Genomic DNA, 72,089 nt, shown 5'->3' with positions numbered 1-72,089 from the left:
CAACAAAGTTAAGGTAATGGAGTGGCCATCACAAAGCCCTGACCTCAATTTGTGGGCAGAACTGAAAAAGCATGTGCGAGCAAGGAGGCCTACCAACCTGACTCAGTTACACCAGCTCTCTCAGGAGGAATGGGCCAAAATTCACCCAACTTATTGTGGGAAACTTGTGGAAGGCTACCCGAAACATTTGACCCAAGTTAAACAATTTAAAGGCAATGCTACCAAATACTAATTGAGTGTATGTAAACTTCTGACCCACTGGGAATGTGATAAAATAAATAAAAGCTGAAATAAATCATTCTCTCTGCTATTATTCTGACATTTCACATTCTTAAAATAAAGTGGTGATCCTAACTGACCTAAAACAGGGAATTTTTACTAGGATTAAATGTCAGGAATTGTGAAAAACTGAGTTTAAATGTATTTGGCTAAGGTGTATGTAAACTTCAGACTTCAACTGTACCTGATAACATTATTTTGCATGACCTTTTTTGATAGCCCACTATACCAAACAGAGCAGGCATAATCAAAATGACACTGAGTCAAGGTTGAGACAAGCAGTTCCTTAACGTTAATGTTAAAATGTCTAACGTTACGATATAAAAATATATATATTTGTTCGCCATTTTAGAAATAATTTTAGTAGCAATCAGGTCTCCAGAATGGGATAATCTAGGGACACACCAAGATAAGATACACTTGTTTTAGATTCAATCTCCTTGCCTGCACAGTTTACTGTTATCTTGTCACCCTAAGCAATCTACGTTTTGTTCCAAACAAAATCGATTCGGGTTTCCCAAAATGTAGTGACAATTTGCTGTCACACAACCAATCACAAAAAAAATGCAATTCCTTACTGAGGGTCTCTTCTATGTAAACTGTATCCTTCCCTGATACCAGTATGGCTGAATCATCAGCATAAATAAAGAGTTTATACAGGTTTACTGTATCTGGCATATCATTTTTTATTTTTTACCTTTATTTTACTAGGCAAGTCAGTTAAGAACAAATTCTTATTTTCAATGTATCCTTATTTTCAGTGGGTTAACTGCCTGTTCAGGGGCAGAACGACAGATTTTGTACCTTGTCAGCTCGGGGATTTGAACTTGCAACCTTTCGGTTACTAGTCCAATGCTCTAACCACTAGGCTACCCTGCCGCACATAACATATATTAGAAATAAGAGAGGACCTAAAATGGATCCCTGCGGTACTCCATAAAATATTTATTTGGCCTCTGACGGAACATCACCAACATTACATACTTGTGTTCTGTTGGTCAGATAAGACCTAAACCAATTCACTGCTACATAGTTTAGACCCATGCATGTCAGTTTCATCAGGGGAATGTCATTGGTCCACAGTGTCAAAAGCTTTCTGCAAGTCTAACATGACCATACCTGAATAGTTCCCCCTTCTCACTTTCCTGCTTAATGTGAAAGGTGAATAAGGCAAGTAATCCGTGGAATGAAGCCAGACTGGAGTTCATAAAGAAGTTTTATCTCTCAAGTTGATTAATAAAACAAATCTCTCAACAACTTTGGATGAGGTGCTGAGGATTGACACAGGCCTGTAGTTTCCTACATGCTCTTCTTGGATGAGGTGCTGAGGCTTGACACAGGCCTGTAGTTTCCTACATGCTCTTCTTGGATGAGGTGCTGAGGATTGACACAGGCCTGTAGTTTCCTACATGCTCTTCTTGTGGAGTGGAACCGCCCCGGGGCTGTTTTGAGATCCTTGGGAAATGTACCACTACTAATAGAAAGGTTTACAAATATGTGTTATCCTTTTAGCAGTGACACAAGCACTACCCTTTATTTGTTTGAATTTTTTTTTTTTTAACCCGGACGACGCTAGGCCAATTGTGCGTCGCCCCACGGACTTCCCGGTCGCGGCCGGTTACGACATAGCCTGGGCGCGAACCCAGGGACTCTGATGGCACAGCCCTTAACCACTGCGCCACCCGGGAGGCCAGCACTACCCTTTATGAACCTTGCAGGAAGATTATCCAGTCCAGTTGCTTTTGTTGGTGCTCTTTAAGCATCGTAGATTGTTCACTTGGTCCTCTGTTATCATGCACAGCGCAAACAAATCATTTGTGATACCTTTGCTATGGTAAAAGTTGGTAATGCAAACTGTTCATAGTGTCCAGAGAAGGTCGGTAACTTCTTAACCAGAGATGAGGCTATAGTGGTTAAACATTTTTTTTTAACCCACTGTTCCCAGGCCGTCATTGAAAATAAGAATGTGTTCTTAACTGAAAAAATTTAATTAGCAGGAAATAGTCATCACCCAAGTGAAAGTGGAAGGAAGTAGATCTATTATCAACACAGTCACATCTTATCTTATATTATCTTCGTTTTTACATTAAGTATGATCACTTATCTCACAAGGTACTAAAAATATTGGGGAAAATGTTTTTAACTTGAGAGTCAAGAACTCAACACAAGTTTATCTTTTTTCAGCTTTTGAAATTGTCAACGAGTAGAAACTTTCCAAAACTGTCAATGACTACATAATAAAGCATCTCATTGGCTTAGAATTTAAAACTGGTATGGATACAACCACCACATTAACTGGTTGAAACAGGAAATAGATTTAAAACTGGTACTGACTAGTCTAATACATGTATTCTACACTGACTAGTCTATTACATGTATCCTATACTGACTAGTCTATTACATGTATTCTACACTGACTAGTCTAATACATGTATCCTATACTGACTAGTCTATTTATCCATTAGGTCTATTACATGTATCCTATACTGACTAGTCTATTTATCTATTAGGTCTATTACATGTATCCTATACTGACTAGTCTATTACATGTATCCTATACTGACTAGTCTAATACATGTATCCTATACTGACTAGTCTAATACATGTATCCTATACTGACTAGTCTAATACATGTATCCTATACTGACTAGTCTAATACATGTATCCTATACTGACTAGTCTATTTATCTATTAGGTCTATTACATGTATCCTATACTGACTAGTCTAATACATGTATCCTATACTGACTAGTCTAATACATGTATCCTATACTGACTAGTCTATTTATCTATTAGGTCTAATACATGTATCCTATACTGACTAGTCTAATACATGTATCCTATACTGACTAGTCTATTACATGTATCCTATACTGACTAGTCTATTACATGTATCCTATACTGACTAGTCTAATACATGTATCCTATACTGACTAGTCTATTACATGTATCCTATACTGACCAGTCTATTTATCTATTAGGTTTAATACATGTATCCTATACTGACTAGTCTAATACATGTATCCTATACTGACTAGTCTAATACATGTATCCTATACTGACTAGTCTAATACATGTATCCTATACTGACTAGTCTATTTATCTATTAGGTCTAATACATGTATCCTATACTGACTAGTCTAATACATGTATCCTATACTGACTAGTCTAATACATGTATCCTATACTGACTAGTCTAATACATGTATCCTATACTGACTAGTCTATTTATCTATTAGGTCTAATACATGTATCCTATACTGACTAGTCTAATACATGTATCCTATACTGACTAGTCTATTTATCTATTAGGTCTAATACATGTATCCTATACTGACTAGTCTATTACATGTATCCTATACTGACTAGTCTAATACATGTATCCTATACTGACTAGTCTAATACATGTATCCTATACTGACTAGTCTATTTATCCATCAGGTCTAGTACATGTATCCTATACTGACTAGTCTATTTATCAGGTCTAATACATGTAAAACAACAATATGTTAGTATATATTTATATTTATTATTATATTTATATTTATTGGCCTCAAAGCGCTACAGCCACTCTGTGATGACAAGCTCTGCTCTTTTATTGAGGGATCTAGTCTAGATTAAACCTCATAGGTAGACCGTTTTACCATGTCGAGGTTTCATTCAGGTCTCTCTGTTTAACCAAATACTCTGTCTTTGACAGGAGAGAGATCAGACTCTCATTCTGAAAGCGGGACGAGGCCTTCAGAAGAACCTGACCCAGAGACGTCCAAACCAGCGAGAGCACACCACTGCTCCCAGTGTGGCAAGAGATTTATCCGGTTAGGGCACCTGAAAGAACACATGAAAACACATACAGGGGAGAAGCCTTACCACTGCTCCCAGTGTGGAAAGGGTTTTGGACAGTCAGGGCATCTAAAGGTGCATGAAAGAAGACACACTGGAGAGAAGCCATATCAATGCTCCCAGTGTGAAAGAAATGTTTCTCACCAGGGGACCTGAAGTCACATGAGAGAACACACACACAGTCTTTAGAGAGGCCTTTCCAATGCGCTCAGTGTGGAAAGAGATTTATCCAGTCATCGCATCTGAAAGAGCATGAAAGAATACACACAGGAGAGAAGCCGTATCAATGCTCTCAGTGTGGAAAGGGTTTTAGATACTCGGGGCATTTAAAAGTGCACGAAAGAACACACACTGGAGAGAAGCCGTATCAATGCTCCCAGTGTCAAAAGGGTTTTTTCTCACCAGGGGACCTGAGAAAACATGAGAGAACACATTTAGTAGATAGGCCTTTCCAATGCTCTCAATGTGGAAAGAGATTTATGCAGTCATCACATCTGAAAAAACACAAGAGAATACACACAGGCGAACAACCATTCCAATGCTCTCATTGTGGAAAAAGTTTTACCCGTTTGGGGAACTTGAAAACGCATGAGATGACACACACAGGAGAGAAGCCTTTCCATTGCTCCTTCTGTGGAAAACGTTTTACCCATTTAGGGAACCTGAAAATGCATGAGATGACACACACAGGAAATAAGCCTTATCACTGCTCCCAGTGTGGAAAAGGTTTTGGACACTCAGGGCATCTAAAGGTGCATGAAAGAACACACACTGGAGAGAAGCCATATCAATGCTCCCAATGTGAAAGTAAATTTTTCTCATCAGGGGACCTGAAATCACACGAGAGAACACACACTGTAGAGAGGCCTTTCCAATGCTCTCAGTGTGGAAAGAGTTTTACCCGGTTAGGGAATCTGAATATGCATTTGAGAACACACACAGGGGAGAAGCCATACCACTGTTCAGACTGTGGAAAGAGATTTATCCAGCTCGGGGACCTGAAATCACATGAGCGGACACACACAGGAGATAAGCCTTTCCAATGCTCTCAGTGTGGAAAAAGTTTTGCCTGGTTAGGGAACTTGAAAATGCACGAGAGAATACACACAGGAGAGAAGCCTTTCCACTGCTCCTTGTGCGGAAAGAGTTTTACCTTTTTAGGGACACTGAAAAAGCACGAGATGACACACACAGGAGAGAAGCCTTTCCAATGCTCCCAGTGTGGAAAGAGTTTTACCCAGTTAGTGAACCTGAAAAGGCATGAAGGAACACACAGGATAGAATCAAGAATGAGAGAATAGAGAGGCTGTGTTCTGACTTATAGTTTTAACAATCTTTTTGTGCTTTGGTTTATGCCACATTAAATAAAATTGTAAGAAAAGAAATAGGCTTACTTTTGTTCTTTAGTTAATTTTTTTCTCTCAAAACATGTTCACATCTAAAATTAGAATAGATTTAGCATGTATTTCATTTTCATTATGAATTGTTTTATTGATAAATATAAACCCTTGTGTGTTCATTATATGATTTGGATATTATTGATAAATATAAACCCTTGTGTGTTCATTATATGATTTGGATATTATTGATAAATATAAACCCTTGTGTGTTCATTATATGATTTGGATATTACCCTGTGTGTTCATTATATGATTTGGATATTATTGATAAATATAAACCCTTGTGTGTTCATTATATGATTTGGATATTATTGATAAATATAAACCCTTGTGTGTTCATTATATGATTTGGATATTATTGATAAATATAAACCCTTGTGTGTTCATTATATGATTTGGATATTATTGATAAATATAAACCCTTGTGTGTTCATTATATGATTTGGATATTATTGATAAATATAAACCCTTGTGTGTTCATTATATGATTTGGATATTATTGATAAATATAAACCCTTGTGTGTTCATTATATGATTTGGATATTGTTATTTAAAAAATTTTTAAAAATTCATGAATCATTCATGTGTTTTTCTAGATTCTGATCTTTACCTCTTGAATTTAGTCGTTGTGTTTTTCATTGAGTTCATTTGTGTAGAGTAGTTATTATTAAGCTGTGTGATAATTAGATGACGTTGTTCTGATAACATTGTTAAGTTGTTGACGTTATAAAACATTTACTACCTCAATGTCTATCAGTACTGTTCCATCAGTACTGTTCCATCACTGTTCCACTGTTCCATCAGTACTGTTCCATCATGTAGTGTCTATCAGTACTGTTCCATCAGTACTGTTCCATCAGTATCAGTGTTCCATCATGTAGTGTCTATCAGTACTGTTCCATCATGTAGTGTCTATCAGTACTGTTCCATCATGTAGTGTCCATGTACTGTTCCATCAGTACTGTTCCATCATGTGTCTATCAGTACTGTTCCATCATGTACTGTTCCATCAGTACTGTTCCATCATGTAGTGTTCTATCAGTACTGTTCCATCATGTAGTGTTCCATCAGTACTGTTCCATCATCAGTAGTGTTCCATCAGTACTGTTCTATCATGTAGTGTTCCATCAGTACTGTTCCATCATGTAGTGTCCATCAGTACTGTTCCATCATGTAGTGTCCATCAGTACTGTTCTATCATGTAGTGTCCATCAGTACTGTTCCATCATGTAGTGTCCATCAGTACTGTTCCATCATGTAGTGTCCATCATCTGTTCCATCAGTACTGTTCCATCATGTAGTGTCCATCAGTACTGTTCCATCATGTAGTGTCCATCAGTACTGTTCCATCATGTAGTGTCCATCAGTTCCATCTGTTGTCCATCAGTACTGTTCCATCATGTAGTGTCCATCAGTACTGTTCCATCATGTAGTGTCCATCAGTACTGTTCCATCATGTAGTGTCCATCAGTACTGTTCCATCATGTAGTGTCCATCAGTACTGTTCCATCGTAGTGTCCATCAGTACTGCTCATCATGTAGTGTCCATCAGTACTGGTCCATCATGTAGTGTCTATCAGTACTGGTCCATCATGTAAAGTGTCTATCAGTACTGGTCCATCATGTAGTGTGTCCATCAGTACTGTTCCATCATGTAGTGTCTATCAGTACTGTAATAATCATGTAGTGTCTATCAGTACTGTTCCATCATGTAGTGTCCATCAGTACTGTTCCATCATGTAGTGTCCATCAGTACTGTTCCATCATGTAGTGTCCATTAGTACTGTTCCATCATGTAGTGTCTATCAGTACTGTTCCATCATGTAGTGTCCATCAGTACTGTTCCATCATGTAGTGTCCATCAGTATTGTTCCATCATGTAGTGTCTATCAGTACTGTTCCATCATGTAGTGTCCATCAGTACTGTTCCATCATGTAGTGTCTATCAGTACTGTTCCATCATGTAGTGTCCATCAGTACTGTTCCATCATGTAGTGTCTATCAGTACTGGTCCATCATGTAGTGTCTATCAGTACTGTTCCATCATGTAGTGTCTATCAGTACTGTTCCATCATGTAGTGTCTATCAGTACTGTTCCATCATGTAGTGTCCATCAGTACTGTTCCATCATGTAGTGTCCATCAGTACTGTTCCATCATGTAGTGTCCATCAGTACTGTTCCATCATGTAGTGTCCATCAGTACTGTTCCATCATGTAGTGTCCATCAGTACTGTTCCATCATGTAGTGTCCATCAGTACTGTTCCATCAGATAAAACACAGGTGCTGATTTGTAAAAATGATTGGATTATTTCAACATTTAACTGAATAAAAGTAAACTGATATTTTTTTAAACTGTGGATGTTAATTTTATACACCTATATCTATGTATTGTTACACCATGTAGGAGCAGTATAGACCTAGTCTGTTCATTATATACATCTACATGATGTATTGTTACACCATGTAGGAGCAGTATAGACCTAGTCTGTTCATTATATACATGATGTATTGTTACACCATGTAGGAGCAGTATAGACCTAGTCTGTTCATTATATACATGATGTATTGTTACACCATGTAGGAGCAGTATAGACCTAGTCTGTTCATTATATACATCTACATGATGTATTGTTACACCATGTAGGAGCAGTATAGACCTAGTCTGTTCATTATATACATCTACATGATGTTACACCATGTAGGAGCAGTATAGACCTAGTCTGTTCATTATATACATCTACATGATGTATTGTTACACCATGTAGGAGCAGTATAGACCTAGTCTGTTCATTATATACATCTACATGATGTATTGTTACACCATGTAGGAGCAGTATAGACCTAGTCTGTTCATTATATACATCTACATGATGTTACACCATGTAGGAGCAGTATAGACCTAGTCTGTTCATTATATACATCTACATGATGTTACACCATGTAGGAGCAGTATAGACCTAGTCTGTTCATTATATACATCTACATGATGTATTGTTACACCATGTAGGACAGTATAGACCTAGTCTGTTCATATATATCTACGATGTATTGTTACACCATGTAGACAGTATAGACCTAGTCTGTTCATTATATACATGATGTATTGTTACCATGTAGGGCAGTATAGACCTAGTCTGTTCATTATATACATCTACATGATGTATTGTTACACCATGCAGGAGCAGTATAGACCTAGTCTGTTCATTACATACATGATGTATTGTTACACCATGTAGGAGCAGTATAGACCTAGTCTGTTCATTATATACATCTACATGATGTATTGTTACACCATGTAGGAGCAGTACAGACCTAGTCTGTTCATTATATACATGATGTATTGTTACACCATGTAGGAGCAGTATAGACCTAGTCTGTTCATTATATATATCTACATGATGTATTGTTACACCATGTAGGAGCAGTATAGACCTAGTCTGTTCATTATATACATCTACATGATGTATTGTTACACCATGTATGTCACGTTCTGACCTTTATTTTCTGTGTTTTGTGTTTAGTTAGTATGGTCAGGGCGTGAGTTGGGTGGGCAGTCTATGTTTGTTTGTCTAGGTTTTGGGAATTTCTATGTTTCGGCCTAGTATGGTTCTCAATCAGAGGCAGGTGTCATTAGTTGTCTCTGATTGAGAATCATCACTAGGTGGCCTGGGTTTCACTGTGTGTTTGTGGGTGATTGTTTCCTGTCTCAGTGTGTGCACCAGATAGGACTGTTTTGAGTTTCACATTTTTTGTTTTGTTAGTTTTGTTCATGTGTACCTTATAGCATTAAAAAGTACCATGGAAAATTACTGCCGCCGCGTATTGGTCCTCCTGATCCGTTTCGCCTCTCCTCTTCGGAGAGAGGAGGCTTCGTTACAGAATCACCCACCACAATCGGACCAAGCGGCGGTAAAGGACAGCGACGACAGCAGCAGCAGCAGCAACAACAGCGGCCAGCATCAGAGCTGAATCTGGACTACAACTTGGGAGGAGATAGATAGGTGGGCGGTCGGCCCAGGGAGAGTGCCGGAGCCGCCTGGGATTCGTGGAACAATGCAAGGAAGGTTACAGGAGAATGAGGTTGGCTGGGAAAAATCACCAGGCAGAGCTGGCAGTGATCGGCGGCAATGAGGCAGGGCAGTGCGACGAGAGGCAGCCCCAAATTTTTTGGGGGCACACGAGTGTGGTACTAAGCCAGGTAGCAGACCTGAGCTCACTCCTCGTGCTTATGATAAGCAGCGCATTACTGGTCAGGCACCGTGTTATGCGGTTGAGCGCACGGTGTCGCCAGTGTGTCCATAGCCCGATTGCGCTATAGGGCAGCCCCCGAGAGTGCCATGCGAGTGTGGGCATTGAGCCAGGGCGTATGGTGCCTGCTCAGCGGGTCTGGTCGCCGGTCGCAGTCTTGGTCCAGGTTATCCTGCGCCGGCTCTGCGTGCTGTCTCCGGGCGCTGGGAGGGTGCAGTGCGTCCTCTGCCTGCGCTCCGCTCGTACCGGGCAACTGTGGGAGTGGAGCCTAGGAGAGAGGTGCGTGTGCAAGCACTAGATCTCCCGTGCCTACAGCCCGGTTCAACCTGTGCCTGCACTCTGAGGGTCCGGGTCGAGTAGTTGTCCAGCCTGGGGAAGTGGTGCCCAGGTTGCGCACCAGAGCTCCAGTGCTCCCCACAGCCCGGTCTTTCAGGCTCCTCCTAACACCAAGCCTCCTGAAAGTCTCCCAGCCTGGTAGTTCCTGTGGCAGCCCCACGCACCAGGCTGTCTCTCAATCTCCTCCCTGCAGGTGCTCCCGCCTGTCCGGCGCCGCTGCCGGAGCCTCGCCTGTCCGGCGCCGCTGCCGCCTGCCGGAGCCTCCCGCCTGTCCGGCGCCGCTGCCGGAGCCTCCCGCCTGTCCGGCGCCGCTGCGGAGCCTCCCGCCTGTCCGGAGCCTCCCCGCCTGTCCGGGCCTCCCGCCTGTCCGGCGCCGCTGCCGGAGCCTCCCCGCTGTCCGGCGCCGCTGCCGGGAGCCTCCCGCCTGTCCGGCGCTGCTGCCGGAGCCTCCCGCCTGTCCGGGCTGCTGCGAGCCTCCCGCCTGGGCCTCCCGCCTGTCCGGCGCGCGGAGGCCTCCCGCCTGTCCGGAGCGCCTGTTGCCGGAGCCTCCCGCTGTCCGGCGCCGCTGCCGGGAGCCTCCCCGCCTGTCCGCGCCGCTGCCGAGCCTCACGCCTGTCCGGAGCCTCCCGCCTCCCGCCTGCGGAGCCTCCCCGCCTGTCCGGGGCCGCTGCCGGGCCTCCCGCCTGTCCGGCGCCGCTGCAGGCCTCCCGCCTGTCCGGCGCTGCTGCTGGGCGTCCCCGCCTGTCCGGCGCCGCTGCCTCCTGTCAGCGCCGCTGCTGAAGCGTCCCGCTGTCTGGCGCCGCTGCCGGTGCGTCCCGCCTGTCTGGCGCCGCTGCCGGAGCGTCCCGCCTGTCCGGCGCCGCTGCTGGAGCGTCCCGCCTGTCCGGCGCCGCTGCCTCCTGCTAGCAGCTCCACGCCTGTCTCTCTGTCTCCCTCTCTGCAGGTGCTCTCCGCCTGTCCGGCGCCGCTGCCGGAGCGTCCCGCCCTGTCCGGCGCCGCTGCCGGAGCCGTCCCGCCTGTCCGCGCCACTGCCGGGAGCGTCCCACCTGTCCGGCGCCACTGCCGGGCCTCCCGCCTGTCCCGGCGCCGCTGCTAGAGCCCCTCAGCCCAGAGGCGCCAGAGCCCCGCCAGCCCAGGCGCCCAGAGCCCCTCAGCCCAGAGGCGCCAGAGCCCCTCAGCCCAGAAGCGCCAGAGCCCCTGTCCCTCTGTCCAGAGCCCCTGTCCTCTGTCAGAGCTTCTGCCCCTCTGTCCCGAGCTGCCCCTCTGTCCAGTGGGGTCATTGAGAGGGGTTGCCATCATGGTGAGAAAGCCACGGAGGCGGACAAAGACAATGGTGAAGTGGGGTCCGCGTCCCGCGCCAGAACCGCCACCGCGGACAGATGCCACCCAGACCCTCCCTATAGGTCAGGTTTTGCGGCCGGAGTCCGCACCTTTGGGGGGTACTGTCACGTTCTGACCTTTATTTCCTGTGTTTTGTGTTTAGTTAGTATGGTCAGGGCGTGAGTTGGGTGGGTAGTCTATGTTTGTTTTTCTATGTTTTTTTTTTAGAATTTCTATGTTTTCGGCCTAGTATGGTTCTCAATCAGAGGCAGGTGTCATTAGTTGTCTCTGATTGAGAATCATACTTAGGTGGCCTGGGTTTCACTGTGTTTGTGGGTGATTGTTCCTGTCTCTGTGTGGCACCAGATAGGACTGTTTTGAGTTTCACATTTCTTTGTTTTGTTAGTTTTGTTCATGTGTACCTTATGCATTAAAAAGTACCATGGAAAATTACCACGCCGCGTATTGGTCCTCTCTGATCCGTTTCGCCTCTCCTCTTCGGAAGAAAGAGGAGGAAGCTGTGTAGGAGCAGTATGAGCCTAGTCTATTTCATTATATACATCTACATGATATGACACACACCATGTAGGAGCAGTATAGACCTAGTCATATTTCGTATATACATCTACATGATGTATTGTTACACCATGTAGGAGCAGTATAGACCTAGTCTGTTCATTATATACACATGATGTATTGTTACCATGTAGGAGCAGTATAGACCTAGTCTGTTCATTATATACATCTACATAATGTATTGTTACACCATGTAGGAGCAGTATAGACCTAGTCTGTTCATTATATACATCTACATAATGTATTGTTACACCATGTAGGAGCAGTATAGACCTAGTCTGTTCATTATATACATCTACATAATGTATTGTTACGTTCCTTATATTCAGAGCATTTGTTCACATTGTTTCTATAAATATATACAGAGCATTTGGAAAGTGTTCAGACCCCTTGACTTTTCCCCACATTTTGTTACGTTACGGCCTTATTCGAAAATATATGAAATAGTTTTTTCCCCCCTGAATCTGCAAACAATACCTCAAAATTACAAACGCAAAAACTGGTTTTGTAAAATGTTTTGCAAATGTATTAAAAAATAAACAACTGAAATATTCAGAATGAGTAAGTGTGTCCAAACTTTTGACTGATATTGTCAGCATTCAGACCCTTTACTCAGTGCTGTTTCGAAGCATCTTTGGCAGCGATTACAGCCTCCAGTCTTCTTGGGTTTGACGCTACAAGCTTGGCACACCTGTATTTGGGGAAGTTTCTCCCATTCTTCTCTGCAGATCCTCTGTTGCGTTGCTGCACAGCTATTTGGGAGCTCTCCAGAGATGTTTGATCAGGTTCCAGTCCGGGCTCTGGCTGGGCCACTCCAGACATTCAGAGACTTGTCGAAGCCACTCCTGCGTTCTCTTGGCTGTGTAGTTAGGGTCATTGTCCTGGGAGGTTAAACTTTGCCCCAGTCTGAGGTCCTATTCCTGAGGTCCTGGAGTAGGTTTTCATTAAGATATCTCTGTACTTTGCTCTGTTCGTCTTTGCCTCGATCCTGACTAGTCTCACAGTCCCTGCTGATAGAGGAATTCTATATTCCTGTATGTTTTATTGCCAAAATCAATTCGTACTCATTTCTATTTCATTAATGAGTTGTAGGATTCATTAATTATGAAGTAGATTGAGACCAGTCTTAAAAACCAGTAACAGTGTTTTATTACAAAGTACTAAATGCTTACACACATTTCCACAGGTTATAAACTGAAAATGACGTCAGCGTTTTCCAAACGTTCCATTTCACAAGCAGAGGGGCCCCTAGCTCTTGAGCCTTCGCGTTATCAGCACGAAGTCAAGGCCAGTCAGTATAAATCAACATTCTCGACAATCTGGAGATGGCCTGTTCCCACCACCTGGAGATTTGTACAACTGAATGAACTAAGGAACAGACCTTCATTGTTACTAAACTCCTGACTACATTATATACAATTGGGAAAGGGAGCAAGAGAGAAAATTCACATGTACAGTACATTATAGCATTTGGACTAGTCAGTTCTGATTGGAATGTATACATAATTAGTCATTTCAACCATAATTTCCTCTATCACTGCCGCTGAAAAACATCCCCACAGCATGATGCTGCCACCACCATGCTTCACCGTAGGGATGGTGCCAGGTTTCCTCCAGACATGACTTTTGGTATTCAGGCCAAAAGAGTTCAAGCTTGGTTTCATCAGAGCAGAGAATTGTGTTTCTCATGGTGAGAGTCCTTTAGAATGTTGCTTTACATTTTAAATGTTACCTTAATTTAACTAGGCAAGTCAGTTAAGAACAAATGTTTATTTTCAATGACTGCCTACCGGGAACAGTGGGTTAAATGCCTTGTTCAGGAGCAGAACGACAGATTTTTACCTTTGTGAGCTTCGGGGATCTAACCACTAGACGCTCTTCTAACCGCACTGGGCTACGCTGCCATCACTAAGATATGTGGATAACGTGTTATAACAGCATCCATCACATGGTTATAAACATGACATAATAAATGTCTTAGTCAGCAACTTGACAGCTTGGTGAAATCTCTCCCGGCGTTCATAACCATCACTAAAGATAGATGGATGAGGTGTTATAACAGAGCTTAGTGAAATCTCTCCGAAGCGTTCATAACCATCACTAAAGATAGATGGATAAGGTGTTATAACAGCTTGGTGAAATCTCTCCAGGGTTCATAACCATCACTAAAGATAGATGGATAAGGTGTTATAACAGCTTGGTGAAATCTCTCCAGGGGTTCATAACCATCACTAAAGATAGATGGATAACGTGTTATAACAGAGCTTGGTGAAATCTCTCCAGGTGTTCATAACCATCACTAAAGATAGATGGATAATGTGTTATAACAGCTTGGTGAAATCTCTCCAGGGGTTCATAACCATCACTAAAGATAGATGGATGGAACACAACATGATATCCAACCAGGAGATAAAGAGTAAGGACCCTTTTGGAAAACTCCAAGTGGGCTGTCATGTACCTTTTTACTGAGGAGTGGCTTCTGTCTGGCCACTCTACTACAAAAATGCCTGATTGGTGGAGTGCTGCAGAGATGGTTGTCCTTCTTGGAAGGTTCTCCCGTCTCCACAGAGAGGAACTCTGGAACTCTGTCAGAGTGACCGTCAGTTCTTGGTCACCTCGTGCCCTTGAGCAGGGCCTGGTGGTAGATCAGTCAACATGCCCCTGAGCAGGGCATTGACCCTGGATGCTTCTGTGTGTCGCTCTGAATGGGAGTCTATTGGATGACTGGTATGATGTAGTTGTTGGATGGGAGTCTGTTGTATGACTGGTATGATGTCGTTGTTGGATGGGAGTCTGTTGGATGACTGGTATGATGTAGTTGTTGGATGGGAGTCTATTGGATGACTGGTATGATGTCGTTGTTGGATGGGAGTCTGTTGTATGACTGGTATGATGTAGTTGTTGGATGGGAGTCTGTTGGAGGACTGGTGTGATGTAGTTGTTGGATGGGAGTCTATTGGATGACTGGTATGATGTCGTTGTTGGATGGGAGTCTGTTGTATGACTGGTATGATGTAGTTGTTGGATGGGAGTCTGTTGGATGACTGGTATGATGTAGTTGTTGGATGGGAGTCTGTTGGAGGACTGGTATGATGTAGTTGTTGGATGGGAGTCTGTTGTATGACTGGTATGATGTCGTTGTTGGATGGGAGTCTGTTGGATGACTGGTATGATGTAGTTGTTGGATGGGAGTCTGTTGGAGGACTGGTATGATGTAGTTGTTGGATGGGAGTCTGTTGGATGACTGGTATGATGTCGTTGTTGGATGGGAGTCTGTTGTATGACTGGTATGATGTCGTTGTTGGATGGGAGTCTGTTGGATGACTGGTATGATGTAGTTGTTGGATGGGAGTCTGTTGTATGACTGGTATGATGTAGTTGTTGGATGGGAGTCTGTTGTATGACTGGTATGATGTCGTTGTTGGATGGGAGTCTGTTGGATGACTGGTATGATGTAGTTGTTGGATGGGAGTCTGTTGGATGACTGGTGTGATGTAGTTGTTGTATGACTGGTATGATGTAGTTGTTGGATGACTGGTATGATGTAGTTGTTGGATGACTGGTATGATGTAGTTGTTGGATGACTGGTATGATGTAGTTGTTGAATGGGAGTCTGTTGGATGACTGGTATGATGTAGTTGTTGGATGGGAGTCTGTTGTATGACTGGTATGATGTCGTTGTTGGATGACTGGTATGATGTAGTTGTTGGATGACTGGTATGATGTAGTTGTTGGATGACTGGTATGATGTAGTTGTTGGATGACTGGTATGATGTAGTTGTTGGATGACTGGTATGATGTAGTTGTTGAATGGGAGTCTGTTGGATGACTGGTATGATGTAGTTGTTGGATGGGAGTCTGTTGTATGACTGGTATGATGTCGTTGTTGGATGACTGGTATGATGTAGTTGTTGGATGACTGGTATGATGTAGTTGTTGGATGACTGGTATGATGTAGTTGTTGAATGGGAGTCTGTTGGATGACTGGTATGATGTAGTTGTTGGATGGGAGTCTGTTGTATGACTGGTATGATGTAGTTGTTGGATGGGAGTCTGTTGGATGACTGGTATGATGTAGTTGTTGGATGGGAGTCTGTTGTATGACTGGTATGATGTAGTTGTTGGATGGGAGTCTGTTGTATGACTGGTATGATGTCGTTGTTGGATGACTGGTATGATGTAGTTGTTGAATGGGAGTCTGTTGTATGACTGGTATGATGTAGTTGTTGGATGGGAGTCTGTTGTATGACTGGTATGATGTCGTTGTTGGATGGGAGTCTGTTGTATGACTGGTATGATGTAGTTGTTGTATGACTGGTATGATGTAGTTGTTGGATGGGAGTCTGTTGGATGACTGGTATGATGTAGTTGTTGAATGGGAGTCTGTTGGATGACTGGTATGATGTAGTTATTGGATGGGAGTCTGTTGGATGACTGGTATGATGTAGTTGTTGGATGGGAGTCTGTTGGATGACTGGTATGATGTAGTTGTTGAATGGGAATCTGTTGGATGACTGGTATGATGTAGTTGTTGGATGGGAGTCTGTTGGAGGACTGGTGTGATGTAGTTGTTGGATGGGAGTCTGTTGGATGACTGGTATGATGTAGTTGTTGGATGGGAGTCTGTTGGAGGACTGGTGTGATGTAGTTGTTGGATGGGAGTCTGTTGGATGACTGGTGTGATGTAGTTGTTGGATGGGAGTCTGTTGGATGACTGGTATGATGTAGTTGTTGGATGGGAGTCTGTTGGAGGACTGGTATGATGTCGTTGTTGGATGACTGGTGTGATGTAGTTGTTGGATGACTGGTATGATGTCGTTGTTGGATGGGAGTCTGTTGGATGACTGGTGTGATGTAGTTATTGGATGGGAGTCTGTTGGAGGACTGGTATGATGTAGTTGTTGGATGGGAGTCTGTTGGATGACTGGTATGATGTAGTTATTGGATGGGAGTCTGTTGGATGACTGGTGTGATGTAGTTATTGGATGGGAGTCTGTTGGATGACTGGTGTGATGTAGTTGTTGGATGGGAGTCTGTTGGATGACTGGTATGATGTAGTTATTGGATGGGAGTCTGTTGGATGACTGGTATGATGTAGTTGTTGGATGGGAGTCTGTTGGATGACTGGTATGATGTAGTTGTTGAATGGGAATGTGTTGGATGACTGGTATGATGTAGTTGTTGGATGACTGGTATGATGTAGTTGTTGGATGGGAGTCTGTTGGATGACTGGTATGATGTAGTTGTTGGATGGGAGTCTGTTGGATGACTGGTATGATGTAGTTGTTGGATGACTGGTATGATGTAGTTGTTGGATGGGAGTCTGTTGGATGACTGGTATGATGTAGTTGTTGAATGGGAGTCTGTTGGATGACTGGTATGATGTAGTTGTTGAATGGGAGTCTGTTGGATGACTGGTATGATGTAGTTGTTGGATGGGAGTCTGTTGGATGACTGGTATGATGTAGTTGTTGAATGGGAGTCTGTTGGATGACTGGTATGATGTAGTTGTTGGATGGGAGTCTGTTGGAGGACTGGTGTGATGTAGTTGTTGGATGGGAGTCTGTTGGATGACTGGTATGATGTAGTTGTTGGATGGGAGTCTGTTGGAGGACTGGTGTGATGTAGTTGTTGGATGGGAGTCTGTTGGATGACTGGTGTGATGTAGTTGTTGGATGGGAGTCTGTTGGATGACTGGTATGATGTCGTTGTTGGATGACTGGTGTGATGTAGTTGTTGGATGACTGGTATGATGTCGTTGTTGGATGGGAGTCTGTTGTATGACTGGTATGATGTAGTTGTTGGATGGGGAGTCTGTTGGATGACTGGTATGATGTCGTTGTTGGATGACTGGTGTGGTGTAGTTGTTGGATGGGAGTCTGTTGGATGACTGGTATGATGTAGTTGTTGAATGGGAGTCTGTTGGATGACTGGTATGATGTAGTTGTTGGATGACTGGTATGATGTAGTTGTTGGATGACTGGTATGATCTAGTTGTTGGATGACTGGTATGATGTAGTTGTTGGAAGACTGGTATGATGTAGTTGTTGAATGGGAGTCTGTTGGATGACTGGTATGATGTAGTTGTTGGATGGGAGTCTGTTGGATGACTGGTATGATGTAGTTGTTGGATGGGAGTCTGTTGGATGACTGGTATGATGTAGCTGTTGGATGGGAGTCTGTTGGATGACTGGTGTGATGTAGTTGTTGGATGGGAATCTGTTGGATGACTGGTATGATGTAGTTGTTGGATGGGAGTCTGTTGGATGACTGGTATGATGTAGTTGTTGGATGGGAGTCTGTTGGATGACTGGTATGATGTAGTTGTTGGATGGGAGTCTGTTGGATGACTGGTATGATGTAGTTGTTGGATGGGAGTCTGTTGGATGACTGGTATGATGTAGTTGTTGGATGGGAGTCTGTTGGATGACTGGTATGATGTAGTTGTTGGATGGGAGTCTGTTGGATGACTGGTATGATGTCGTTGTTGGATGGGAGTCTGTTGGATGACTGGTATGATGTAGTTGTTGGATGGGAGTCTGTTGGATGACTGGTATGATGTCGTTGTTGGATGGGAGTCTGTTGGATGACTTGTATGATGTAGTTGTTGGATGGGAGTCTGTTGGATGACTGGTATGATGTAGTTGTTGGATGGGAGTCTGTTGGATGACTGGTATGATGTCGTTGTTGGATGGGAGTCTGTTGGATGACTGGTATGATGTCGTTGTTGGATGGGAGTCTGTTGGATGACTGGTATGATGTAGTTGTTGGATGGGAGTCTGTTGGATGACTGGTATGATGTAGTTGTTGAATGGGAGTCTGTTGGATGACTGGTATGATGTAGTTGTTGGATGGGAGTCTGTTGGATGACTGGTGTTGTTGAGCGGCTTCACTGCAAGTATATTGTATGTTTATAATAATAATAATAAAACATTTAACAAAAATAAAAAAATAAAGAAATCTGAAATGTCTTGAGTCAATAAGTATTCAACCCCTTTGTTATGTAAGTTCAGGAGTAATCATTTGCTTAACAAGTCACATAATAAATTGCATGGACTCACTGTGTGCAATAATAGTGTTTAACATACCCCACACATACAATTATCTGTAAGGTCCCTCATCTCTGTACCCCACACATACAATTATCTGTAAGGTCTCTCATCTCTGTACCCCACACATACAATTATCTGTAAGGTCCCTCATCTCTGTACCCCACACATACAATTATCTGTAAGGTCCCTCATCTCTGTACCCCCACACATACAATTATCTGTAAGGTCCCTCATCTCTGTACCCCACACATACAATTATCTGTAAGGTCCCTCATCTCTGTACCCCACACATACAATTATCTGTAAGGTCCCTCATCTCTGTACCCCCACACATACAATTATCTGTAAGGTCCCTCATCTCTGTACCCCACACATACAATTATCTGTAAGGTCCCTCATCTCCGTACCCCACACATACAATTATCTGTAAGGTCTCTCATCTCCGTACCCCACACATACAATTATCTGTAAGGTCTCTCATCTCCATACCCCACACATACAATTATCTGTAAGGTCTCTCAGTCAAGGAGGGAATTTACATCACAGTTTCAACCAATACCTCACAAAGAAGGACACCTATCGGTAGAGAGGAAAAACAAAAAAACATCTGAGATTGAATCCTATTGGTAGAGAGGAAAAACAAAAACACATCTGAGATTGAATCCTATTGGTAGAGGGGAAAAACAAAAACACATCTGAGATTGAATCCTATTGGTAGAGGGGAAAACAAAAACACATCTGAGATTGAATATCCTTTTGAGGTGAAGTTATTAATGACACTTTGGATGGTGTATCAATACACCCAGTCACTACAAAGATACAGGCTTCCTTCCTAACTCAGTTGCTGGAGAGGAAGGAAACCGCTCAGTGATTTCACCATGAGGCCAATGGTGACTTTAAAACTTTGTATCTGTTTTATAGCTGTGATAGGAGAACTGAGGATGGATCAACGACAATGTAGTTGCTCTACAATACTCACCTAATTGGCAGAGTGAAAAGAAGGAAGTCTGTACAGAATACAAATATTTTAAATATTTATAAATATTCCAAAACACACATCCTATTTGCAACAAGCCACTAAAGTAATACTGCAAAACATGTGGCAAAGCAATTCAATTTTTGTCCTGAATACAAAGTGTTATGTTTGAGGTAAATCTGAGTACCACTCTCCATATTTTCAATCGTAGTGGTGGCTGCATCATGTTATGGGTATGCTTGTAGCGTTAAGGACTGGAGAGTTTTTCAGAATAAAAAAATGAACTGAATTAGCTAAATACAGGCAAAATCCTAGAAGAAAACCTGGTTCAGTCTGCTTTCCACCAGACACTGGGAGATGAATTCACATATCAACAGGACAACAACCTAAAACACAAGGCCAAATCTACACTGGGGTTGCTTACTAAGAAGACAGTGAGTGTTCCTGATTGACCGATTACAGGTTTGACTTAAATCTACTTGAAAATCTATGGCAAGGTCTGGAAATGGTTCATTAGCAATGATTAACAACCAATTTGACAGAGCTTGAAGAATGTAAAAAATAAAATAAAATGGACAACGAGCTCTTAGAGATTTTCCCAGAAAGACTCACAGCCATAACCGCTGTCAAATTGCTTAATTAAACTCCAGGCAGCAGATGGCGACGTGAGTCTTTAAGGTGATGCTTCTTGCGTGACGTAAGTCGGTTAGGGCCAGGCAGAGTAGGAAGGTAATGCATGGAGTTAGGGAAGAAAATGGTAGTATAGTAAGTAAACCAGAGGAAATGGTCAGGGTGACAACTGATCATTTCCAAGGTTTATTTAAGGAAAGGGAAATAGATGTAGAGCAGGGAAACGTGTTTTAGAACACTTGTCCCGGCGGTTGCCAGAGGACATTAGAGACGTGATGGAGGCCCAGATCTCACTAGAAGAGGTTGAGAGCGCTCTTAGGAGGATGGGAAAAGGGAAGGTGCCTGGGATGGATGGGCTGCCGGCTGAGTTTTACCTCAAGTTTTGGGGTATACTTGGACCAGTGATTCTCGAAGTCTTGAAGGCCATCCTTGAGACGGGGGTCCCGGGGGATCAATGGCTGTTGGTGTGCTGTCACTTCTTTATAAGAAGGGGGAAGCAACTGACCTTGGCAACTGGCGGCCATTGACCATGCTGTGCGTAGATTACAAGATTCTTGCAAAGCTCTTCCCTACGTCGTCCACGAGGATCAGACGTGCGGGGAAGAGGGCCGCTCTATAAGATGGAACCTACAGTTGATCAGGAATTCCATCGCTTGGGTTGAAGATAGAGGGCTGCCTTTAATGGTAGCAGCGCTAGATCAGGCGAAAGCTTTTGATCGCGTGAATAGATCTTTTCTATTCAGGGTGTTAGGTAGATTAGGATTTGGGGAGAAGTTTATAGGATGGATCCGTACTTTATATGTCGGAGCGGGGTGTCGAGTTAGTGTAAATAGTCACTTAGGTGACGTTTTTGACCTCTCGTCTGGGGTCAGGCAGGGATGCCCACTCTCGGCTCTCCTCTTCGTTCTGTACATGGAGCCTCTGGGGGCTGCCATTAGGGCAGACACAGGGGTGGAAGGCTTGTTGATCCCTGGAAGTGGTGGGCTGCGTGTTAAGATGACGACACTTCCTTGCTGTTGTGCAAGGACTCGTGCCTGACAAGGTCCCTTGCCATCTTTGGGGATTTCACCCGAGCGTCGGGAGCAGTTCTGAACCATGCAAAGTCTTCCGTCAAGTTTTTCGGAAGATGGCGCGGTAGAACGGATGTGCCTGGGGGTTCTCTCTCTGTGAGGGGCCCTGAGGATTCTCGGGGTTCATTTTGAGACCTCCGGCTCAGCGACGCTAAACTGGAACATGCGTATCGCAGTGGTACAGAGGAAGCTAGCAATGTGGAAGGCTAGGTATTTGTCTTTTATGGGCAAAGTCCTGGTCCTAAAGGTGGATGTGTTGCCGTCTCTTTTGTATTTGGCGTACATCTACCCATTGCCGGCTTGTCTGAGGAGGCCTCTAGTGAGGCTTGTGTTTCAGTTTATGTGGAGTGGCAGGTGCGAGTGGGTCGCCAGGGCACGCATGATCTGTCCTATCGGGGGAGGGAGGTAGGGGGTACCACATTTCCCCCTCAAGCTGGACTCAATTTTTGTTTCTTTCTTGTTAACGGAGCTTGCTCAGCCAGTGATACACCCGTCCGGTTACCTCCTGAGGGTGTTCTTCTCGTATCAGGCGAGAAGCGTAATGGTGTGGTCTAACGCGGGTCCTCGGGCGGAACAGCTGCCGTGGCACTTTGGTCATGCGGCCAAGTGGCTGCGTGCGCACCCCGAGGTTGAAGTTGCCCGAGTAGGTTTAGACCACAGGCACCTGTACGAGGAGGTCAGGCAGGCAGGGAGTCCTGCGCCCGTAGCGGGCATCTCGTCAGTGGTCTGGGAGGGTGTGCAGGCGCGGGGCCTGGACAACGGGCTCAAGGACCTGAATTGGTTGAGCCTTCATAAGCGTTTGCCGGTACTTTCCATCTTGTACCGGTATAGTTTGGTGCAATCCCCCACCTGTCCAATATCCTCTTGTGGCAGGGAGGAGACTGTGCACCATGCCTTCTGGGACTGTGCCTTTGCCGGACTAGTCTGGGCTAGGGCACGGGTGATGCTAGGTGTGGTTAGGAGTGATTTTGTTTTGACATGGGCTAGGCTAGAGAGAGGCGTAGGGAGAGCAAAGGGAACGGATAGGGACAGGTTTCTGCTCTGGCTTCTCATGAGTCTCTTTAAAAGGGACTGTGGGAAGCCAGGAAGAATTTAGTCAAGACAGGGAGAGATTGGGGGTGGAAGGGATAGTGAGAAGGGTGGAAGGTGATTTGAGGGGGAGGATGAAGAGGGAGGAGAGGAAGTGGGGGAAGCATGCGGCACGGGAGAGGTGGAAAGGGGGTTTAGGGCTGGGAGTGTTAGAGTGAGTTTGGTAAGGGGATAGATTAGGGAAGGGGAGATAGGGAAAGGGTTAGGTATTGGTTAGGTATGACGGGGAGGGACGATGCTCCCCTGAGGTTTGTTTTTGTCTTGGTGTTTGGTGATTTGGTTTTGTAAATATAAGTAATTAAGAATGAATGAGAGATATGATTTTGTAAAGTGTGAATGGTATTGATTGTAAATAAATTATTTTAACCACCAAAAAAAAAAAAGAATAATAATCTAGTGGACAAGACGCTCAAGAACCACAACACAGTTACTGTTTAAAACACCTCGGTAGCTTGCTGGCCAACATGCAACCGAAACATTTAAGCTCTTTCGACCACTTTTGTGAATATTCATCTCGTTGTTTTAAAAACAGTTCTGTTGAGGTATCTACTGGTTAACTTTAACGTAATGTACTTGTTACATTTGCAAACTTGTTCTGAGCCTAGCACTCGGCTAGTCGCTAATGCTAACTAGCTAGCTAGCATTCACAACCATGAGCTCTTTAAGCTACTCGCCCCCAGCTAAAGAAGAGGCGATATGTTGGACGGAGAAAGAATCTCTCAGATTGAACGTTTTCATAAAAGAAGAAGAGGAAGATATCTCAGTGAAAGTAGAGGAAGAAGCTTTCAGAATTAAAAAGGAGGAAGAGGAGTCTATCAGCATCGCATTGAAAGAGGAAGATGTTATTGTGAAAGAACCTTTTGGAAAGGAAGAGGAGGCTATCATATTAAAAGAGGAGGATGGTGTTACAGTGAAAGAAGAGAAAGAACCCATTAGAGTGAAGAAGAAAGACAGGATAGAGGCTGTCACAGTGGAAGAGGAGGAGGTAGAAGCTTCGACAATGAAAAAGGAGGAAGAGGCTATCACATTGAAAGAAGAAGAGGAAGAACCTTTTAGAGTGAAAGAGGAAGAGGAGGCTATCTCAGTAAAAGAGGAGGACGACATTCTGGGAGTGAAAGAGGAGGAGGAAGGAGAAGAAGAGGAGACTGAAGATCGGATTAGCACCGGTGAGTATTGTCTTAAAAACAGGGACACAAACGTTGCACTTGTGAAGTAATATGTTGTTTTAAATAGGCGTTCTACTGAAGTGATATACTTCAATAGGTTATTCAGGACTGTAGAAATTGTTCGAGGGCAATCTGCCATTGGTACGTGCATTTTTTGACTTTTTAAATTAATAATATATAGGCCTAGCTATTGTTTATTGGAGAAAATAACTGATACATGCTGAATGAACTTAGTTCAACTAACTCTTACAGCCTTGTTATAAAATTGCTTAAATTATTTTTTTCCCTTCAATCTACACACAATACCCCATAATGACATCACAATACCCAATAATGACATCACAATACCCAAAAATGACAAATCAAAAACTGTTTTATTTTAATTTGAGTTCATGTATATAAATAAATAAAAAACAGGAAATATCACATTACATAAGGATTCAGATCTTTTCCTCAGTACTTTGTTGAAGCACCTTTTGGCAGCGATTACAGCCTCCAGTCTTCTTGGGTTTGCTGCTACAAGCTTGGCACACCTGTATTTGGAGAGTTTCTCCCATTCTTCTCTGCAGATCCTATCAGGCTGTGTGAGGTTGGATGGGGCAGCGTTGCTGCACAGTTATTTTCATATCTTTTCAGAGATGTTAGATCGGGCTCAAGTCTGGGCTCTGGCTGGGCCACTCAAGGACATTCAGAGGCTTGTCCTGAAATACAGTAGCAACAAAGCTATACAAAATGAAAATCAAAATAAATAAATATTGTTCAGTATGATCAATACTAACTTTATGATCAATACTAACTTTGCATAATGTTGTAATATATTGTGTATATTTATACCCAATGGTTTCCAAATATGTGAAGTACATTTTTGCTATTCTGTATTTTTTTATACCATAAATCCTTGATGTTCCAAATAAGCCCAGTTTGCATTGAAACACATGGAGATTGTGTTTATCACCTAATAAATCAATAAACCCGAGCATAAATGTTTTTTTTCTTCAGATTTAAGTTGATTAAAGTACTCAAACTACAGTTATGCACATTATTCATAGTGTCCTTTACCAAGATGAAATCATTAAGAACAACTAGAAACCTCTGTACTCTCTGCAGCACGTTAGAAGTAGACAGGTAGTTGTTGATGCAGAGAGAAAGAAGAAGAAGGTCAGGGTTGAAGGATATCAAGGATAGAAGATCTGGGCAAACAAATGAAGGACAAGAAGATGACTACTGACCGAATACTCGTGGCAGTTCGGGCCGGGGTGTCATATTGTTGTCCTGCCTTCATCCAGGTGATTCTGTTTTTAGGGGTTTCACCACCTGTACCTTTCTAATACAAGAGTAGGTTAGAGTAGATTAGAAAGGGTCTTTAGGCTTTATAAAGACAAGTTGAACTAACTAACAACAATAGGGGTTTCACCACCTGTACCTTTCTAATACAAGAGTAGATTAGAGTAGATTAGGGAGATTAGAAACGGTCTTTAGAAAGACAAGTTGAACTAACTAACAACAATAGGGGTTTCACCACCTGTACCTTTCTAATACAAGAGTAGATTAGAGTAGATTAGCGTAGATTAGGGAGATTAGAAACGGTCTTTAGGCTTTAGAAAGACAAGTTTAACTAATTAACAACAATAGGAGAACAGCAAACGGTAACCAGCTTTCAGAAAAATGTATTAAAAGTTGTTTGTGTTTATGGTCTTTGTGCAGCTGCAGGATCAATATTCACCTTTATAATATGGGATGAAGCCTGAGCTGGAATGTGAAGCTAACGGAAGCTGGCTAGCTTTAGAAAACCCTGACTAGTTCTCTCTAGTGTCGTAGTATACCCCTCAGAACCCCAAAGATAAGCTTGTAATTGTAAAAAAACACTGTATAGTCAAAACATCCATGTTTTTAGTATTAAACTAAATACTTGTTTTTGTCTTTGGCAGGAGCGAGACCAGACTCTCACTTGGACAGAGGAAAGAGTACTTCAGGGCAACCAGACCCAAAGATGGCCAAACCAGCGAGACCACACCACTGCTCCCATTGTGGAAAGAGTATTATTAATTTAAGGAGTCTAAAAGTTCATCAAAGAGTACATACAGGAGAAAAGCCTTACCACTGCTCGCAGTGTGGAAAGAGTTTTACTCAGTTAGGGAATCTGAAAATGCATGAGCGAATACACACAGGAGAGAAGCCTTTCCACTGCTCCCAGTGTGGAAAGAGTTTTACCCAGTTAGCTGCCCTGAAAATACATGAGAGGACGCACACTGGAGAGAAGCCTTTCCACTGCTCCCTGTGTGGAAAGCATTTTACCCAGTTAGGGGCCCTGAAAACACATGAGAGGACACATACAAGAGAGAATAATTTCCACTGCTCCCTGTGTGGAAAGACTTTTACCCAGTTAGGGTCCATGAAAACGCATGAGAGGACACACACTGGAGAGAAGCCATATCGCTGCTCCCAGTGTCAAAATACCTTTTCCGCATTAAGGGACCTGAAATCACATGAAAGAACCCACTTAGTAGAGAGGCAGAGGCCGTTCCAATGCTCTCAGTGTGGAAAGAGATCACATGACAACACACACAGGAGAAAAACCGTTCCACTGCTCTCAGTGTGGAAAGGGTTTTACCAGGTTAAGCACACTAAAAACACACAAGAGTACACACAGGAGATCAGCATTTCCAATGCTCTCAGTGTGGAAAGGGTTTTACCAGGTTAAGCACACTAAAAACACACAAGAGTACACACAGGAGATCAGCATTTCCAATGCTCTCAGTGTGGAAAGGGTTTTACCAGGTTAAGCACACTAAAAACACACAAGAGTACACACAGGAGATCAGCATTTCCAATGCTCTCAGTGTGGAAAGGGTTTTACCAGGTTAAGCACACTAAAAACACACAAGAGTACACACAGGAGATCAGCATTTCCAATGCTCCCAGTGTGGAAAGAAATGGTTAGAAAAGGCATCCATTAACAATAGTTAGGGAACCTGCAAGACCACGACGGAACACACACCGGGAAGATGCCGTACCACTGCTCCCAGTGTGGAAAGAGATTTTTCACATCTCATAACACGCAGTGCTCCACACTTTTCGACTGAGAATGTGTTTTCCTGGGTTCGGTCATGAAAATCTGGGAAAAGTCATGAATTTTTTTGTTGTTGTGTTTTCCAAAAAGTGTTTTCAAAAAGTCAATGGAAATGAATTGAACTTCTGTTAGCCATTTATTTAGGCATAGTTTGTAAATATGTTATTAATCACATGCAAATCACCATATCAACCAGGATCAGAATGCTTTAATGCTGTGTGACCGCATCACCTGCACATACAAGGGGAGAGAGACAGTAGCACTGTGGAGTGGGCCTCAAGGGGAGAGAGACAGTAGCACTGTGGAGTGGGCCTCAAGGAGAGAGACAGTAGCACTGTGGAGTGGGCCTCAAGGGAGAGAGACAGTAGCACTGTGGAGTGGGCCTCAAGGGAGAGAGACAGTAGCACTGTGGAGTGGGCCTCAAGGGAGAGAGACAGTAGCACTGTGGAGTGGGCCTCAAGGGGAGAGAGACAGTAGCACTGTGGAGTGGGCCTCAAGGGAGAGAGACAGTAGAGCTGTGGAGTGGGCCTCAAGGGGAGAGAGACAGTAGCACTGTGGAGTGGGCCTCAAGGGGAGAGAGACAGTAGCACTGTGGAGTGGGCCTCAAGTGGAGAGAGACAGTAGCACTGTGGAGTGGGCCTCAAGGGGAGAGAGACAGTAGCACTGTGGAGTGGGCCTCAAGGGGAGAGAGACAGTAGAGCTGTGGAGTGGGCCTCAAGGGAGAGAGACAGTAGCACTGTGGAGTGGGCCTCAAGGGGAGAGAGACAGTAGCACTGTGGAGTGGGCCTCAAGGGGAGAGAGACAGTAGCACTGTGGAGTGGGCCTCAAGGGAGAGAGACAGTAGAGCTGTGGAGTGGGCCTCAAGTGGAGAGAGACAGTAGCACTGTGGAGTGGGCCTCAAGGGAGAGAGACAGTAGCACTGTGGAGTGGGCCTCAAGGGAGAGAGACAGTAGCACTGTGGAGTGGGCCTCAAGGGAGAGAGACAGTAGCACTGTGGAGTGGGCCTCAAGGGGAGAGAGACAGTAGCACTGTGGAGTGGGCCTCAAGGGGAGAGAGACAGTAGAGCTGTGGAGTGGGCCTCAAGGGAGAGAGACAGTAGCACTGTGGAGTGGGCCTCAAGGGGAGAGAGACAGTAGCACTGTGGAGTGGGCCTCAAGGGGAGAGAGACAGTAGCACTGTGGAGTGGGCCTCAAGGGAGAGAGACAGTAGAGCTGTGGAGTGGGCCTCAAGGGAGAGAGACAGTAGCACTGTGGAGTGGGCCTCAAGGGGAGAGAGACAGTAGCACTGTGGAGTGGGCCTCAAGTGGAGAGAGACAGTAGCACTGTGGAGTGGGCCTCAAGGGGAGAGAGACAGTAGCACTGTGGAGTGGGCCTCAAGGGGAGAGAGACAGTAGCACTGTGGAGTGGGCCTCAAGGGAGAGAGACAGTAGAGCTGTGGAGTGGGCCTCAAGGGGAGAGAGACAGTAGCACTGTGGAGTGGGCCTCAAGGGGAGAGAGACAGTAGCACTGTGGAGTGGGCCTCAAGTGGAGAGAGACAGTAGCACTGTGGAGTGGGCCTCAAGGGGAGAGAGACAGTAGCACTGTGGAGTGGGCCTCAAGGGGAGAGAGACAGTAGAGCTGTGGAGTGGGCCTCAAGGGGAGAGAGACAGTAGCACTGTGGAGTGGGCCTCAAGGGAGAGAGACAGTAGCACTGTGGAGTGGGCCTCAAGGGGAGAGAGACAGTAGCACTGTGGAGTGGGCCTCAAGGGGAGAGAGACAGTAGAGCTGTGGAGTGGGCCTCAAGTGGAGAGAGACAGTAGCACTGTGGAGTGGGCCTCAAGGGAGAGAGACAGTAGCACTGTGGAGTGGGCCTCAAGGGGAGAGAGACAGTAGCACTGTGGAGTGGGCCTCAAGGGGAGAGAGACAGTAGCACTGTGGAGTGGGCCTCAAGGGGAGAGAGACAGTAGCACTGTGGAGTGGGCCTCAAGGGAGAGAGACAGTAGAGCTGTGGAGTGGGCCTCAAGGGAGAGAGACAGTAGCACTGTGGAGTGGGCCTCAAGGGGAGAGAGACAGTAGCACTGTGGAGTGGGCCTCAAGGGGAGAGAGACAGTAGCACTGTGGAGTGGGCCTCAAGGGGAGAGAGACAGTAGAGCTGTGGAGTGGGCCTCAAGGGAGAGAGACAGTAGCACTGTGGAGTGGGCCTCAAGGGGAGAGACAGTAGCACTGTGGAGTGGGCCTCAAGTGGAGAGAGACAGTAGCACTGTGGAGTGGGCCTCAAGGGGAGAGAGACAGTAGCACTGTGGAGTGGGCCTCAAGGGGAGAGAGACAGTAGCACTGTGGAGTGGGCCTCAAGGGAGAGAGACAGTAGCACTGTGGAGTGGGCCTCAAGGGGAGAGAGACAGTAGCACTGTGAAGTGGGCCTCAAGGGAGAGAGACAGTAGCACTGTGGAGTGGGCCTCAAGGGGAGAGAGACAGTAGCACCGTGGAGTGGGCCTCAAGTGCTGTTAGCATTTATTCATGCTAGTTAACTGTTTAGCTGTTTGCATTTATTCATGCTAGTTAACTGTTTAGCTGTTTGCATTTATTCATGCTAGTTAACTGTTTAGCTGTTAGCATTTATTCATGCTAGTTAACTGTTTAGCTGTTAGCATTTATTCATGCTAGTTAACTGTTTATCTGTTAGCATTTGTTAGCATTTATTCATGCTAGTTGTTTAGCTGTTAGCATTTATTCATGCTAGTTAACTGTTTAGCTGTTAGCATTTATTCATGCTAGTTAACTGTTTAGCTGTTAGCATTTATTCATGCTAGTTAACTGTTTAGCTGTTAGCATTTATTCATGCTAGTTAACTGTTTAGCTGTTAGCATTTATTCATGCTAGTTAACTGTTTAGCTGTTAGCATTTATTCATGCTAGTTAACTGTTTAGCTGTTAGCATTTATTCATGCTAGTTAACTGTTTAGCTGTTAGCATTTATTCATGCTAGTTAACTGTTTAGCTGTTAGCATTTATTCATGCTAGTTGTTTAGCTGTTAGCATTTATTCATGCTAGTTAACTGTTTAGCTGTTAGCATTTATTCATGCTAGTTAACTGTTTAGCTGTTAGCATTTATTCATGCTAGTTAACTGTTTAGCTGTTAGCATTTATTCCACTGACACTTGCCGGTTAAGGCCATGCAAAGTTTATTCACTTTTTTGGACAATTCATTTAAACTGTTTTCTTCTTGTTTTGTTTTTGCAAACAAATGATTCACTTCACCATTTGTATTAGTTAGGATTCTGGTGAATCAAAATAATCAATTGTGAATCACGAGGACAAAACCTGCCATAATGATCTATTATTTAATTCTTCAATCTCCAATAAATGTTATTCATCTTATATATTTATTAATGTCTGTGTTTCTTCCTCCAATATGATAATGAGGTAATGAAGTGGTGTCAAGCCAATGTCTGTCTGTGTGTCTGTGGTAACTAACACACCAATATAGTAATGAGGTCGTGTCAAGCCAATGTCTGTCTGTCTGTGGTAACTAACACACCAATATGATAATGAGGTGGTGTCAAGCCAATGTCTGTCTGTGTGTCTGTGGTAACTAACACACCAATATGATAATGAGGTAATGAAGTGGTGTCAAGCCAATGTCTGTCTGTGTGTCTGTGGTAACTAACACACCAATATGATAATGAGGTGGTGTCATGCCAATGTCTGTCTGTCTGTGGTAACTAACACACCAATATGATAATGAGGTGGTGTCAAGCCAATGTCTGTCTGTCTGTCTGTGGTAACTAACACACCAATATGGTAATGAGGTGGTGTCAAGCCAATGTCTGTCTGTCTGTGTGTCTGTGGTAACTAACACACCAATATGATAATGAGGTGGTGTCAAGCCAATGTCTGTCTGTCTGTGTGTCTGTGGTAACTAACACACCAATATGATAATGAGGTGGTGTCAAGCCAATGTCTGTCTGTCTGTCTGTGGTAACTAACACACCAATATGGTAATGAGGTCGTGTCAAGCCAATGTCTGTGTGTCTGTGGTAACTAACACACCAATATGATAATGAGGTGGTGTCATGCCAATGTCTGTCTGTCTGTGGTAACTAACACACCAATATGGTAATGAGGTGGTGTCAAGCCAATGTCTGTCTGTCTGTCTGTGGTAACTAACACACCAATATGATAATGAGGTGGTGTCAAGCCAATGTCTGTCTGTCTGTCTGTCTGTGGTAACTAACACACCAATATGATAACGAGGTGGTGTCAAGTAAATGTCTGTGTGTCTGTGGTTTCTGATCAATGTCACAGCGCTTTGCTCAATAGTAGAATTTGCGGTTTGTCTTCAAAATAAAAGTCCCGCATTTGAAACGGAAGCAAACAGATTCATATAGTGGAATCACTCCATATTTGGACCAGATTATGTTTGAAATGTTGTATAAATACAACAAAAGACAATCATTTGTTAATTTACTCCCCCAAAAATGTAATCAGATGACATCGCACTGTGGATGTATTAGACATGATAGAACATTGTACAGCCTATGGATCTGAGAGGTCCATGATAGAACATTGTTCAGCCTATGGATCTGAGAGGTCCATGATAGAACATTGTACAGCCTATGGATCTGAGAGGTCCATGATAGAACATTGTTCAGCCTATGGATCTGAGAGGTCCATGATAGAACATTGTTCAGCCTATGGATCTGAGAGGTCCATGATAGAACATTGTTCAGCCTATGGATCTGAGAGGTCCATGATAGAACATTGTTCAGCCTATGGATCTGAGAGGTCCATGATAGAACATTGTTCAGCCTATGGATCTGAGAGGTCCATGATAGAACATTGTACAGCCTATGGATCTGAGAGGTCTATGATAGAACATTGTTCAGCCTATGGATCTGAGAGGTCCATGACAGAACATTGTTCAGCCTATGGATCTGAGAGGTCCATGATAGAACATTGTTCAGCCTATGGATCTGAGAGGTCCATGATAGAACATTGTTCAGCCTATGGATCTGAGAGGTCCATGATAGAACATTGTTCAGCCTATGGATCTGAGAGGTCCATGATAGAACATTGTTCAGCCTATGGATCTGAGAGGCCCATGATAGAACATTGTTCAGCCTATGGGTCTGAGAGGTCCATGACAGAACATTGTTCAGCCTATGGATCTGAGAGGTCCATGATAGAACATTGTTCAGCCTATGGATCTGAGAGGTCCATGACAGAACATTGTTCAGCCTATGGATCTGAGAGGCCCATGATAGAACATTGTTCAGCCTATGGATCTGAGAGGTCCATGATAGAACATTGTTCAGCCTATGGATCTTGAGAGGTCAATGACAGAACATTGTTCAGCCTATGGATCTGAGAGGTCCATGACAGAACATTGTTCAGCCTATGGATCTGAGAGGTCCATGACAGAACATTGTTCAGCCTATGGATCTGAGAGGTCAATGACAGAACATTGTTCAGCCTATGGATCTGAGAGGTCCATGATAGAACATTGTTCAGCCTATGGATCTGAGAGGTCCATGATAGAACATTGTTCAGCCTATGGATCTGAGAGGTCCATGATAGAATATTGTTCAGCCTATGGATCTGAGAGGTCACATGACAGAACATTGTTCAGCCTATGGATCTGAGAGGTCCATGATAGAACATTGTTCAGCCTATGGATCTGAGAGGTCCATGATAGAACATTGTTCAGCCTATGGATCTGAGAGGTCCATGATAGAACATTGTTCAGCCTATGGATCTGAGAGGTCCATGATAGAACATTGTTCAGCCTATGGATCTGAGAGGTCCATGATAGAACATTGTTCAGCCTATGGATCTGAGAGGTCCATGATAGAACATTGTACAGCCTATGGATCTGAGAGGTCCATGATAGAACATTGTTCAGCCTATGGATCTGAGAGGTCCATGATAGAACATTGTTCAGCCTATGGATCTGAGAGGTCCATGATAGAACATTGTACAGCCTATGGATCTGAGAGGTCTATGATAGAACATTGTTCAGCCTATGGATCTGAGAAGGTCCATGACAGAACATTGTTCAGCCTATGGATCTGAGAGGTCCATGATAGAACATTGTTCAGCCTATGGATCTGAGAGGTCCATGATAGAAGCATTGTTCAGCCTATGGATCTGAGAGGTCCATGATAGAACATTGTTCAGCCTATGGATCTGAGAGGTCCATGATAGAACATTGTTCAGCCTATGGATCTGAGAGGCCCATGATAGAACATTGTTCAGCCTATGGGTCTGAGAGGTCCATGACAGAACATTGTTCAGCCTATGGATCTGAGAGGTCCATGATAGAACATTGTTCAGCCTATGGATCTGAGAGGTCCATGACAGAACATTGTTCAGCCTATGGATCTGAGAGGCCCATGATAGAACATTGTTCAGCCTATGGATCTGAGAGGTCCATGATAGAACATTGTTCAGCCTATGGATCTGAGAGGTCAATGACAGAACATTGTTCAGCCTATGGATCTGAGAGGTCCATGACAGAACATTGTTCAGCCTATGGATCTGAGAGGTCCATGACAGAACATTGTTCAGCCTATGGATCTGAGAGGTCAATGACAGAACATTGTTCAGCCTATGGATCTGAGAGGTCCATGATAGAACATTGTTCAGCCTATGGATCTGAGAGGTCCATGATAGAACATTGTTCAGCCTATGGATCTGAGAGAGGTCCATGATAGGAATATTGTTCAGCCTATGGATCTGAGAGGTCAATGACAGAACATTGTTCAGCCTATGGATCTGAGAGGTCCATGATAGAACATTGTTCAGCCTATGGATCTGAGAGGTCCATGATAGAACATTGTTCAGCCTATGGATCTGAGAGGTCCATGATAGAACATTGTTCAGCCTATGGATCTGAGAGGTCCATGATAGAGACATTGTTCAGCCTATGGATCTGAGAGGTCCATGATAGAACATTGTTCAGCCTATGGATCTGAGAGGTCCATGATAGAACATTGTTCAGCCTATGGATCTGAGAGGTCCATGATAGAACATTGTTCAGCCTATGGATCTAGAGAGGTCCATGATAGAACATTGTTCAGCCTATGGATCTGAGAGGTCCATGATAGAGACATTGTACAGCCTATGGATCTGAGAGGTCTATGATAGAACATTGTTCAGCCTATGGATCTGAGAGGTCCATGACAGAACATTGTTCAGCCTATGGATCTGAGAGGTCCATGATAGAACATTGTTCAGCCTATGGATCTGAGAGGTCCATGATAGAACATTGTTCAGCCTATGGATCTGAGAGGTCCATGATAGAACATTGTTCAGCCTATGGATCTGAGAGGTCCATGATAGAACATTGTTCAGCCTATGGATCTGAGAGGCCCATGATAGAACATTGTTCAGCCTATGGGTCTGAGAGGTCCATGACAGAACATTGTTCAGCCTATGGATCTGAGAGGTCCATGACAGAACATTGTTCAGCCTATGGATCTGAGAGGTCCATGATAGAACATTGTTCAGCCTATGGATCTGAGAGGTCCATGACAGAACATTGTTCAGCCTATGGATCTGAGAGGTCCATGACAGAACATTGTTCAGCCTATGGATCTGAGAGGTCCATGATAGAACATTGTTCAGCCTATGGATCTGCAGAGGTCCATGACAGAACATTGTTCAGCCTATGGATCTGAGAGGTCCATGACAGAACATTGTTCAGCCTATGGATCTGAGAGGTCCATGATAGAACATTGTTCAGCCTTGGATATGATAATGATATGAAAATAATTTTGCACGCCCAATTTTTCCAGTTTTGATTTGTTAAAAAAGTTTGAAATATCCAATAAATGTCATTCCACTTCATGATTGTGTCCCACTTGTTGTTGATTCTTCACAAAAAATACAGTTTTATATCTTTACATGGAACCATTTACTGTGAGAGCTTCCTTCCTGACTGAGATCAAAGAGGTCTACCTCGCTATATAAGAGACATGGAACCATTTACTGTGAGCTTCCTTCCTGACTGAGATCAGAGAGAGAAGTCTGCCTCGCAGCTGCTCGTTCAAGATTTGTTTTGTATTATACCTTAAATATTCTCTGTCAATCTTTGGATTGAGTTTTCACCACATTACTGTTGTAGCGACAATCCTTTTGTAGAAATAAAAAAAGCATTCACCCACTAACTGTATAAAAGGGGTTTATAAATAGAAGACCTATTCATCGGGATTAGAATAAAATGTTGGTCTTAAAAATGGCAAATGAACCATAATGTGTACAGTGGGAGAACAACGTATTTGTTACATTGCCGATTTTGTAGGTTTTCCTACTTACAAAGCATGTGGAGGTCTGTAATTTTCTATCATGGGTACACTTCAGACTGTGAGAGACGGAATCTAAAACAAAAATCCAGAAAATCACATTGTATGATTTTTAAGTAATTCATTTGCATTATATTGCAGGACATAAAAAAAATAACAGACCTCGACATGCTTTGTAAGTATGAAAAATCGCAATATCGGCAGTGTATCAAATACTTGTTCTCCCCACTGTACAGCCCATGTACGTTCAGTCATGTAACAGAATGGACCTTGAGGGGAATGAATGCAAACCAAACAACAGTACAAACACCTTCTATCAATGGAAATAGATTTCTCATCTCCTATTTATTTCTATGTGTGGAGCCTGTAGAGCTCTGAAAACTTGGGGGGGCAAAATAACACCTATTTAACAGTCTGATGGCTTTGAGATAGAAGCTGTTTTTCAGTCTCTCAGCTTTGATGCACCTGTACTGACTTTGCTTTCTGGATGATAACGGGGTGAACAGGCCGTGGTTCAGGTGGTTGATGGTCTTTTTGGCCTTCCTGTGACATCGGGTGCTGTAGGTGTCCTGCAGGGCAGGCAGTGTGCCCCGTGATGCTTGGGCAGACCGCACCGCCCTCTGGAGAGGTTGCGGACGGTGCTGTTGCAGTACTAGGCGTGATACCACGTTGCTCTCAATGGTGCATCTGGAAAAGTTTGTGATGGTCTTGGGGGCCAAACTTTTTCAGCCACGTTGTCTGTGTGGGTGGACCATTTCAGATTGTCAGAGATGTGTACGCCGAGGAACTTGAACTTTTCCACTTTCTCCACTGTAGTCCCGTCGATGGGATGGGGGCGCGTTCTCTGCCGTCCCTGTCCTGTCGATGTGGATGGGGCGTGCTCCGCTCTGCTGTCTCTGTCTGCTGTGTCCATGTGGATGGGGGGCGTGCTCCCTCTGCTGTCTCCTGTCCTGTCCATGTGGATGGGGCGTGCTCCTCTGCCGTCTCCTGTCCTGTCCATGTGGATGGGGGCGTGCTCCCTCTGCTGTCTCATCTGTCGATGTGGATGGGGGCGTGTCGCTGTGTCCCGTTGATGTAGATGGGGGCGCTCCTCTGCTGTCTCCCTGTCCTGTCTGTCTCCTGTCCTGTCCTGTGTCGATGTGGATGGGGGCGTGCTCCTCTGCCGTCTCCTGTCCTGTCGATGTGGATGGGGGCCTGCTCCCCTCTGCCGTCTCCCCTGTCGATGTGGATGGGGGCGTGCTCCCTCTGCTCTCCTGTCCTGTCGATGTGGATGGGGCCTGCCTCTGCTCTCCTGTCCTGTCGATGTGGATGGGGGCCTGCTCCCTGCCGTCTCTGTCCTGTCGATGTGGATGGGGGCGTGTTCCCTCTGCCGTCTCCCGTCCTGTCGATGGGATGGGGCGTGCTCCCTCTGCCGTCTCCTGTCCTGTCCATGTGGATGGGGGCCTGCTCCCTCTGCCGTCTCCTGTCCTGTCGATGTGATGGGGGCGTGGATGGGGGGGGCGTGCTCCCTCTGCTGTCTCCTGTCCTGTCGATGTGGATGGGGGGCCTGTCCTCTGCTGTCTCCTGTCCTGTCGATGTGGATGGGGGCCTGCTGCTGTCTCCCCTGTCGATGTGGATCGTGCTCCCTCTGCTGTCTCCTGTCCTGTCGCCGTGGATGGGGCGTGCTCCCCAGTGCCGTCTCCTGTCCTGTCGATGTGGATGGGGGCGTGCTCCCTCTGCTGTCTCCTGTCCTGTCCTGTCGATGTGGATGGGGGCGTGCTCTCTCTGCTGTCTCCTGTCCTGTCGATGTGGATAGGGACTGCTCCCCTCTGCTGTCTCCTGTCCTGTCCTGTCGATGTGGATGGGGGCGTGCTCCCTCTGCTGTCTCCTGTCCTGTCGATGTGGATGGGGGCGTGCTCCTCTGCTGTCTCCTGTCCTGTCGACGTCGCTGTGGATGTGGGCCTGCTCCCTCTGCTGTCTCCTGTCCTGTCGATGTGGATGGGGGCGTGCTCCCTCTGCTGCTCCTGTCCTGTCGATGTGGATGGGGCCTGCCTCTGTCTGTCCTGTCGATGTGGATGGGGGCGTGTCCTCTGCTGTCTCCTGTCCTGTCGATGTGGATGGGGGCGTGCTCCCTGCTGTCTCCTGTCCTGTCGATGTGGATGGGGCGTGCTCCCTCTGCCGTCTCCTGTCCTGTCGATGTGGATGGGGGCCTGCTCCCTCTGCTGTCTCCTGTCCTCTGTCCTGTCGATGTGGATGGGGGCGTTCTCCCTCCTGTCCTGTCTCCTGTCCTGCTCGATGTGGATGGGGGCGTGCTCCCTCTGCCGTCTCCTGTCCTGTCGATGTGGATGGGGGCCTGCTCCCTCTGCTGTCTCCTGTCCTGTCCTGTGCTGTGGTCGATGTGGATGGGGGCGTGCTCCCTCTGCTGTCTCCTGTCCTGTCGTGTGGATGGGGCCTGCTCCCTCTGCCGTCTCCTGTCCTGTCGATGTGGATGGGGGCGTGCTCCCTCTGCTGTCTCCTGTCCTGTCGATGTGGGATGGGGGCGTGCTTCTGCTGTCTCCTGTCCTTGTCGATGTGGGGGGATGGGGGCGTGCTTCCTCCCTCGATGTGGATGGGGGCGTGCGTCTCCTGTCCTGTCGTGTGGATGGGGGGGCCTGCTCCCTCTGCTGTCTCCTGTCCTGTCCTGTGTGGATGGGGGCCTGCTCCCTCTGCTGTCTCCTGTCCTGTCGATGTGGATGGGGGCGTGCTCCCTCTGCCGTCTCCTGTCCTGTCGATGTGGATGGGGGCCTGCTCCCTCTGCTGTCTCCTGTCCTGTCGATGTGGATGGGCGTGCTCCTCTGCTGTCTCCTGTCCTGTCGATGTGGATGGGGGCGTGCTCCCTCTGCTGTCTCCTGTCCTGTCGATGTGGATGGGGGCGTGTCCCTCTGCTGTCTCCTGTCCTGTCGATGTGGATGGGGGCGTGCTGCTCCCTCTGCTGTCTCCTGTCCTGTCCTGTCGATGTGGATGGGGGCCTCCCTCTGCTGTCTCCTCCTATGTGGATGGGGGCCTGCTCCCCTCTACTGTCTCCTGAAGTCCACAATCAGCTCCCTTCGTTTTGTTAACAAAGGAGAAATGCTCAACTTTTTGTGTATATGGAACATTTATGATATCTTTTATTTCAGCTCATGAAACACGGAACCAACACTTTACACTTTGTGTTTATATTTTATGTTATATTATATATATATTTATATTTTTGTTCAGTTTATATGTATTTTATATTCAGCTTCTATATATGTGTGTAGGAAAGTATTACTTGTAAGAAGTAAGAGAAAACATATCAGTTCATTTTGATATTTTAGACAGTATAAACAATGTGGTGAATATTTTCCTTATTAACTGCGGTACCCACTCCAGTCAACAGATGGCGATGGGAGTCTTTCAGCTGATGCTCGTTGCGTGACGTATAATCTAGTGGACGGGACGGGACACTTCTTCAACAAGGACGACAGGCTACTGATTAAACCACATCGGTTGTTCGCTAGCAAACATAAAACCGGTCATATTTAGACAATTTGTGTGTATATTAACCTCAGTGTTTCAAACACACTGTTTACTAGTTACTTTAATATTTACGTTGTCAGCTAGCTAGCTGTTTTAGTTAGCACTGGGATAGTCTAACGTTCCCGACCATGAGTTCACTGTCTACCACCTGCTAAAAGAAGGAGGACTGCTGGACGGAGAAAAAGAAGGTCCAGTGAAAGAGGAGAAGGAAGATGAGGCTATCACGGTTAAAAAGGAAGTAGAGGGTGAGGCTGTTACAGTGAAAGAGGAAGACGTTTCAGTGAAAGAAGAGGTGGATGTTACTGTTGAAGAAGAGGAAGACGCGTTCAGAGTGAAAGAGGAGGAGGATGAGATTACTGTCACAGTTATAGAGGAGGAAGAAGAGAAGAATGGAGATCTGATTAACACCAGTGAGAATGGAGATCTGATTAACACCAGTGAGTACTATCTTAACTACAGGGGCGCAAATCAATGTGTGGTTATAAAGGGGCATTCCACTGAAGTTCGATACTTCAATACGTTCTCTACTGTGGGAATGATTAAAGCTGTAATGTAAGACGTGTAGACCATTAAACAGTGGGCCACTAACAAAACGGAAACAATGGATCGAATGCATCCAATGACATTAGTCCACATTATCTATTATCATGGAGCTCTGCCCAGCCTATAAACATGACATTATCTATTATCATGGAGCTCTGCCCAGCCTATAAACATGACATTATCTATTATCATAGAGCTCTGCCCAGCCTGTAAACATGACATTATCTATTATTATAGAGCTCTGCCCAGCCTATAAACATGACATTATCTATTATTATAGAGCTCTGCTCAGCATAAACATGACATTATCTATTATCATGGAGCCTGCCCAGCCTGAAACATGACATTATCTATTATCATGGAGCTCTGCCCAGCCTGTAAACATGACATTATCTATTATTATAGAGCTCTGCCCAGCCTATAAACATGACATTATCTATTATTATAGAGCTCTGCTCAGCCTATAAACATGACATTATCTATTATTATGGAGCTCTGTTCAGCCTATAAACATGACTTATCTATTATTATAGAGCTCTGCCCAGCCTATAAACATGACATTATCTATTATTATAGAGCTCTGCTCAGCCTGTAAACATGACATTATCTATTATTATAGAGCTCTGCTCAGCCTGTAACCATGACATTATCTATTATTATAGAGCTCTGCTCAGCCTATAAACATGACATTATCTATTATTATAGAGCTCTGCCCAGCCTATAAACATGACATTATCTATTATCATGGAGCTCTGCCCAGCCTATAAACATGACATTATCTATTATCATGGAGCTCTGCCCAGCCTGTAACCATGACATTATCTATTATCATGGAGCTCTGCCCAGCCTATAAACATGACATTATCTATTATCATGGAGCTCTGCCCAGCCTATAAACATGACATTATCTATTATCATGGAGCTCTGCCCAGCCTGTAACCATGACATTATCTATTATTATAGAGCTCTGCTCAGCCTGTAACCATGACATTATCTATTATTATAGAGCTCTGCCCAGCCTGTAACCATGACATTATCTATTATCATAGAGCTCTGCCCAGCCTGTAAACATAAGCCTACAAACATGACATTATCTATTATCATAGAGCTCTGCCCAGCCTATAAACATGACATTATCTATTATTATAGAGCTCTGCCCAGCCTATAAACATGACATTATCTATTATCATAGAGCTCTATTCAGCCTGAAACATGACATTATCTATTATTATAGAGCTCTGCCCAGCCTGTAAACATGACATTATCTATTATTATAGAGCTCTATTCAGCCTGAAGACATGACATTATCTATTATTATAGAGCTCTATTCATGACATTATCTATTATCATAGAGCTCTATTCAGCCTAAGACATGACATTATCTATTATCATGGAGCTCTGCCCAGCCTATAAACATGACATTATCTATTATCATAGAGCTCTATTCAGCTTGAAGACATGACATTATCTATTATCATAGAGCTCTATTCAGCCTAAAGACATGACATTATCTATTATTATAGAGCTCTGCCCAGCCTGTAACCATGACATTATCTATTATCATAGAGCTCTATTCAGCCTGAAGACATGACATTATCTATTATCATAGAGCTCTATTCAGCCTAAAGACATGACATTATCTATTATTATAGAGCTCTATTCAGCCTGAAGACATGACATTATCTATTATCATGGAGCTCTGCTCAGCCTATAAACATGACATTATCTATTATCATGGAGCTCTGCCCAGCCTGTAACCATGACATTATCTATTATCATGGAGCTCTGCCCAGCCTATAAACATGACATTATCTATTATTATAGAGCTCTGCTCAGCCTGAAACCATGACATTATCTATTATTATAGATCTCTGTTCAGCCTGTAAACATGACATTATCTATTATCATAGAGCTCTGCCCAGCCTATAAACATGACATTATCTATTATCATGGAGCTCTGCTCAGCTCTGACATTATCTATTATTATAGCCTATAAACATGACATTATCTATTATTATAGAGCTCTGCTCAGCCTATTAGACATGACATTATCTATTATCATGGAGCTCTGCTCAGCCTATAAACATGACATTATCTATTATTATAGAGCTCTGCTCAGCCTATAAACATAACATTATCTATTATCATGGAGCTCTGCTCAGCCTATAAACATGACATTATCTATTATAGAGCTCTGCTCAGCCTATAAACATGACATTATATATTATTATAGAGCTCTGCTCTGCCTATAAACATAACATTATCTATTATCATGGAGCTCTGCTCAGCCTATAAACATGACATTATCTATTATAGAGCTCTGCTCAGCCTATAAACATGACATTATATATTATTATAGAGCTCTGCTCAGCCTATAAACATGACATTATCTATTATTATAGAGCTCTGCTCAGCCTATAAACATGACATTATCTTCATCCTCCCTCCTCAGCCCCCAACCGCCCTCATCCTCCCTCCACAGCCCCCACCTGCCCTCATCCTCCCTCCACAGCCCACTCAGTCCCCACCCGCCCTCATCCTCCCTCCACAGTCCCCACCCGCCCTCATCCTCCCTCCACAGCCCCCACAGCCCCCTCAGCCCCCATCCGCCCTCATCCTCCCTCCTCAGCCCCCACCTGCCCTCATCCTCCCTCCACAGCCAGAAACCAGGTTTCCCTCCCCACCAACCCATTACCCCCTCGGTCCCCACCCGCCCTCATCCTCCCTCCACAGCCCCCTCAGTCCCCACCCGCCCTCATCCTCCCTCCACAGCCCCCTCCCGCCCTCATCCTCCCTCCAGCCCCCTCAGCCCCCTCCCGCCCTCATCCTCCCTCCACAGCCCCCTCATCCTCCCTCCTCAGACCCCACCCGCCCTCATCCTCCCTCCACAGCCCCCTCATCCTCCCTCCACAGCCCCCACCCGCCCTCATCCTCCCTCCACAGCCAGAAACCATGTTTCCCTCCCCACCTCGCCCCCCAGCTTATCAGCACCCTTACACCCCACCCAAAAAATTACCAGAGACCCCACCCCCCGTAACACTCCTTCCCCAGGGGCCCGAAAGCAAAGAAAGTACCAAAGTCTAAATATTGATACCAACATTTTTAAATAGACCTCAGTAGGAATACCATCCGATCCAGCTGATTTGACTTTATTCATGTTATCCAAAGCCCTCGAGGACCAATGCTATTTTGAGTTCATTGCGAGACTTAGTAGGTGTCCACTTTAGAAGTGAGCACTGCAAGAGATTAATTTATCGGTCTTAATTGCAAGTGGAGGGCAGAGAGGTAATTTCCTCACGCACAGTCTCTTGGATAGTCGTGGCCAACTCTTTCTGGTGTCTGGTGTTGAGAGCAGCCATTGTTCCTTCCCACAGACAGATTATGCGGAGCCTCGGTGAACCTCTCACACCTTAACATTGGGCTATGCGTTGACAATTATTTTGAAAAGAAGTCAGTTCGTTTCAAATATAGCCACACATTCCAGAACCCAACCAGGATGTTCTAGAATGTTCTTCAAACTGAACTCAGGATTTTGAGAGGCCAAGTCTGGATTAAACTCTAGGTATCATTCAGGTTTGTTTTAGGGCTTCAGTTTAGTATTTAACTAAATGCTCTATTTATTTGTCTTTGGCAGGAGAGAGACAAGACTCTCACTCTGACAGCGAAAAGCGTCTTTCAGAAGAACCAGAGACGTCCAAACCAGCAAGACGACGCCACTCTTCCCAGTGTGGAAAGAGTTTTATCAAGTTAGGGAGCCTTAAAAACCATGAGAGGACACACACAGGAGAAAAGCCCTACCAATGTTCCCAGTGTGGAAAGAGTTTTACCAAGTTAGGGAGCCTTAAAAACCATGAGAGGACACACACAGGAGAAAAGCCCTACCAATGTTCCCAGTGTGGAAAGAGTTTTACAAGGTTCTGGAACCTAAAAGAACATGTGAGGACACACACAGGGGAAAAACCTCATCACTGCTCCCAGTGTGGAAAGAGTTTTATCCGGTCAAGCCACCTGAAAGAACACAAGAGAACGCACACAGGGGAGAAGTCTTATTACTGCTCCCAATGTGGAAAAAGGTTTTATCCAGTTAAGGAAACTGAAAATGCATGAAATGACACATACAGGGGAGAAGCCCTACCACTGCTCCCAGTGTGAAAATAGATATGTTTCATCAGGAGCCCTGAAGTCACATAAGAGAACACACACCGGGGAGAAGCCATACCTCTGTTCCCAGTGTGGCAAGAGTTTTAGCTGGCCAGGGCAACTGAAAGAGCACGAGAGGACACACACAGGAGTGAAGCCTTACTATTGCTCCCTGTGTGGAAAGAGTTTTACCCATTTAGGGAACTTAAAAAGGCATAAAAGATCACACGCTGTAGAGAAGCCGTATCAATGCTCCCAGTGTGAAAACGTGTTTTTATCACCATGGGACCTGAAAAAACATGAGAGAACACACTCTGTAGAGAGGCCTTTCAAATGCTCTCAGTGTGGAAAGAGATTTATCCAGCGTTGTCATTTGAAAGCGCATGAAAAAATACACACAGACGAAAAACCATTGTGCTCTCATTGTGGAAAGAGTTTTACCCAGTTAGGGAGCCTGAAAGAGCACGAGAGGACACACACGGGAGAGAAGCCATACCACTGTTCCCGGTGTGGAAAGAGTTTTACCCGGTTATGGTGCCTGAAAGCACATGAGAGAATGAAGAAGCTGTGTTCTGACTTAAGTTTTTGACTGAGAAGTAGTGTTTTTGTTCATGTCACGTAAAATCAACTTGGTTCGATGCTAGAATCCTGAGTTGCTGCCTACCTTTTTTTAAAAACTTCTAAATTGATGATACTCATTGATTCTTGATTGAACATAACTTATAAAAATGCCTCATGAGCTTAGTTCAACTGTCATACTCAGATTCCAAAATACACGCTTGATTTGCACCAATGTTTTGTAAACAATGTACACACACATTGTAATATGAGCCTCAAAACAGATTATAGTTTAAACTATAATTTTCGGTCAAACTAAAGATTCTAGCTTTAAACGGTCCAATGCAGCCTGTTTTAAAAAAAATCTCGATATCAAATCATTTCTGGGTAATATTTAGGTCCCTTACTGTAATATTTAGGTCCCTTACTGTAATATTTAGGTCCCTTACTGTAATATTTAGGTCCCTTACTGTAATATTTAGGTACCTTACTGTAATATTTAGGTCCCTTACTGTAATATTTAGGTCCCTTACTGTAATATTTAGGTCCCTTACCTTACTTACTGTAATATTTAGGTCCCTTACTGGTCCCTTAATTTAGGTATTTAGGTCCCTTACTGTAATATTTAGGTATCTTAATGTTTAGGTACTGTAATATTTAGGTCCCTTACTGTAATATTTAGGTCCCTTACTGTAATATTTAATATTTAGGTCCCTTACTGTAATATTTAGGTCCCTTACTGTAATGTTTAGGTACCTTACTGTAATATTTAGGTCCCTTACTGTAATGTTTATTTACTGGTCCCTTACTGTAATATTTAGGTCCCTTACTGTAATATTTAGGTACCTTACTGTAATGTTTAGGTCCCTTACTGTAATATTTAGGTCCCTTACTGTAATATTTAGGTCCCTTACTGTAATATTTAGGTCCCTTACTGTAATATTTAGGTCCCTTACTGTAATATTTAGGTCCCTTACTGTAATATTTAGGTCCCTTACTGTAATATTTAGGTCCCTTACTGTAATATTTAGGTAGGTCTTACTGTAATGTTTAGGTCCTTACTGTACTATTTAGGTATCTTACTGTAATATTTAGGTCCCTTACTTTTTTAATGTAATATTTAAATATTTAGGTATCTACCCTGTAATATTTAGGTCCCTTACTGTAATGTTTACCTTACTGTAATATTTCCCTACTGTAATGGTCCCTTACTGTAATATTGCCTACTGGATAAGGTCCCTTGCTGTAATGTTTACCCTTGCTGTAATGTTTAGGTCCTTGCTATATTTAGGTACCTTACTGTAATATTTAGGTACCTTACTGTAAAGGTACCTTACGAATGATTTAGACTGTAATATTTAGGTCCCTTACTGTAATATTTAGTCCTAGGTCCCTTACTGTAATATTTAGGTCCCTTACTGCATTTTAGGTATCTTACTGTAATATTTAGGTCCCTTACTGTAATATTTAGGTCCCTTACTGTAATAAATATTTAGGTCCCTTACTGTAATATTTAGGTCCCTTACTGTAATATTTAGGTCCCTTACTGTAATATTTAGGTCCCTTACTGTAATGTTTAGGTACCTTACTGTAATATTTAGGTCCTCACTGTACTACTCACTGTACTACAGATGTTTCTAAATGAGCTATCTAGACTACTCACTGTACTACAGATGTTTCTAAATTAAATGAGCTATCTAGACTACTCGCTGTACTACAGGCTACAGATGTTTCTAAATGAGCTATCTAGACTACTCACTGTACTACAGATGTTTCTAAATGAGCTATCTAGACTACTCACTGTACTACAGATGTTTCTAAATGAGCTATCTAGACTACTCACTGTACTACAGATGTTTCTAAATGAGCTATCTAGACTACTCACTGTACTACAGATGTTTCTAAATGAGCTATCTAGACTACTCACTGTACTACAGATGTTTCTAAATGAGCTATCTAGACTACTCACTGTACTATAGGCTACAGATGTTTCTAAATTAGCTATCTAGACTACTCACTGTACTACAGGCTACAGATGTTTCTAAATGAGCTATCTAGACTACTCACTGTACTACAGATGTTTCTAAATGAGCTATCTAGACTACTCACTGTACTAAAGATGTTTCTAAATGAGCTATCTAGACTACTCACTGTACTACAGATGTTTCTAAATGAGCTATCTAGACTACTCACTGTACTACAGATGTTTCTAAATGAGCTATCTAGACTACTCACTGTACTACAGATGTTTCTAAATGAGCTATCTAGACTACTCACTGTACTATAGGCTACAGGTGTTTCTAAATGAGCTATCTAGACTACTCACTGTACTAAAGATGTTTCTAAATGAGCTATCTAGACTACTCACTGTACTATAGGCTACAGATGTTTCTAAATGAGCTATCTAGACTACTCGCTGTACTACAGATGTTTCTAAATGAACTATCTAGACTACTCACTGTACTATAGGCTACAGATGTTTCTAAATTAGCTATCAAGGCTACTCACTGTACTACAGGCTACAGATGTTTCTAAATGAGCTATCTAGACTACTCACTGTACTACAGATGTTTCTAAATGAGCTATCTAGACTACTCACTGTACTACAGGTGTTTCTAAATGAGCTATCTAGACTACTCACTGTACTACAGATGTTTCTAAATGAGCTATCTAGACCACTCACCGTACTATAGGCTACAGATGTGAGTCACCACTAAAATAGTTATTAATGTTATTGAGTAGGCCTACATCTTTGTTTAATCTTTGTCTAACAATAAAACAACTTATTATTTTGTAAGAAATGTAAAGGCTTTTTACAATAAATTTGACTGAAGTAGAAGCTCATCTTTTATTCTCATATTTATTGTCTGCCGTTGTCTTGATGTCCCTTGTATGTTTGATGATTTGTTTGTACATACACAGAGCAGAAAACAACATTTCCCCACTGGGATGAAAAAAGTAATTATCTTATCTTGTGATGAAGGAAAGTATTGGCTGTAAAGGGGTTTGAGAAAATGTATTTTCTCATTTTGATATTATTATTATTTGCGAGAATAAATGTCGTTGAATAACTGCTTTACCAACTCCAGTCAGCAGATGGCGATGTGAGTCTTTCAGTTGATTTTTTGTTGTTGTACATAATCTAATGGACTGGACGGGACTCTCCCTAAAAACAAAATGGCAACGAAGTCAGCCACCTCGGTAGCTTACTATCCAACAATAAACTGATGCATTGAAACTCCTTTGATAATTTGTATATTAATCTGGTTTTTAACACAATTTAAACGTAATATGCTTGTTAAATGTACTACATTGTTAAGAGTGATACTGAGCTAAGACTAGACTAGGCTAGTCACTAATGCTAGCTAGCATCCCTGACCAATGAGCTCGCTAAACTACTCCCCCTCTGCCAAAGAAGCTCTGGGGCTGAACATTATCGTGGAAGAAGAGGAGGATATCACAATGAAAGGAGAGAAAGAAGATTTCAGAATTAAAAAGGAGGATGTTACAGTGAAAGAAGAGAAAGAACTGTTTGGAATGGAAGAGGAAGAGGGAATAGAGTATGTAACAGTGGAAGAGGAGGAGGTAGAAGCTTTCAGAATTAAAGAGGAGGAAGTCACAGTGAAAGAACCGTTTGGAGTGGAAGAGGGGGTAGAGGCTGTCACAGTGGAAGAGGAGGAGATAGAAGCTTTCAAAATGGAAGAGGAGGATATCATATTGAAAGAGGAAGAGGCTGTTTCAGTGGAAGAAGAGAAAGAACCGTTTGGAGTGGAAGAGGGGGTAGAGGCTGTCACAGTGGAAGAGGAAGAGGTAGAAGCTTTCAAAATGGAAGAGGAGGATATCATATTGAAAGAGGAGGGGGCTGTTACAGTGGAAGAAGAGAAAGAACCGTTTGGAGTGGAAGAGGGGGTAGAGGCTGTCACAGTGGAAGAGGAGGAGGTAGAAGCTTTCAAAATGGAAGAGGAGGATATCATATTGAAAGAGGAGGGGGCTGTTACAGTGGAAGAAGAGAAAGAACCGTTTGGAGTGGAAGAGGGGGTAGAGGCTGTCACAGTGGAAGAGGAGGAGATAGAAGCTTTCAAAATGGTAGAGGAGGCTCCCTCAATAAAAAAGGAGGACATTTTGGGAGTGAAAGAAAAGGAAGAAATTGGGGAGGAGACTGAAGACCTGATTAACACCAGTGAGTATGGTCTTTGAAACAGGGGCACAAACTCAGGCAGTTGTTGAACCAATGTGTGGTTGTTAAAGGGGGCATTCTAATGAAGTACTACACATGAATATGATGTTCAGTACTGGAGGAAATATTAAAGGATTATCTGGGATTGGTACATGCATTTTTTTTACTTTTAAATTAATGATATGATACGATATTCTTTATTGTCCATTTTACATGGAAATGCATTTAGGTACACAAACACAAACACACTAGAAAACATTCAGTATGGAAAACTTGGAAAGTTAGTACACAAGTCACACATTTCTTTGGCCTACTTTCTGACCGTGCATTGGGCCTTCTTCTGTCCTACTGTTCAGCGGCCTGATGGGCCTTTACCTGTCCTACTGTTCAGCCGCCTGATGGGCCTTTACCTGTCCTACTGTTCAGCCGCCTGATGGGCCTTTACCTGTCCTACTGTTCAGCGGCCTGATGGGCCTTGACCTGTCCTACTGTTCAGCAGCCTGATGGGCCTCTCTGTCCCACTGTTCAGCCACCTGATGGGCCTTTACCTGTCCTACTGTTCAGCAGCCTGATGGGCCTCTCTCTGTCCCACTGTTCAGCCGCCTGATGGGCCTTTACCTGTCCTACTGTTCAGCCGCCTGATGGGCCTTTACCTGTCCTACTGTTCAGCGGCCTGATGGGCCTTTACCTGTCCTACTGTTCAGCGGCCTGATGGGCCTTTACCTGTCCTACTGTTCAGCCGCCTGATGGGCCTTTACCTGTCCTACTGTTCAGCGGCCTGATGGGCCTTTACCTGTCCTACTGTTCAGCGGCCTGATGGGCCTTTACCTGTCCTACTGTTCAGTGGCCTGATGGGCCTTCACCTGTCCCACTATTCAGCCACCTGATGGGCCTTTACCTGGCCTACTGTTCAGCGGCCCGATGGGCTTTCACCTGTCCTACTGTTCAGCAACCTGATGGGCCTTTACCTGTCCTACTGTTCAGCGGCCTGTTGGGCCTTTACCTGTCCTACTGTTCAGCGGCCTGATGGGCCTTTACCTGTCCTACTGTTCAGCCGCCTGATGGGCCTTTACCTGTCCTACTGTTCAGCAGCCTGATGGGCCTTTACCTGTCCTACTGTTCAGCAGCCTGATGGGCCTTCCGGGGCAGCATGGTAGCCTAGTGGTTAGAGCGTTGGACTAGTAACCGGAAGGTTGCGAGTTCAAACCCCCGAGCTGACAAGGTACAAATCTGTCGTTCTGCCCCTGAACAGGCAGTTAACCCACTGTTCCTAGGCCGTCACTGAAAATAAGAATGTGTTGTTAACTGACTTGCCGAGTTAAATAAAGGTTAAAAAATAAATAAACTTAAACTCTGTGAAACATGTATTTGGACTATTCGGAGGCTGGTAACTAATGAACTTATCCTCTGCAGTAGAGGTAACTCTAATGAACTTATCCTCTGCAGTAGAGGTAACTCTAATGAACTTATCCTCTGCAGTAGAGGTAACTCTAATGAACTTATCCTCTGCAGTAGAGGTAACTCTAATTAACTTATCCTCTGCAGTAGAGGTAACTCTAATGAACTTATCCTCTGCAGTAGAGGTAACTCTAATGAACTTATCCTCTGCAGTAGAGGTAACTCTAATGAACTTATCCTCTGCAGTAGAGGTAACTCTAATGAACTTATCCTCTGCAGTAGAGGTAACTCTAATTAACTTATCCTCTGCAGTAGAGGTAACTCTAATAAACTTATCCTCTGCAGTAGAGGTAACTCTGGGTCTTCCTTTCCTGCGGCGGTCCTCGTGAGAGCCAGTTTCATCATAGCGCTTGATATTTTTTGCGACTGCACTTGAAGTTCTTGAAATTGTACACATTGACTGACCTTCATGTTGTAAAGTAATGATGTTGTTTCTCTGCTTATTTGAGCAATTATTGCCATAATATGGACTTGGTCTTTTACAAATTAGGGCTCTTCTGTGTACCCCTACCTTGTCACAACACAACTGATTGACTCAAACATTAAGAAGGAAAGAAATTCCACAAATTAACTTTTAACAAGGCACACCAGTTAATTGAAATGCATTCCAGGTGACTACCTCATGAAGCTGGTTGAGAGAATGCCAAGAGTGTGCAAAGCTGTCAAGGCAAAGGGTGGCTACTTTGAATCTCAAATATGAAATATATTTTCATTTGTTTAACATTTTTTGGGGGGGTTACTACATGGTTCCATATGTGTTATTTCATAGATTTGACGTCTTCACTATTATTCTACAATGTAGAAAATTGTATAAATAAAAACCCTTGAATGATACTGTATATTTACATATATTTTAATATATATATCACAACATTTTAATGTATTTCTATATATTATTTTTCTGTTTGCATGTACAGGCCGGGGCGTCAAATCAAATCCTCCTAAAGTTGTTTTTGACAAAAAAGGAAAAGGTATCAGTTTGTCGTGAGGTAATAATGAGTAATGATCAGCTTTGAATCCCATGGTAACGCTGCCATGATTTAGTGCTTCCAAACTTGGTGCTTATCGCAATATTTTTTTTCCATGGCAAAAATTAAAACACGAAGCTGACTTAACTCTTCGGTCCTTTAAAAACCTGCTCTTTGTAAAATATTGTGTGCTATAGCCATCATTAGGGCTGTTTTCCTAAAGAAAAATGTTACATCCGTTTGGTGTTTTGCCACGATACTATCGTCCCTGGCCTATTCCAAACCGTTTGGTGTTTTGCTATATCGTCCCTGGCCTATTCCGTTTGGTGTTTTTGCGAACTATCGTCCCTGGCCTATTCCAAAAGTTGTTTTGCCACGATACTACCCTGGCCTATTCCAAGCCGTTTGGTGTTTTCAACATGACGATACTATACATGTCCTGGCCTATTCCAAACAGTTTGGTGTTGTGCCACGATACTATCGTCCCTGGCCTATTCCAAACCGTTTGGTGTTTGCCACGATACTATCGTCCCTGGCCTATTCCAAACCGTTTGGTGTTTTGCCTATCGTCGATACTATCGTCCCTGGCCTATTCCAAACAGTTTGGTGTTGTGCCACGATACTATCGTCCCTGGCCTATTCCAAACCGTTTGGTGTTTGCCACGATACTATCGATTCCAAACTTTGGTGTTGTGCCATGTCCCTGGCCTATTCCAAACCGTTTGGTGTTTTTGCCACGATACTATCGTCCTGGCCTATTCCAAACAGTTTGGTGTTTGCCACGATACTATCGTCCCTGGCCTATTCCAAACAGTTTGGTGTTTTGCCTATCGTACTATCTATCGTCCCTGGCCTATTTGGTGTTTTGCCAAACTAGTTTGGTGTTTTGTTTTCCACGCCACCCTGGCCTATTCAAACCGTTTGGTGTTTTGCCATCTATCGTCCCTGGCCTATTCCAAACAGTTTGGTGTTTGCCACGATACTATCGCCCTGGCCTATTCCAAAACAGTTTGGTGTTTTGCCACGATACTATCGTCCCTGGCCTATTCCAAACAGTTTGGTGTTTTGCCTATTCCACGTTACTATATCGTCCCTGGCCTATTCAAACAGTTTGGTGTTTTGCCACGATACTATCGTCCCTGGCCTATTCCAACCGTTTGGTGTTTTGCCACGATACTATCGTCCCTGGCCTATTCCAAACCGTTTGGTGTTTGAGCTACAGACTCCTTTTGTCCCCCATTGGATTCGTCCGTTTCTTCTCGTCTGCCGATACCAACCATTAATCTGTGTGATTAATGATACCAAATCAAATGTTATTGGTCACATACACAGGGTTAGCAGATGTTATTTTGATTGTAGCCTGGTGCTTCTAGTTCCGACAGTGCGGAAATATCTACATGTAATCTAACAATTCCACAATAACTACCTAATACGCACAAATATAAGTAAAGAAATGGAATAAGAATAAATACATATAAATATACGGATGAGCAATGACAGAGCAGCATAGGCTAAGATGATTGTATAAAATACAGTATATAAATATATATTTTTTTACCTTTATTTAACCAGGCAAGTCAGTTAAGAACACGTTCTTATTTTCAATGACGGCCTGGGAACAGTGGGTTAACTGCCTGTTCAGGGGCAGAACGACAGATTTGTACCTTGTCAGCTCGGGGGTTTGAACTCGGAACCTTCTGGTTACTAGTCCAACGCTCTAACCACTAGGCTACGCTGCCTCCCCATATGAGATGAGTAATGCAAGATATGTGTAAAAAATATTAAAGTGACTAGTGATTAATTTATTAAATTGGTCAATGATTTCAAGTCTGTATGTAGGCAGCAGCCTCTCTGTTAGTGATGGCTGTTTAACAGTCTGATGGCCTTGAGATGGAAGCTGTTTTTCAGTCTCTCGGTTCCCAGCTTTGATGCACCTGTACTGACCTGTGAAAAAACACGTTTTAAACCCTGGTAACTCCACTTGTCTTCGCTGTATCAACATGACTAGCAACACGACTAGCAACACGACTATCAACATGACTAGCATCATGACAAACAACATGACTAGCATCATGACTAGCAACATGACAAACAACATGACTAGCAACACGACTAGCAACACGACTATAAACATAACTAGCATCATGACTATCAACACGACTATAAACATAACTAGCATCATGACTATCAACATGACTAGCAACATGACAAACATCATGACTAGCAACATGACAAACAACATGACTAGCATCATGACTAGCAACATGACAAACAACATGACTAGCAACACGACTAGCAACACGACTATAAACATAACTAGCATCATGACTATCAACATGACTAGCAACATGACAAACATCATGACTAGCAACATGACAAACAACATGACTAGCAACATGACTTTCAACGTGTTTTGCATGACTAGCATCATGACTATCACATGAACCATGACAAACATCATGACTATGCCTGACTATCAACATGACTAGCATCATGACTAGCATCATGACTAGCAAACATGACTAGCAACATGACAAACAACATGACTAGCATACATGACTATACATGACTAGCAACATGACAAACAACATGACTAGCAACATGACTGGCAACATGACATGACTATCAACATGACTATCATGACTAGCATCATGACTAGCAACATGACAAACAACATGACTAGCATCATGACTATTGACATGACTAGCATCATGAATCATGACATGACTAGATCATGACTAGCATCATGACTATCAACATGACTAAACAGACTAGCATCATGACTAGCAACATGACTAGCATCATGACTAGCATTGACTATCGACATGTTAGCATCATGACTACGACATGACTAGCATCATGACTATCATCATACTAGCATCCATGACTATCTGTGTGACTAGCATCATGACTATAACATGACATGACTAGCATCATGACTAGCAACATGACAAACAACATGACTATCAACATGACTAAATCAACATGACTAGCAACATGATTGGCAAACACAATCAGGGTTACAAGCATGTGACTAGCAACATGACTAGCACATGACTAGACCAACATGACAAATGACTATCAACATGGTGACTATCAACATGACTAGCAACATGACTAAGAACATGACTAGCAACATGACTATCAACATAGCATGACTAGCAACATAACATGAATCAACATGACAAACATGATAACTATCACATGACTAGCAACATGACAACAACATGACAAAATGACTAGCAGATGACTTCAACATGAAGCATCATCAAACATGACTAAATGACTACAAATGACTAGCAATGACAAACATGACTATCAACATGACTAGCATCAGACTATGAGACTATTGACTAGCATCATGACAAACAACATGACTAGCACATGCATCAACATGACTAGCATTGTATAACATGACTAGCATCATACAAACAACATGACTAGCCATTACTTCAACATGACTAGCAACATGACTAACACAGGACTAGCAATGACTAGCATCATGACTAGCACATGACTAGCAACATGACTAGCAACATGACTAGCAACATGACAAACAACATGATGACTATCAACATGACTAGCAACATGACTAGCACATGACTATCAACATGACTAGGACAAACAACATGACTAGCAACATTAACATGACTAGCATCATGACTAGGGACTTTCAACATGACTAGCAACATGACTAGCAACATGACATCGACATGACTATCAATGACTACAACATTGACTAACATGACTAGCAACATGACTATCAACATGACTATCAACATGACTGAGCAACTGACAAACATGACTAGCAACATGACTATCAACATGACTATCAACATGACTAGGCTGACTATCAACATGACTCCCAAACAACATGACTGATCATGACTATGAGACTAATGACTATTAAACAACATGACTAGCAACATGACAAACAACATGACTAGCAACATGACTCTCAACATTTGGAAAATGACTATCAACATGACTAACAACATGACAAGCAACATGACTATCAACATGACTAGCAACATGACAAACATGACTATCTTCAAACAACATGACTAGTATCAATGACTAGCATCATGACTATCAATATGACTAGCAACATGACAAACATGACTATCAACATGACTAGCAGCACTAGCATCATGACTATCTGACTATCAACATGACTAGCAACATGACAAACATGACTAGCAACATCTGATGACTATCACATGACTAGCAACATGACTATCAACATGACTATCAACATGACTAGCATCATGACTAGCAACATGACTAACAACATGACTATCACATGACTAGCTGGACTAGCAACATGACTATCAACATGACAGACTAGCAACATGACTATCAACATGACAAACAACATTCATGACTAACATGACTAGCATCATCATGACTAGCAGACTAAACATGACAAGTTAGACATGACTATCAACATGACTAGCATCATGACAAACAACATGACTAGCATCATGACTAGCATCATGACTATCAACATGACTAGCAACATGACTAAACAACATGACTAGCAACATGACTATCAACCTGACTAGCATCATGACTATCAACATGACTAACTAGCATCATGACTATAACATGACTAGCTCATGAGCATCATGACAACATGACTAATCACAGCATCATGACTATCAACATGACTAGCAACATGACTAGCACATGACTATCAACATGACTATGACTAATCATGACTAGCAACATGACTAGCATCATGACTAGCAACATGACAAACAACATGACTAGCAATGACTAGCATCATGACTATCACATGACTAGCAACATGACTATCAACATGACAACATGACAAACAACATGACTAGCAACATGACTTTTTATCATGACTAGCAACATGACTGGCATCATGACTATCAACATGACTAGCAACATGACAAGCAACATGACTAGCAACATGACTATCATGACTAGCAACATGACTATCAACATGACTACAACATGACAAACAACATGACTAGCAACATGACTATCAACATCAAACATGACTAGCACATGACTAGCAACATGACTGGCACATGAATATCAACATGACTAGCAACATGACAGCAATGACTAGCATCATGACTATCAATGACTAGCATCATGACTATCAGCACATGACAAACAACATGACTAGCAACATGACTAGCAACATGACTAGCAACATGACTAGCAACATGGCACATGACTAGCATCATCAAACAACATGACTAGCTACTGCAACATGACTAGCAACATGACTAAACATGACAAACAACATGACTAACCTATCAACATGACTAGCAACATGACTATCAACATGACTAGCAACATGACTAGCAACATGACAAACATGACTACAACATGACTAGCATCATGACTATCAACATGACTATCAACATGACTAGCAACATGACTAGCAACATGACTAGCAACATGACTAAAGCATCATGACTATCAACATGACTAGCAACATGACTATCAACATGACTAGCATCATGACTAGCAACATGACTAGCAACATGACTAGCAACATGACTAGCAACATGACTACTAGCAACATGACTATCAACATGACTAGCAACATGACTACCATCATGACTATCAACATGACAAACATGACACTAGCACATGACTATCAACATTTTCAACAACTGCATCATGACTATCAACAAACTAGCATCAACTATCAACATGACTATCACATGACTATCAACATGACATCATGTTATCATCAGGCCTGACAAACATGACTATGACAACATGTAGCATCATTATTTTTTTACTATGGAAATGACTAGCAACGTTTTATCAACTGTCATGACAAACAACATTCACTGTTTAACACAAATACATCATGACTCTTTGACTAGCATCATGACTATCAACATGACTATCGACATGACATCGACATGACTATTCTCATGACTAGCATCATGACTAGCAAGACCTTCATGGCAACCGACTATCAACATGACTAGCATCATGACTAGCATCATGACTAGCAACATGACTAGCAGACTAGCAACACGACTAGCAAGACCTAGCAACACCTAGCACATGAAGCGTTTTCAACTGTCAAGTGTACACAAAGAAGGATGTATATGCATCCATACAACTGTCTCTTTCAACCTGCTCATAAATGTTATTTTATTTTTTATTATGGAAATGTTCTGAAAACTTTTTATCATGTGGCGGTTTCATTCAGGTGTTTAAAGACTTAAATGTACCCTGTCTTTGAGGAGAGACCAGACCCAGGGAGGAGACCTTCAGGGGAACCAGACTTAGAGAAGAGTCCTTCAGGGGAACCAGACCTAGAGAGGAGACCTTCAGGGGAACCAGACCTAGAGACTACCAAACCAGTAGGACGACACTGCTGCTCCCACTGTGGAAGGAGATTTACCAAGTTTCACAACCTAAAAGAGCACGAGAGGACACACACAGGAGAAAAGCCTTTCCAATGTTCCCAGTGTGGAAAGAGTTTTAGCCGGTTAGACAGCCTGAAAATGCATGAAAGAATTCACTCTGGAGAGAAGCCTTACCAATGCTCCTATTGTGTAATGAGTTTTTCACGATCACAGGCCCTCAAAAGGCATGAGAGGACACACACAGGAGAAAAGCCTTTTCAATGCTCCCAGTGTGGAAATAGTTTTAACCTGTTGGCACACCTGAAATCACATGAGAGGACGCACACAGGAGAAAAGCCTTTTCAATGCTCCCAGTGTGGAAAGAGTTTTACCCGGTTAAGGACCCTAATTAGGCACCAAGGAATACACAAAGAAGGAAAGAAGACCTTCCATTGCTCTCAGTGTGGAAAGAGTTTTACTGAGTTATGGGGTGTGAAAATACACGAGAGAATTCACTCTACACACAGAGGAGAAAGGCCTTTCCAATGCTCCCAATGTGGAAAGCGTTTTACCCAGTTAGGGAACCTGAATTTACATAAGATAATTCACTCTGGAGATAAGCCTTACCACTGCTCTCAGTGTGGAAAGAGCTTTATTCGGTCATGCCATCTCAAAGAGCATGAGAAAACACACACAGGGGAAAAGCCCTTCCAATGTTCCCAGTGTGGGAAGAGTTTTGCCCGGTTATGGAACCTAAAAGAGCATGAGAGGATACACACAGGAGAGAAGCCCTACCACTGCTCTCATTGTGGAAAGACCTTTTCCCGATTAAGGGAACTGAAATCCCATTACATTTCACACACTCTTATCCAGGGAGAATAACAATTGTTGAATTCACCTTAAAGGTAGCTAGGTGAGACAGCCACACATCACAGACATAGTAAGTACGTTTTCCATTCATTAAATAGTTCTCAGTGAAGTCAGTGCTAGTAGGAAAAGACAAGTTCAGGTCAGATTTATTGAAGACACTCTTTGAAGAGGCAGGGTCATCGTGTTTTTCAAGGTTCGTTGTACATGAGAGAATAAAGAAGCTCTGTTCTGTCTCTTTTTTTACTGAGAATTTGTGTTTTTGTTTATGCCGCATGAAATCAAATTGTATGAATGAAATCATACAACAAAATGGCTACTTTTGTTTTAAAATGTTCTAATGTGCATTTTATTTGAGTTAATAACAAGTATTGTAATTCCAAGATGGTGTAGTAGTGCAGACGTGGTTTGTCGTCCCCTCCTTTAATTTTGTGTGTATATATATACACACATTTATTTTCAATATTTTTAAAATGTTTAAATTAAATATACCTTTCGGCAACCCGCCTCACCCAATGTCATACGGATCCGCTATTTTTTAAACCTAGAGCCCCCATCAGAACCTAGCCATCAGAAGCTAACCAGCTAATTAGCTACTAGCTATTTAGTCATTGTTAGCGGCCTTTACCTTCTGCACAGACACCAACCGTTTTTTTTGTTGCCTGGATAATACTTGCCAGCCTGCCAGTATTGGACTGTTTTCTCCACTACGTATTCCTGCCGTAAACCCATTACTCCTGATCATCACAGCTAGCTAGCTGCCACAGAGTGACCCAGCCCCGAAGCTAGCCCTGAGCCAGGCCCACCTCCCGGCCTACTCTGTGATCACTCGGCTACTCAGCCGATGACTCTACCCCAACACAGCTACAATCCACTACTCCACCGGATCCATACCGTAAGTTCTGGACCTTTGCGTCGGATCATCGCTGCTACCGATTGGCTATAGTGGCTAACGCCCCTGCTCCGAAGCTAGCACCAGTTAGCCGCAAGCCAGGCGCATCTCCCGACTAGCAAACGAAATGACTACAACTACAATACTTCTTTCGCCATCTGGCCCGGACCCTTTGTCGACACGGCGCCCCGCCGTACCATCCATCGACTGGTCTGCCGACGTAACTCCATCCGCTGTGCCCTCAACTGGCCTTTGCCGGATGTTGGAGCAAACATTTCTACTTACCCCCGGCCTGCTAACTTTAAACGCCATGTCTCCCGCGTAGTATCGACGGTTTGGGTTCCGTGTTACCCGTTGTTGTCTCAGCTCTCCCAATCAACACCTGTGATTGCTTCATGCCTCGCTTTATGTCTCTCTCAAATGTCAATATGCCTTGTACACTGTTGTTTAGGATAGTTATCATTGTTTTAGTTTACTGCGGAGGCCCTAGTCCCACTCAACATGCCTCAGATACCTCCTTTGTCCCACCTCCCACACATGTGGTGACCTCACCCAGCATAACTAGCCCGTACAGTAAACTTGGTGTCTGGGTTTACCTCCACTGTACCCACACCCCACCATACCCATGTCTGTACATTATGCCCTGAATCTATTCTACCACGCCCAGATATCTGCTCCTTTTATTCTCTGTCCCCAACGCACTAGACGACCAGTTCTTATAGCCTTTAGCCGTACCCTCATCCTACTCCTCCTCTGTTCCTCGGGTGATGTGGAGGCTAACCCAGGCCTTGCGTGTCCCCAGGCACTCTCATTTGTTGACTTCTGTAACCGAAAATGCCTTGTTTTCATGCATGTTAACATCAGAAGCCTCCTCCCTAAGTTTGTTTTACTCACTGCTTTAGCACACTCCGCCAACCCTGATGTCCTTGCCTTGTCTGAATCCTGGCTTAGGAAGGTACCAAAAATTCTGAGATTTCCATACGCAGCTACAATATTTTCCATCAAGATCGAACTACCAAAGGGGGAGGAGTTAGTCTGCAGAATTCTGTCATACTTTCCAGGTCTGTGCCCAAACAGTTCGAGTTTCTAATTTTAAAAATGAATCTCTTCAGAAATAAGTCTCTCACTGTTGCCGCCTGTTATAGACCCCCCTCAGCTTCCAGCTGTGCCCTGGACACCATATGTGAATTGATTGCCCCCCATCTATCTTCAGAGTTCGTTCGATCTGTTAGGTGACCTGAACTGGGATATGGTTAATTAACACCCCGGCAGTCCTACAATCTAAGCTAGATGCCCTCAATCTCACACAAATTATCAAGGAACCCACCAGGTACAACCCTTAATCTGTAAACATGGACACCCTGATAGATATTATCCTGACGAACTTGCCCTCTAAATACACCTCTGCTGTTTTCAATCAGGATCTCAGCGATCACTGCCTCATTGCCTGCATCCACCCCTCATCACTGTCAAACGCTCCCTAAAACATTTCTGCAAGCAGGCCTTTCTAATCGACCTGGCCCGGGTATCCTGGAAGGATATTGACCTCATCCCGTCAGTAGAGGATGCCTGGTCGTTCTTTAAAAGTAATTTCCTCACCATCTTAAATAAGCATGCCCCTTTCAATTAATAAAAAAACTAAGAACAGATACAGCCCTTGGTTCACTCCAGACCTGACTGCCCTCGACCAGCACAAAAACACCCTGTGGCAGACTGCACTAGCATTGAATAGTCCCAGCGATATGCAACTGTTCAGGGAAGTCAGGAACCAATATACACACAGTCAGTCAGGAAAACAAAAGCTAGCTTTTTCATAAAAGAAATTTGCATCCTGTAGCTCTAACTCCAAAAAGTTTTGGGACACTGTAAAGTCCATGGAGAATAAGAGCACCTCCTCCCAGCTGCCCACTGCACTGAGGCTAGGAAACACTGTCACCACTGATAAATCCACAATAATCGAGAATTTCAAGAAGCATTTCTCTACGGCAGTTCATGCTTTCCTCCTGGCTACTCCAACCCCGGCCAACAGCTCGGCACCCCCCGCAGCTACTTCTTTGGTCACTGTGTTAACAAACCTCCAAACAAGCTTCAATGCCATACAACACTCCTTCCGTGGCCTTCAACTGCTCTTAAATGCTAGTAAAACTAAATGCATGCCCTTCAACTGATCGCTGCCCGCACCTGCCCACCCGTCTAGCATCACTACTCTGGACGGTTCTGACTTAGAATATGGGGACAACTACAAACACCTAGGTGTCTGGCTAGACTGTAAACTCTCCTTCCAGACTCATATTAAACATCTCCAATCCCAAATTAAATCTAGAATCGGCTTCGTATTTCTTAACAAAGCCCCCTTCACTCACGCCGCCAAACATACCTTCGTAAAACTGACTATCCTACCGATCCTCGACTTTGGCGATGTCATTCACAAAACAGCTTCCAATACTCCGCATCCAGTTTGCTGAGTAGTCTATCACAGTGCCATCCGTTTTGTCACCAAAGCCCCTCATACCACCTACCACTGCTGTATTGCCTCGTAGGCTGGCCCTCGCTACATATTTGTCGCCAGACCCACTGGCTCCAGGTCATGTATAATCTATGCTTTCCTTTCAGTTCTCTGCTGCCAATGACTGGAACTAATTGCAACATCGCTGAAGCTGGAGACTTATATTTCCTCACTAACTTTAAACAACAGCTATCTGAGCAGCTGTACACATCGCTGCAGCTGTACACAGTCCATCTGTAAATAGCCCACCCAATCTACCTACCTCATCCCCATACTGTTTTTATTTACTTTTTTGCTCTTTTGCACACCACTATTTCTACTTGCACATCACCATCTGCTCACCTATCACTCCAGTGTTAATCTGCTAAATTGTAATTACTTCGCTACTGTGGCCTATTTATTGCCTTACCTCCTCATGCCATTTGCACACACTGTATATAGACTTTATTTTTTTTCTTATATTGACTGTATGCTTGTTTATTCCATGTGTAACTCTGTGTTGTTGTTTGTTGTGCACTGCTTTGCTTTATCTTGGCCAGGTCGCAGTTGTAAATGACAACTTGTTCTCAACTGGCCTACCTGGTTAAATAAAGGTGAAATTAAAACGTTTTAAAAAAATCTTAAAAAACGCAGTTTCTTATAGGAATCTTATAGGAATGCTATAGTGCTTTTTCGTAAGGGGAGCCAGTTTGACTGTATGGAGTAGCTAACGTTCGATGAGCAAAGACTAAGAGTGCACTCTGGTCAAAGAGTGATGACAGATAACCCTGCAAATGAAAACGTTTGTGGATTAATGCTTACCCAATCCTTTAGGTATGTCCTTGAAGATGGCCCCAGGTCTCAGTCCGGAAGGTGGTGATTGAATTATAAGGTTCGTGTTCTAGACAAACTCTGCTAGGCTATGAGTGATTCATATATTAGGGATATACTACATTGGTTAGCTAGCTAGCCAACGTTAGCTCCCCATCTGCCTAGTACTGTATCTATGGTATAACCAAAGATACTGTATATAGAACCAACCCCAAAATAGTTCATCTGTGTCGTTTACAGTGGGAGCAAATTAAGCATATTGGGCGGAGCAAACAAGGAGGTTGGCAAAATCAGAGTTAGCGAGATCCCATTTGAGGCATTTGCATATTTTCCTTTTTGTGTTAGGGAACGCCTCATCTGTGAAGTGCGCATGTGCACAAACTAAATTCGACTTTGCACTCCTTGAAATTGTATTGGTCACGTACACGTATTTAGATGTTATTGCCGGTGTTGAGAAAATGCTTGTGTTCCTAGCTCCTAACAGTGCAGTAGTGTCTAACTAAATGCTTGTGTTCCTAGCTCCAACAGTGCAGTAGTGTCTAACTAAATGCTTGTGTTCCTAGCTCCAACAGTGCAGTAGTGTCTAACTAAATGCTTGTGTTCCTAGCTCCAACAGTGCAGTAGTGTCTAACTAAATGCTTGTGTTCCTAGCTCCAACAGTGCAGTAGTGTCTAACAATTCACAACAATACACACAAATCTAAAAGTAAAAGGATGGAATTAAGAAATATATAAATATTGGGATGAGCAATGTCGGAGTGGCATTGACTAAAATACACCTACATGTACCCTGCACATTGACTAGGTACCGGTACCCCCTGTATACAGCCTTGTTTTAATTTTATTGTGTAACTTTTTGTTTTGTTTTTTACGTTTATTTTGTAAATATTTTCTTAACTTCATTTCTTGAATTGCATTGTTGGTTAATAATGCCCCATCAGTCAGCTCTCCGTTTCCACTCTCTCAACGGAGCTGACCTGAACTGGCAGGTTTCACACCCCACATTTACATAGGGAGTGACGTGTCACATTCTCTGGCCTATCCAGAAATATGCTAAATGTTCTCTTCCTCTGAGAGAGTAAGCTGGGAGACCAGCACCCAGTGTGGAAAGATGTTTACCCACTGACTAAACTAAATACATTTAGATGTAAATGGACAATAAAGTATCAATCATTTAAAAGTAAAAAAATGTATGTACCAATCGCAGATTGGCCTTTATCAATTCCTCCAGTACTGAACAATATATTTGAGTGCAGAACTTCAGTAGAATGCCCCTTTAAAACCACACCGTAGCCTAGTTCAACAACTGCTGAGTTGTTTTTAGACAATACTCACTGCTGTTAATAAGATCTTCTGTCTCCTCCTCTTTCACTCCCAGAACGGCTTCAACCTTCTCTTTTATTGAGACAGCCTCCTCTTCCTCCCAAAAAGGTTTGTCTTTTACTCTAACAGCCACCTCTTCCTCGTTTTTAATTCTGAAAGCTTCTACCTCCTCTTCCACTGTGACAGACTGTATCCCCTCTTCCTCTTCCACCGTGACAGCCTGTATCCCCTCTTCCTCTTCCACTGTGACAGCCTGTATCCCCTCTTCCTCTTCCACTGTGACAGCCTGTATCCCCTCTTCCTCTTCCACTGTGACAGCCTGTATCCCCTCTTCCTCATTCACTCCTAAAGTTTCATCCTCTTCTTTCAATGTGATAGCCTCCTCTTCCTCCTTTTTCATTCTGAAAGCTTCTTCTTCTCCTTTCACTGTGATAACCTCCTCTTTTAAGTCTATGTTCAGCCTCAGAGCTTATTTCTCCGTACAGCAGACCTCCTCACGTCGCCATCTGCTGGCTGCATTGGGTAACGCAAAGAGGCTCTGTCAAACAATATCATAACAAATCATTTCAGTTCGTTTTTTACCACACTACTTACTACCACACAACTACTACGAAGTTGGTTAAAAGAAAAACGGAAACATCCGGTTTTCAGGGATATAGATTATGTTAAACCCAATGACATGTATCGGTAGCGTGGCCGAGCGGTCTAAGGCGCTGGATTAAGGCTCCAGTCTCTTCGGAGGCGCGGGTTCGAATCCCGCCGCTGCCAGATATTTTGGCTCCCGAGCGTCGCAACGTCGCACTGCATCTCAGTGCGAGCACTGGTTCGATTCCAGACTGTGATTGGGTCCCATAGAGTGTCGCACAATTAATCCAGAGACGTCCGGGTTTGTCAAGGGTTTTTGTAAATTAAGAATTTGGCTTGACTAGTTATATAAAGGGAAAAAAAATACAGAATTTCAAATTGATTACATGTAGATTTTTTTTGTCACTGTTCCACAGTGGTGGAAAAAGTACTCAATTGTCATACTTGAGTAAAAGTAAAGATACCTTTTATAGAAAATGACTCAAGTAAAAGTGAAAGACACCCAGTAAATTACTACTTGAGTAAACGTCTAAAAGTATCTGGTTTTAAATGTACTTAAGTATCGAAAGTAAATGGAATTGCTCAAGTGTACTTAAGTATCAGAAGTAAAAGGGTAAACCATTTGAAATTAATATATTAATAAGCAAACCAGACGGCACAATTGTATTTTTTTATTGATGGATTGCCAGGGTCACACTCCAACACTCCAACACTCCAACACTCAGACACTCCAACACTCCAACACTCAGACATCCAACACTCCAACACTCCAACACTCAGACACTCCAACATGTCCAAGTCAGACACTCCAACACTCCAGGGACTCCAACACTCAGACACAGATCACAGGGATGTTCTCTGTTTAACCGCCTGAGCAGACATAACACAAATGTTCTCTGTAAATTAAGTGAGTCCGCCAGATCAGAGGCAGTACAGATCACCAGGGATGTTCTCTGTTTAGTGAGTCCGCCTGAGCAGAGGCAGTACAGATCACCAGGGATGTTCTCTGTTTAGTGAGTCCGCCAGATCAGAGGCAGTACAGATCACCAGGGATGTTCTCTGTTTAGTGAGTCCGCCTGAGCAGAGGCAGTACAGATCACCAGGGATGTTCTCTGTTTAGTGAGTCCGCCAGATCAGAGGCAGTACAGATCACCAGGGATGTTCTCTGTTTAGTGAGTCCGCCAGATCAGAGGCAGTACAGATCACCAGGGATGTTCTCTGTTTAGTGAGTCCGCCTGAGCAGAGGCAGTACAGATCACCAGGGATGTTCTCTGTTTAGTGAGTCCTCCAGATCAGAGGCAGTAGAGATGACCAGGGATGTTCTCTGTTTAGTGAGTCCTCCAGATCAGAGGCAGTAGAGATGACCAGGGATGTTCTCTGTTTAGTGAGTCCTCCAGATCAGAGGCAGTAGAGATGACCAGGGATGTTCTCTGTTTAGTGAGTCCGCCAGATCAGAGGCAGTACAGATCACCAGGGATGTTCTCTGTTTAGTGAGTCCTCTAGAGCAGAGGCAGTACAGATCACCAGGGATGTTCTCTGTTTAGTGAGTCCTCCAGATCAGAGGCAGTAGAGATGACCAGGGATGTTCTCTGTTTAGTGAGTCCTCCAGATCAGAGGCAGTAGAGATGACCAGGGATGTTCTCTGTTTAGTGAGTCCTCCAGATCAGAGGCAGTAGAGATGACCAGGGAAGTTCTCTGTTTAGTGAGTCCTCCAGATCAGAGGCAGTAGAGATGACCAGGGATGTTCTCTGTTTAGTGAGTCCGCCAGATCAGAGGCAGTACAGATCACCAGGGATGTTCTCTGTTTAGTGAGTCCTCCAGATCAGAGGCAGTAGAGATGACCAGGGATGTTCTCTGTTTAGTGAGTCCTCCAGAGCAGAGGCAGTAGAGATGACCAGGGATGTTCTCTTGATAAGTGTGTGACTTGGACCATTTTCCTGTCATAATGTAAAGAGTACTTTTTGGGTGTCAGGGAAAAGTATGGAGTAAAAAAGTACATTATTGTCTTTAGGAATGTAAGTGAAGTAAAATTAAAAGTTGGCAAAAATATAAATGGTAAAGTACAGATACCCCCAAACAACTACTTCATTTTTACTGAAGTACATTACACCACTGCATACACACACTACCACACAATGTCAAAGTGGAATCATGTTTTCAACGTTTTTTAAAACCAAATTAATTAAAAATGAAAAGCTGAAATGTCTTGAGTTTATAAGTATTCAACCCATTTGTTATGGCAAGGAGCCTAAATAAGTTCAGCAGTAGACATGTGCTTTTTAACAAGTCACATAATTAGTTGCATGGACTCACTCTGTGTGCAATGATAGTGTTTAACATGACGACCTCATCTCCGTACCCCAGATATACTGTACAATTATCTGTACGGTCCCTCAGTCGAGAAGTGAATTTCAAACACAGATTCAACCACAAAGACCAGGGAAGTTTTCCAATGCCTCGCAAATAAGGGAACCTATTGGTAGATGAAGAAATATATATATATATAATCCATTTTGAATTCAGGCTGTTTCACAAGAAAATGTGGAATAAGTCAAGGGGTATGAATACATTCTGAGGGCACTGTAGCTCGAGATAAATCATGATCATGAAATTATAACGAAAAGCTATACATACCCAGAAACTCTATCATCGATTAATTAGGCATGCAGCCAATTAGACACGTCACTATTTCAACACGATGGACAGCGATCCGTTTGTGAGATGGCTGTCTGGCTGAAATATTGGATTTTATTTTTAGAGCGGGGCTCAAACTCCAACCTTGCGGGGCTCAAACTCCAACCTTGCGGGGCTCAAACTCCAACCTTGCGGGGCTCAAACTCCAAAACTCCTTGCGGGGCCCAAACTCCAACCTTGCGGGCTCAAACTCCAACCTTGCGGGGTCCAAAGAAACTGCCTTAACTTTAGAAAATGAGCGACTAAAATCAGAAGGCCACCAACGACTGGAGTAGTATTAGTATTTCCTCAACCCTCCTCTCCTCCCTTACTGCATCCTTTGACTCCCTATGTCCCCTATCCTCCAGGCCGGCTCGGTCCTCCCCTCCCGCTCCGTGGCTCGACGACTCATTGCGAGCTCACAGAACAGGGCTCCGGGCAGCCGAGCGGAAATGGAGGAAATGTGGACCTGGCATCCTTTCACTCCCTCCTCTCTACATTTTCCTCCTCTGTCTCTGCTGCTAAAGCCACTTTCTACCATTCTAAATTCCAAGCATCTGCCTCTAACCCTAGGAAGCTCTTTGCCACCTTCTCCTCCTCCTGAATCCTCCCCCCTCCCTCCTCCCCTCTCTGCAGATGACTTCGTCAACCATTTTGAAAAAGAAGGTCGATGACATCCGATCCTCGTTTGCTAAGTCAAACGACACCGCTGGTTCTGCTCACACTGCCCTACCCTATGCTCTGACCTCTTTCTCCCCTCTCTCTCCAGATGAAATCTCGTGTTTAAACAACCTGCCCGACCCTATCCCCTCCTCTCTTCTCCAGACCATTTCCGGAGACCTTCTCCCTTACCTTACCTCGCTCATCAACTCATCCCTGACCGCTGTCCCCTCCCGTCTTCAAGAGCGAGAGTTGCACCCCTTCTGAAAAAACCTACACTCGATCCCTCCGATGTCAACAACTACAGACCAGTATCCCTTCTCTCTTTTCTCTCCAAAACTCTTGAGCGTGCCGAACCGCTATCTCTCTCAGAATGACCTTCTTGAAGAAATCAGTCAGGTTTCAAGACTAGTCATTCAACTGAGACTGCTCTTCTCTGTATCACGGAGGCGCTCCGCACTAAAGCTCCATTTCTGCTCTCATCCTTCTAGACCTATCGCTGTTTACTGTGAACCATCAGATCCTCCCTCTCCACCCTCTCTCCGAATGGGCATCTCCGGCGGCCCACGCTTGGATTGCGTCCTACCTGACAGGTCGCTCCTACCAGGTGGCGTGGCGAGAATCTGTCTCCTCACCACGCGCTCTCACCACTGGTGTCCCCCAGGGCTCTGTTCTAGGCCCTCTTTTCTCGCTATACACCAAGTCACTTGGCTCTGTCATAACCTCACATGGTCTCTCCTATCATTATGCAGACGACACACAATTAATCTTCTCCTTTCCCCTTCTGATGACCAGGTGGCGACCGCATCTCTGCATGTCTGGCAGACATATCATGTGGATGACGGATCACCACCTTGAACCTCAGCAAGACGGAGCTCCTCTTCCTCCCGGGGAAGGACTGCCAATCTAGCCATCACGGTTGACAACTCCATTGTGTCCTTCCCAGAGCGCTAAGAACCTTGGCGTGATGGACAACACCCTGCGAACATCAGGCGGTGTCCCGTTCCTGTGGTTCATGCTCTACAACATCCGCTGTCTGGCTGAGGTCCTAATCCAGGCACTTGTCATCTCCGTTTGATTACTGCAACTCGCTGTTGGCTGGGCTCCCTGCCTGTGCCATTAAACTCCAACTCATCCAGAACGCCGCAGCCCGTCTGGTGTTCAAACTTCCCAAGTTCTCTCACGTCACCCAACTCCTCCGCTCTCTCCACTGGCTTCCAGTTGAACGCATCCGCTACAAGACCATGGTGCTCGCCTACGGGCTGTGAGGGGAACGGCACCTCAGTACCTCCAGGCTCTGATCAGGCCCTACACCCAAACAAGGGCACTGCCATCCACCTCTGGCCTGCTCGCCTCCCTACCACTGAGGAAGTACAGTTCCAGCCCAGTCAAAACTGTTCGCTGCTCTGGCCCCCAATGGTGGAACAAAACTCCCTCACGACGCCAGGACAGCGGGTCAATCAAACCTTCCGGAGACACCTGAAACCCCACCTCTTCAAGGAATACCTAGGATAGGGTAAGTAAGGGTAAGTAATCCTTCTCACCCCCCTTCTCCCCCCCAACAAGATTTAGATGCAAGTGGCTGTTCCACTGGTTGTCATAAGGTGTATGCACCAATTTGTAAGTCGCTCTGGATAAGAGCGTCTGCTAAATGACTTAAATGTAAATGTAAATGTTTCAGTTAAACAGGTGCTGTGCCGAATAGCTCCCCCTGCCAGAATCCCCCTTCGCGTAAACGCGCAAGCACTCAATTCTTCATCGATTTACTTGCTCGTTGAGATTTCTCATCACGTTAGGCTGCATTTCATTTTTAATGTCATTTTGATTTCACTAGTAATGTCTGCAGTTTTCGGTTTGGCTATTTGTTTCAAGTGTATTAGTCTATAAATAAATCTCTTTGCCAAAAGTCGTCATCTCTCCCGTGTCTTATTCGACTAGTAGTTGTTCTGAAAAGTTTATTGCTTTCCTACATTTTACTCCCTCCTCTGTTTAATATAACACACATACATTAATTATTAATTTCGGTTGTCTATCCTGACATGAAGTTTGTTCTGTAGAAAGTATTTGACTCTAGTGACAAAATTAAGGAAATTAGAAGGGGGGGTTTTCTTGCCGACCGAAATTCCTGTATTTTAGTGGCCATCTAGTCAGAATGTGGATCAAAGATAAACCTTGAAAGATCCATATAAATGTTTTTTTATATACAATTATATTAAATTGAACATATTTCTGCTGTTTCTCTCATGATGTTAACATCTTTGTCCACATACCAGTGTTGTGGAGGGGAGTGACTGCTATTTCTGCTGTTTCTCTCATGATGTTAACATCTTTGTCCATATTTGAAAAGACAATCGACACCAATACTCAAATAACAAATCAAATAACATGAAACACAGTGATCACTGACAGCTGCCTTGAAGAACACACATGTACAATTATTTCTGCTTCTAAGATCAGTGAAATAGAGGCTGAACTGACAACGGAGTGAAGAGCAAAGAAAAGCAAGTCGCAGCAATGAAGAATTGAATGAAGAATTGAATGAAGATTTGAATGAAGATTTGAGTGCGTAGAATTCTGGCAGGGGGGCTTTTCTGCACAACACCGGAAGTGAAGGCGGAGCCTCGGCTCTTTTGTCTTGTGATTTTGGGCAGAGAGCCACGTGTTGAAATATAACGTCTCAGACCTCTACCTCCCTAATCTACAATATCAGTAGACGAGACATAAATATTCCCATCTGGTTAACTTCGCCGGATCTCTGTAGTCGACAATAACGGAGGAATCTACAATGAATAAGGTCGGTTTATATAAACATTTAAGACCAGGGGTCTTTGTAGCCAACTTCCTGCTTTTACACAGCACCCGTTTAACGGTCAAAACAAATGCTATGGGTAACATACACTATTATTGCGGGTGTAGCGAAATGCTATTGACATTTGTGCTGTTTTTGTACGTGAAAATAATGTATTTGTTATTTTTAAACTCGTTGGGAAGGTTCGTAAGCAACCATTTCACTGTGAAGCCGCATGCTGAAAGTTTGTGGCCATATGCATAAATCGCTCCGCCATTTCCTTGTTTGCAAAAACATATAATAGTTGACCTAATTTCAGTTTATGTGACAAAAGAAGCACGCACAGTATAGAGAATCATTGCACCATCTAAACCACTGAAATATATTTTCAATAACCAACAATATTGTTTTTTGAAGCTGGTGAACAAAACCAAGTATACAGAACAAAAAATACAAACGCGACATGCAACAATTTAATAGATTTTACAGAGTTACAGTTCATTTGAGGAAATCTGTCAATTTTAAATAAATTGATTAGGCCCTAATCGATAGACTTTACATGACTGGGAATACAGATATGCATCTGTTGGCCACAGATATCTGTGGACATCGGAGGGTTTGAGTTCAGATCAGAATGAATGGTGGATTGGCCGCTGTGGGTGAAAATCCAGCACTCGAAGAAAAAGGAAATTAACAATATCTGTAATTATTTAACTACAGGTACTGTGCCTGTGTGAGAGAGATGTAAGTAGCAGTATTGTTGTCTGTTAGTTTAACTCCAACTCCAATCAATTCGTTTTCCCCAATATGAAATCGGATCTGATGTAGCATATTATAAATAGTCTTGGAAATCCCTGACCTCTGGGACAAGTGGGGGGGTAAAGGGGTAGGTAGCATAAACGTAACCATGTGGCTTTTCATTAGTAATATGCATCAAAAGTCCCAATGCCAAGTTACTCCTCACGTGTGTCTATTTTTCTAGTTATTACATAAATCCGATCATAATGCGGAAGTAATGCTGGAAAACTGGTTTGCAGCGTTTTTTACTAGTGTAACGGATGTGAAACGGCTAGCTTAGTTTCAATCGGTGACGTCACTTGCTCTGAGACCTTGAAGTAGTGGTTCCCTGCGGCTTTTGTGGAGCGATGGGTAACGATGCTTCGTGGGTGACTGTTGTTGATGTGTGCAGAGGGTCCCTGGTTCGCGCCCGGGTATGTGCGAGGGGACGGTCTAAAGTTACACTGTTACACTAACATAGAGGACCTATCCTATGTTATTAACTATAACCCCAACAGAAATAACTTCAAACCAAATCGTTTGCGCTCATGACTACTCCTTTCAAACACCTTTTCAGACAGTTTACAAGCAAATGCTATGTGAATGTATTTTTATAAATCAGCTTGCAATGTTGCTAACTAGCCTGCTGTGACTGTGACTGTGATGAGACAGAAAGCAGCTATCAACACCAAGCTTACAGCTACATTAAAGTAAACCGATGTTACTGGTATATAGTTATCTAAGCCAGCCAGCTAAGCCACAGCACTCTGTTGTATCCTATCAATGCCCCCCACAGCACTCTGTTATATTCTATCAAAGCCCCCCACAGCACTCTGTTATATTCTATCAAAGCCCCCACAGCACTCTGTTATATTCTATCAAAGCCCCCCACAGCACTCTGTTATATTCTATCAAAGCCCCCCACAGCACTCTGTTATATTCTATCAAAGCCCCCCACAGCACTCTGTTATATTCTATCAAAGCCCCCCACAGCACTCTGTTATATTCTATCAAAGCCCCCCACAGCACTCTGTTATATTCTATCAAAGCCCCCCACAGCACTCTGTTATATTCTATCAAAGCCCCCCACAGCACTCTGTTATATCCTATCAAAGCCCCCCACAGCACTCTGTTATATCCTATCAAAGCCCCCCCCAG

At 43.6% G+C, this 72,089-nt stretch overlaps 1 protein-coding gene, 4 long non-coding RNA genes, 1 other non-coding gene and 1 pseudogene across 13 annotated transcripts; 6 read left to right on the top strand and 1 right to left on the bottom strand.

Annotated features, from left to right (window-relative positions):
* Nucleotides 1–2,670: 2,670 nt before the first annotated feature.
* Nucleotides 2,671–3,544, top strand: LOC127924816 (uncharacterized). Its single transcript, XR_008118910.1, has 3 exons — nucleotides 2,671–2,873; nucleotides 3,076–3,215; nucleotides 3,390–3,544. It is a non-coding gene; the product is annotated as an uncharacterized LOC127924816 (long non-coding RNA).
* A 413-nt stretch (nucleotides 3,545–3,957) lies between these two features.
* On the top strand, nucleotides 3,958–5,723 carry LOC127924818 (gastrula zinc finger protein XlCGF57.1-like; annotated as a pseudogene).
* Nucleotides 5,724–7,964: 2,241 nt separating this feature from the next.
* Nucleotides 7,965–12,559, bottom strand: LOC127924815 (uncharacterized). Of its 6 annotated transcripts, none has more exons than XR_008118906.1 (3): nucleotides 12,278–12,559; nucleotides 8,837–8,893; nucleotides 7,965–8,481 (listed from the first exon to the last, which is right to left on the bottom strand). It is a non-coding gene; the product is annotated as an uncharacterized LOC127924815 (long non-coding RNA). The 6 variants fall into 6 exon arrangements; XR_008118907.1 differs by having other exon boundaries at nucleotides 7,965–8,365; XR_008118908.1 differs by lacking the exon at nucleotides 12,278–12,559 and having other exon boundaries at nucleotides 7,965–8,181; nucleotides 8,240–8,481; nucleotides 8,837–8,933.
* A 10,702-nt stretch (nucleotides 12,560–23,261) lies between these two features.
* On the top strand, nucleotides 23,262–35,994 carry LOC127924817 (gastrula zinc finger protein XlCGF17.1-like). The gene is made up of 4 exons (XM_052509440.1): nucleotides 23,262–23,512; nucleotides 23,834–23,987; nucleotides 25,916–26,369; nucleotides 35,946–35,994. Exons 1-4 carry the CDS (start codon nucleotides 23,474–23,476, stop codon nucleotides 35,992–35,994), a joined length of 696 nt encoding a protein of 231 aa, XP_052365400.1. The 5' UTR covers nucleotides 23,262–23,473.
* A 3,044-nt stretch (nucleotides 35,995–39,038) lies between these two features.
* Nucleotides 39,039–43,436, top strand: LOC118380172 (uncharacterized). Its single transcript, XR_008118911.1, has 3 exons — nucleotides 39,039–39,149; nucleotides 39,201–39,294; nucleotides 43,035–43,436. It is a non-coding gene; the product is annotated as an uncharacterized LOC118380172 (long non-coding RNA).
* Nucleotides 43,437–44,748: 1,312 nt separating this feature from the next.
* LOC127924814 (uncharacterized) lies at nucleotides 44,749–46,942 on the top strand. 3 transcript variants are annotated; one of them, XR_008118903.1, is made up of 3 exons: nucleotides 44,749–44,871; nucleotides 45,595–46,392; nucleotides 46,484–46,942. It is a non-coding gene; the product is annotated as an uncharacterized LOC127924814 (long non-coding RNA). The 3 variants fall into 3 exon arrangements; XR_008118902.1 differs by having other exon boundaries at nucleotides 45,595–46,707; nucleotides 46,750–46,942; XR_008118901.1 differs by having other exon boundaries at nucleotides 45,595–46,942.
* A 17,192-nt stretch (nucleotides 46,943–64,134) lies between these two features.
* Nucleotides 64,135–64,216, top strand: trnal-aag (transfer RNA leucine (anticodon AAG)). Its single transcript has one exon. It is a non-coding gene; the product is annotated as a tRNA-Leu (tRNA).
* Nucleotides 64,217–72,089: the final 7,873 nt, after the last annotated feature.

The sequence above is a fragment of the Oncorhynchus keta genome, unplaced genomic scaffold, assembly GCF_023373465.1.
Source record: "Oncorhynchus keta strain PuntledgeMale-10-30-2019 unplaced genomic scaffold, Oket_V2 Un_contig_4571_pilon_pilon, whole genome shotgun sequence".
Classification (NCBI taxonomy): domain Eukaryota; kingdom Metazoa; phylum Chordata; class Actinopteri; order Salmoniformes; family Salmonidae; genus Oncorhynchus; species Oncorhynchus keta.
This window is presented reverse-complemented; position numbering and strand designations above follow the sequence as displayed.

Excerpts from the sequence above, each read along its gene's own strand:
- LOC127924817 (XM_052509440.1), top strand. The coding sequence starts at position 23,474 with ATGAGCTCTTTAAGCTACTCGCCCCCAGCTAAAGAAGAG. Across the intron at positions 23,513-23,833 it reads CGCCCCCAGCTAAAGAAGAG|GAAGAGGCTATCACATTGAA; the intron begins GCGATATGTTGG and ends ATGAAAAAGGAG. Across the intron at positions 26,370-35,945 it reads TGTGGAAAGACTTTTACCCA|ACCGCACCGCCCTCTGGAGA; the intron begins GTTAGGGTCCAT and ends ATGCTTGGGCAG.